We start from the raw sequence: 71,782 nt of genomic DNA, 5'->3' as shown, positions 1-71,782 counted from the left end.
GGGACCGCATTATTCCTTATGATTCTCCTACATCTTGCCCACACCTTTATAAAAAATATCACTAAACTCTTCTTGAGTTATCCTGTCGTGGAAGTGTCATCTGCTTCTTGGTTAAACCCTGGCCAGTGCAGGATTTTAGACTGAGTGAGAAGATGAACTAGATTGATTCTAAGAACACACATACTTCTATGGCTCTGAATTTCTTATCACCGACCTTATATTTTTGTATACCCAAGAGTGATGAGGATTGACTTTCTGTATCTAGGAACACACAGCAAATATTTCTGTAACGTGTATGAAGTTCAGTTAGAGACTCGTGATTCAGTTTAGCCACATAATATACATGATTTATTGTTTTTATAAGAATTTATGTTTTCAGTATGAATTGCAGTAGTTTTCAGTTCCTTTTACTAGGACTGTAGGGTCAGCTAACATCTTTACTGCTGCTACATAAAAGAGCCAAAGAAAGCTTATACTAGCCAAGCAACTACTGCCCAGACTTTGGCAAGTTCATAAAAAAGCTATAATAAATCTTAAATATCTTTCATAAATAAGCTGCTGAGCCACACTGTGACCCTTTCTGGGAAGTCTGAAGTCTGAGACTCTTATAATGGTCCTATTGCAAGGATGTCCCAGAACCTCCAGAAAAGAATGAAGAGGCTGCGTTGTCTGCATGAGTGTGAACCACATGACTTCTGAGTCTGATAATCCATAGAAGGCTCCTTGTCTGCTGATGTGAAGATCACCTCCCTCTGACTCAGAACAAGAGGGGTTTCTTTTTTTTTTATTGCTGCTCGTTTTGACTTTGAGACTATCTTACTTTTAAAGAGTCATCTTTTAGAGACACACAGTTAGATGTTTATGGATGAAATGATATGACTGAGGTTTGCTTCACAATAATACAGGAAGGGGGACTGGGTGGGAGTAGAGACGAAACAGGATTGGCAAAGAGTTGATAACGATCGAAGCTGGTGATGAAAACATGAATGTCCATTAGGCTATGCTCTCTACTTTTGTGTGATTTAGGCATTATCGAATATTAAAATTTAAATGAATAACAGTGAAATAAAAACCTACTTCTCTCCTGCAGGAAAACTCATTCATGGTTGCTCGGTGCCCACGAGGTCACGCAGGAGCTCTGTGTGTAGGTTTCAGAAACGTAACAGGAAAAATGTATTGAAACAAAATGTAAATGAGGAATGCTATTTTTGTGAAAGTTTCATCAAACCACGTTCAATGGAAAATATCAAGATGATATTACTGAGGATGTACACTTAGCGTATAATTTCATGAATTGAGAAGGAGGGCAAACAGAAATATGACACGCATATTTTAAAAGATATTCTATGTGGACTTTGCTTCTAAATAACCTGTGGCTGGGGAGAACTCAGTGAGGCTGCAAGTGAAATAAGACTGGTTGTGAGTTAGTATTTCTTGAATTGGGAGGATGGGTACATGAGAGTTCATTATACTATTTGTTCTGCTTTCATGTATGTTTTAAATTTTCCATAGAATGGTTGAAGAAATCAAACATACATACTGCACACCCAAAACATGACCATTTTACATTAACAAAGTATTATGTTTTGTGATACTATGGAATTAATATTATGTTTCTCTTTCACCTCCTTAGATTCTGCATTTTCTAATGTATTACTGTTTGTCCATTTCCTTCCTGTTCCCCCACCCCTTAGTTTTGCCTGTTGTATGGAACCGAGCTGGTGTTCCAGGAGCGGGCTTGGTATTTAGAACATAAATACTTGACTCCCGTGGCCAGCAGGAGGATCAGGAGTCAGGTAAGAGTTCCTGCGGCGCAGAAGAAATCCTTTGTGTATTAGCCTTTGGCTCTTCGCCTTCTTAGAAAACAGTCCTGCCAATCTTTTATCAGTTTCCACTCATGGATTCTTATGCCTCTGGGACTTCACATACACATTTTCATTGCCTACCATGATCACATTACACTTCAGAGTTTAAGTGACAAGGGAATGACTCACCATACTTGAACTTTCTGACAGAGAAAGCATAGGAGGGAATCAAAAGTGTTTTCCTTGTTTTGGCAAAATAATCATCATAGTAATAATAATGTATTAACGATTTCCAGTTTTCTACTTCTTACCAAAACCTCTGACCTCATTCTTCATATTCAGAAAAAGGGCCTATGGTATTTTTATGGCAGTGGTAGAAATGTGAATTCAATATGATAACTCCAGAGCATCTGAAAACAAAGGATAAGTCAGTGAATCACCAGCACAGTGCTCCCCTAAAGAAGCATCCTATAAAACAGCACACTCATCAGTAAGACACGTTTGTGAGGGCCTCCTGCCTGCAGGCCCTCTGTCAGATGCTGAAACACAAACAGGTATGAGACTCAGTCTCTGCATTCAAGGGAGCTCGTTGTATTTGAGGACACAAAGCTGACTTAAAAACACAAATAGCCTCACAGGGGAGTGGACTGAACTTACTCTTATTCCACAAGAATAAGTTCAGAGTTCGGAGGACAGATGTCTTAGGAGTGAATGTCCTTCTTGTGCTACAACTTGAAGAGTAGAAAATTAATATATAGTAGAGGTGGCTGCTCAGGTGAGAAGTGGGAAATGCCGCTGAAGCTTCAGACAGGGCTGAAGAAGTGAGCAGAGTCATCAAAACATGACAGACATGTTGAGAAACAGTGAAAAGACCAGTTTGGCTAAGTTTCGGATGATAGAAAAACCTGGAAAAGTCTGCAGGAGCCAGACTACAGTGGACCCTGAAGAACCTCAAAGAGTCTTTTTCCTTTTCAGGAAAACAGAGATTATGGAGAAAAGTATATGTAATAATATTTCACTTATTGCTATCTAATAAATGACCCCAAAACTCATGGCTCAAAACAACCACCATTCATTATTCTTCACGATTTTGTAGTCTGGACAGGACCCAGCTAGATGGTTCTTCTGCTCCACGTGGTGTCTGCTTTTAGTTTTTTTCTTCAGCAGGAATGTTGGTTTTAAAAAAAATCTAGTTCTCTACTATCAGACACAGAAAGTTTCATCAGTGTTATTCCACGTGACCCCACGACCACCCAGGAACGATTTTCATTATCCGTGCACGCCGATGAGGATACCGATGTCCAACGTGGCAATCAACTTGCCCAAAGTAACACAGGTAGTAAAAACCCATATCTCCCTGACTCCAAACATTTTTATTTATTTTATTTGGATACAAATTTGCATCAGCCAGTAACAACAAGCATAGCCAGTGCCCAGTTCTTGACTTCTAACACCATTCTCCATTGACAGGCATGAGGGTTCTTTGGAAGAATGGCTGACGCCGGGGCTGGGGTAGTAAATAGACAACATGAGCCTGGGGCATCGTGTAGTTCCAGAAAGTAATAAAGTGCTAAACAAAACAAACAAACAGAAAACACAATGATGGGGGTACGTATGTCCAAGGGACACAGGAAGGAGCCAACTGAAAGAGCTCCCAGTGGCCAAAGCCGGAAAATTTGAGGGGAAAAAAAATGTAGTATTGGATTATAACTCAAAGAGTAAAGTATTAAATACAAGTTCATAATGACACAAATAAATGATTAAACAAATAAGTAAATGGGGGGGAAATGTCTTCCTTACAGAAGAATTCCACATAATATAAGTGGATATTCCTCCCCCCAGGAGGTAAAACAATTCTCTTTTCCTGGAATGTAGGTTGGACTTGGTGACGTGCTTTTATTAAAAGCATAGAGCATGGAAAGGGGAAGTAGCTACTTTATAGTGGAGAAACCTGGTAGATCCCACCCTAACCAAGTAACTAAGGTCCATATCACCGGTGCTAGGTCATGTTGATAGCATGCTCCCTCTGATGTGAACCCAAGTCTAATCATGAGACGAAAACATCAAAGCCAAGTTGAGGGACGGTCTACATGACAACTGATGGGTCCTCCTGAGAACTGGCAATGCATGAGGGACAAGGACAGGCTGTGAAACCCGCCCAGGTCGGAAGAGACTTAAGGATACATGACAACTAAATGCAAGGCAGCATCCTGGACTGGATCCTGGAATGCAAAAAGGACATTAACGAAAAACTGGTGAAATCTGAATACAGTCTGTGGTTTAGTTAATACTAATGTGCCAGTCTTGGTTTGCTAGTTTTTACAGTGGACCACAGTTATGTAAGATGTTAACTTTAGGGGAAACCGGGTGAAGGGCGTATGAGAACTCTCTGTAGTGTCTTTGGAACTTTTCTGTAAATCTGAAAATATTCCAGAACAAAAAGTTTATTAAAAAAAAAAAAAAAAAGTCAGCATAGGGGGACAGCAATCAGCCTGGGTTGATTTTAAACAGTAAAACTTTTCAGAACACCCAGGAGTTATGCTGATGCTCTGGTCTCATGATAATTAGAAATGCATATATTTATGTTTAAATTTTTTTCTCATTTTAGTTTTACAGAGATCTGCAAAGTAAGTAAGGCTAATATAATCCCCATTCAATAAATGAGTAAAACTAAGAAACAGAAAAGTTAAGTGGCTGAGTTTCTAGCTCAGCATAGAAACCTGAACTTCTGACCCCAATAGAAGTGGATTAAGCCCATGCATATGTAATCCTACTTCTTCTCTTGGAGCACGAAAAGACCAGAGGAGTTCAGACATTTCTCCAAAGGCCTACCTGATGTCCCAGCACAGGCAAAATGCATCCACATATTCAGAAAGTGCGAATGTCCAGTTGTCCAACTGAAGCCCGCGAGAGACAGGACTGGGTTATGGTTCTTTTTATTTTTCAGATTCAAGCCGATCTCCCACAGCCCTTCAGACTGATAACTAACTTTTGCTCTTGTCTGGAACTTCAGTGTTGCTGGGGCAGGTCCATATTCATGATCTTGTGTAATCCTCACTAGCACCCTTTAGTGTGAACAGCTGTGACTCCATTTTAGGCACTGGGAGTCTGAGGTTGACTTGCAGGCTTAATCAGTGAGTGGTAAAAGCTGAGCTTCCATGGTGGGTTTCGAAGTCCAGTCCCCTCCTGTTCTAGTGTCCCCAGGACTGAGCTGCTCCCCCTTGATGCCCTCACTGTAGGACCCTGGCTTGAAGGCGGTCAGTGATGATGCCCCCGGGGATCCATCATAACAAGGTCCCTAAGTACAAGATTCCTGTGTCCTGCCCATTAAGTATTTTTGCAGGGCTATGTATAGAACAATCGTGTTCTTTGTTCTCGGGAAATTTAGTGTCCAGGCATTATCCTGTCTCAGTCTTCATTAACCCAGACATTTGTATTTATTTTGCTCCAGATAATTATCAGCATTAGAGAGTAACAATCAGCTCAGGCTCATTTTAAGGAAGAAAGCTTTTCCAAATAACCCAACAGTTAACAATGACGTGTCTCCATTAAAACCAACTTCATCTTGCTTTTAAAAAAATAAAATCTCAGCTTCTTAAAGTGAGTGGTGTATTCTAATGCACATGAGTATTTGGCTCTTTCTCTCTTAGTTATTTTGCACTTTCTTGTAAAGTAGACTCAGGTTATAGATCGAGTAGCTTCATTGTGCTCCCCGAACTCCAGTGCACAGCTGCCCTGCTGTGTCAGTGGCTGCCAGCATTGGAAGAGGCTCTCAGCGACAAGAGAGAAGCAGCAAGTACATGTGGACATGTGGTCAGCTCACACGAAGAGATCCGCACAGGAGGAAGCTTTTCAGTCTATGTGTGTTGAAAGAACCACAGCCCAGCTGTGGGTTGCAAATCAAAAAAAGCACCCTATTCAGTGTGGTGAAAATAATACTTAGCAAAATGTTGAACCAGGTTCTGTTTCCTACCCTGAACTCAAATAATGGGACCATGTGAGAATGCAGGTGATAAAGGACCGGAGGGGAAGTGGGGGAGGGCTTCACAACCCCACACAGCAGGGAGGAAGGCCACTCCCCCACCTCCCGGAGGCCATGGGGAATTGCCTGTAAGAGAAGCAGTGTTAAAATTCAAAACCTCATTCATGAGGAAAGAACATAAATACTGATCATAACTATGAAATCTCAAGATCCCCCATATATTTAATCACATTTACATCCATAGCTGTGACCTCTTCACCCAAATGTTGCCCTAATGACCTATTTGAGTCATGACCTGACAATTCCTAGATTCACTGTTTCTGTTGGAACCTTAGCCCACCAGAATCTTTCTCCCATGCCTCTAAGATCGTTTTCATTTTGGTGCGCCCACTGATGTGCTGAGGGAAGCCCAGTTTCACCAGCAAAGGCCCAAGCTCTGTTTTGCACCCTGGCCAGTAAGTGGACATAGGAGCAGAGCCAGCATCCAGCAGCCTCTGTCTGCCCCACTGAAAGGAATATTTGTGTTCTAGAGTGGGTGAGAGCTGCTTAGGAGCCTCGCTGCAGCAAGGAGGCCAAGGAGAGTCTGTGGTTGGCCTATGATCTGGGCTCTTTGGCTATATCTGCTCAGGTCTAAAATGACCATCAGGGCTTGGATTTTAGTCTCAGTTCAGTCAATCAAATGATTGAATCATTGAGGGAGAAAAGCATTCAAGACCGTTGATTGATGTGTCATTCAAGCAGTTCTAAGTAGACACAGCCACGAGCACATTGACTTAATCTTAGGAAATGTGGCTTGGAGTTAGAATATGCAGAAGTGTGGCAGACGCCAGCCCCCAGAACACAGGATGCTGCTTGGCTCCTTTGAAATTTGAAGATAGATCACACTCATTTACTATTTTGAACTAAGCATAGAATATAAATGCAGTCATTGTTTTGTGGCAAAAAGGCTTGGGGTGGAAGAAACAGCACAGGGAATAAATTTAGGGGAGTCTTCTAAGCTGGAGAGATGGGCTTGGGGTATTAGCCCTTCTCCTCAACTCTTAACTTCAAGGAGAACAAGTATCCCACACCCTTAACCGGTGAGGTTAGAAACAATGCATGTGCCTTTCACTTCCCACAAATGCAGTGTTGGCTGTTTTCAATGCTGCATTGAATGTTTCTTTTTAATGAACACTCAGATTTCCCATCTTGCTTTTTCCCTTTCCCCAAACCAAGTGGATGAAGACAGCTTAACAGATGTTCGAGACACTGGAATCCAATGCAAGATGAACTGAGGTTTTAGACACAACGGATAACAATCACTGGAGTGGGAAAGGGAAGTGGAGCTTCTCAGTCCCTCAGCCTCACCTATAGACTTGTGTTTCTTTGTAAGAAATTTGAGAATATATTCCTGTTTCCCCCACCCACTGAGGAAGGCCCATCTAACTTGGCTACAGGAAAGTGATGAGATTGTGAGATCCCCTGGCTGTGTCATTGAGGCTGAGTGGAGAAACTGGTGTGGGGTGTAGGCACAGGGACCTGTTCTGCTAGGGTGGAGAGGATCAGCTCTTGTTTGATGGCCCCAGTCAAGGAGTTGAGGGTGTTATTGAAATGACATTGCAATGGAGCAGGAGTGCAACTGAGTCAAATTTTAAAAGCTTCTGATTTGCAAGCATCCCCAGAACTGGTTTGAACCTACTCTCACTTCTGTAGGACTCCTGGTTCACCTCCAGGGGACAGCAGTGACCAACTAGAATGTGAGTATATCCTAATCCACCTTCTCTTCCCAGCACCAATGACAAAGAGATGGGAAAAACACGCGTATTAGTACCAGCAGAATGCCGCTAAAAAGGGGGAAATCTCTTTTCCCTTCCCCCTGCTCTCTGCTCCTGACCCAATGCATGCTCCTCGGTTGCATAAAATACATTGTTGATCCTATAAATGCAAGCCATTCAACTGAGGTTAAGAAAATACAGGTAGGATTTGGTTTCTTCAGTTTGGCCAGTAAAAGGGACCCTGAGGTCACCCCTCTGGAATCCTGGTTTCTGCATGGCAGCCACCTGGTCAACCCTTATGCTTTGCCCCACAGTACAGCTTTGTGTACCTAGGGAATGAGCTGGGATCATTCTATTTCCTTTATTTAAGGGTAGCTTGTTATAACCACAGGAGAGGACAAATTGTTTTGCTGAGCTCCAGCCTCTAAATTCTTCTGGCAGCTGCATTATCCTGGGCTCCTTGGGGAGATGTTTAAACTGCTGAGCAATTGGGGCGCCCTTCTCCATGAAAGTCTTTGGGTTCATACCCTTGATCCAGGATATACAGTGAGAATTTCCGACTGGTGAACTTTGTACCCAAGAGTAGCTGTGTTACACAAAAAAGACCTTTCAGGGGGTAGAATTCAGTTGAGTCCCATCAGACCCCAGTTATAGTAAAAGACAGGGTGGGTTTTATTTTGATTTCAGGGAATTCACATAAATTACTGAACTTGAAACACATGATCCATAATATATCCGTTTTGGTATAAATGAATGTTCTATGCAGAAATCAATACTTTTTATAACATAAAATGTGTTTGTAGTTGCTGTTCATTTTTCTTTTGGTGAGTTACCTTTTGCCTTTGATTTTAGAGGAAAGATATTTCTGTGACCTGCTCCACTTCTTCCCTCCTCTGGGGGACTCAGAACACTCGGTACTTAGTGACCATACAAAGACAGTATGTAGGGGCCCCATTTTAAAGCACATAAAAGGGATGGGACTGACTTGGGAGAACCCATACATCGTGAAAAACTGAGACTCCTCTGCACCCTCCTTCCCGGAGAGCTAGTCATTCACATCACAGATTGTGGCCTCAAACCACCAGCATTGATTCTGTTAACCTAACTGGCTACTGTCAAGACAGTGTAAGTAAAAACATCCAGCTCTATTGTATGACTTTTTGCAAGGTCTTTTAGAATGAGGGTGTTCTATTTCTTAATCTGTGTGATGGCTGCATGAGTGTGTTCATTACGTGATAACTTAGCAAGCTGCTATATACTTATTATTTATATCTCTGCAGGTACATTATGCTTCACCTAAAAAGCATGAAAAGAAAAAGGAAAAACAATCTTCTGGTGCTTATATAAAATCCTTTTATTAAAATTTAACTTGAAACTTATTGTGATTTTTTTGTTTTTTTAATTAAACTTTTTATTTTGAGAGAATCATAAATTCACATGCAATTATAAAAAATAATACAGAGATTTCATGTCCCTTCACCTAGTCTCCCCATTGGTAACATCCTACTAAACTACAATACAATATCACACCCAGGATTTTGATATAGCAACATTGATACAGAGAAGATACAGAGCATTTTCTTCACCACAAGGGTCCCTCATGTGACTCTTTTAATGGCCATGCCCTCTTTCCTTCTTCCACCCCCTCTTGAATTCCAGGCAACCACTAACCTGTTCTTTATATAATTTTGTCATTTCAAGTATGTTGCATGAAAGGAATCACCTGATATGTAACCTGTGGAACTGGCTTTTTCCACTCAGCATAATTTTCTGAGATTCACCCAGGTGGTTGCATGTATCAGTGGTATTATTGCTGAGTAGTATTCCATGCTATGGATGTGCTGCACTTTGTTTAGCCAGTCGCCCACCAAAAGACACGTGGATTGTTTTTAGTTTTTGACAGTTAGGAAGGAAGTTACTATAAATGTTCGTGTACAGGATTTTGTGTGAATATAGGTTTTAATTTCTCTGCAGTAAATGTCAGGGGTGCCATTGCTGGGTCATATGGTAGGTGCATGTTGACATTTTAAAAAAATTGACAAACTATTTTTTAGAGTGACTGTGACATTTTACATTCTCATTGTCAATACAGAAGTGATCCAGTTTCTTCATATCCTCACTAGCATTTGGGGTTGTCACTATTTTCTATTTTAGCCACTCTGATAGGTATGTAGCAATATTTCTTTGTAGCCTTAATTTGCATTTGCCTAATGACTAATAATGTTGAACATCTGTTCATGTGCTTATTTGCCTTCTGTATATCCTCTTCATTAAAAAATCTGTTCACATTGATTGTACATGTTTTAATGGGATTGTTAGTTTTTTTTAACTGTTGAGTTTTTAAGAGTTCTTCTTATATTCTAGATACTAGTCCTTTGTCAGATATGTAGCTTGCAAATATTTTCTTCCAGTCTGTAGTTTGTCTTTTCATTCTCTTAACATGGTCTTTTATAGAGCAAAAGTTTTTAATCTGAAGTTTAGCTTATCAATTGTTCCTCTTATGGACTGTATTTTTGCTGTCAAATCTGAGAACTGTTCACATATTTCTAGATCCTAAAGATTTTATCCTATGGATTTTTTTCTAAAAGTTTTATACTTTTACATTTAATTCCATGATTAATTTTTACTTAAGTTTTAAATTTATTTTTGATTACACATATTTATGGAATACAGAATTTGTGTACAGTGTGTATGATCAAATCATGGTAATTAGCATATTCATTGTTGCTAAAATTTAAGACTTGGGTTGAGGTTCATTTTGTTTGCTTTTTGGCCTACTGATGTCCAGTTGCTCTAACACCATTTGTTGAAAAGGCTATCTTTCCTCCACTGAATTGTTTTAACACCTTTAACAATTAGTTGGGCATATTTCTGTTTTAGCTGGTTTCCTGTAACAATGTTCCAGTAGAGAAAAAGGGATACATCAGCTCATTACTGCCTTATAGGGATAAAAGTCCAGGTTCTCTGCTCAGCCTCTGTAGACATCCAAAGGAGTGGAGACTCCTTGTTATTTCTGGGTGGAAGTGGGAGTTTCAGTAACCAACTAGGCCTCCACTGAAGCCTCCCTGGTGGGGAGGGGTAGGAGAGCCTCATTACTGCTCCCCACATGGCCTCCACTGACACAGGCAGTGGCTTTGTGACTGCCATGTAATGGTTAAGTCCTGACTCTCACAGGCCTCCTCTGACAGCACCTCGTCTGGTAGAGGGAAGGGTGCCTCTCGATTGCCAGGTGGAGGCTTTCCGTGTGGTCTCTGCTGACACTCACCACAGCCTATCCATGGTGGAGGACTATACTCCCCATCGAGCCTGTAGAGCCATGTATGGGAGGAGGGGGCACAGTTTTTCTGTGTTGTTTGGCTGGAGCAGAGCAGTTATTTTCTGAAAGCTTCTGTCTTGCCATGCTACCCCTTTCCTGGCCCTGTGGCTAGAGAGAGGAGGTGTTTGTTGGGATTTTTGTCTGCATTTGTTGGCCTTTCCAGGTTGCCAGCTTCTTCAGCTCCGGTGCGGGATATATGAGGCAAAAAAAATACCCAAGGAGTTCACCACGGTGTCATTCCTTGCGTTTCATGGTCCCTGTACAGTGTTTCTTCTCTTTACCTTTCAGAGTCAAGATTAAGGAAAGGTATGTCCATCTTCTCAGAAGTGGGCTTTGAGTATGATTTTTGAGGAAAAAAAAAAAAAGGTATCTGATAGGATGCTTTCTGGAGAGCTTTCTGACTTCATGTGACCCTAGATTGGTGGTCTCCATGGACCTTCCATTTTTTGAATCCTCGTTGACTTGAGCCATCCCCGATCCCATTGTTCTCATGCTAAGGGATCTGCCTGGGACTGTTTAATTCAGTGACAATACTTGACTTCATCTGGAGGGTCCTTTCCAGTCTTTGCAGGCTTGAGAACCATATCATCCTGATTCCCATAAGTTCAAGCAAGAAATTTTCCTAGGGATACAGTTGACCTTTCTATGTCAAAATGAAGCAAATAAAATGTATTGGGTTTTTCATAATGCAAAATAGTTTTTAATTAAAAAAATTATATGATTATGCTCTTCCTACTTTTTACGTGCCCAAAGTTGCCCTTTAAATAAAATAGTGATCGCAGACAGTACTTTTGTTGTTGTTACTTGACAAAAAAAAAAAAAAACTTGGTAATCACATTGTTGGTTCCCCCAAAATTGCTTTTTTCCCTTTCTTTTAATTAAAAATTGAGGTCTATTTTACATACATTGAACAGCACAAATCTTAACGGCGGGAGTTAGTGAGTTCTGACCAATTGATAGACTGTGCAGTGCAGACCTCGAAAACGTTAAAGAAAGTGCCCGTTACCCAAGAAATTCCCCCGGCCACTTTTCCATAAATCCCTCCGCCTGGCCTCTTAGGTTCTGACCTTGTCACTACAGCTCCGTTTGCCTGCTCCAGAGCTTCATAGGAGTAGAAGCAGGTAGACTGGCTCCTTTTGCTCAGCATAGTGTTTGTGAGATGTTCAGTAGTTCATGCCTTTTCTTTTTTGCTGAGCAGTATTTCATGGTATAGACCTCCCTGACCTCTCCCAACCCCTTACCCCTCCCAAATGCTCACCTCTCTAGGTCTCTGCTGTGTCAGAATCCCCAGGAACTGGCCTTGTTACCTCCAGCTGACCTCACTGCATCATTCCATAGGTATTAAGGTACAGTATCTTCTTTACACTCACCTGTGGGAAGAAAAAACACTTAAGACTTGAGGCTTAAGGCTTGCTTTTTTTTTCTTGTATTAAACCAATTTGTGCTAAAAAATTTGTTCATTCTCCTGTTGATGGACATGTAGGGTGTTCATGGACTGGTGTGATTATGGATAAGATGGTCAGGAACATTTCTGTACAAGTTTTTTGGACATATGTTTCGTTTCATATGGTAGACTTTTGTTTAACTAAGAAACTGCCATAAACAGTTCTGCAGAAGCGGTCGTACGTCTTACACCTCCACTTGCAGTGCACAGGAGTCCCCCTGTCCACATCCTCCCCATTTGGTTTTGTTGGCCTTTTCAATTTTAGCTGTTCTAATGGGTGTGCAGTAGTATCTTACTGTATTTTAATTTTCATTTTCTTGATTATAATGGTGTTGGGCATCCTTTCAAGTGCTTATTGGTCATTGATACGTCTTCTTTTGTAAAATATCTGTTTAAGTCTTTTTACCCATTTTAAAACTCGTGTGTGTGTGTGTGTGTGTGTGTGTGTGTGTGTGTTTAATATTGAGTTGTAGGAGTTTGCTATACATTCTCGATATAGGTACATGCATTTTCCCCAGTTTGTGGCCTTCCTATTCATTTTCTTAACAGTATCTTTATGATAAGCAGAATTTTTAAAGTTTGATGACATAAAAGTTGTCAATTCTTAATTTTTTTGCCTTTTCTAAGAAATCTTTGCCTAACCCAAGGTCACAAAGATGTTCTCCTATGCTTTCCTCTAGAAGATATATAATTTCTACATTTACACTTAGGTCAGTGTTTTATCTCAAATTAACTTTTGAGTATAGTATGAGGTAGGGGTTGAGCTTAATTGTTTTCATACAGTTATCCAGGTTTTTAAGCACCATTTGTTAAAGACTCTTTTCTCTTTTGAAATGCTTTGGCTTCCTTATGGAGAATCAGTTGACCATATAAGTGTAAGTCTGTTTCTAGGCTTTCTATGCTATTCCACTGATCTATTTGTCTATTATTTTGCTAATTCTGTCCTGATTGTTGTAGTAAATCTTATACCAGATTATGTAAATTCTCCAGATATTTTATTCCTTTTCAAAATTGTTTACTATCCTGACTTTTTATATCTATACAGATGCTCCTCAACTTAGGATGGGGTTACATGCTAAGTTCATTATAAGTCAAAAATATTGTAAGTCCAAAATGCATCTAATGCTGGCAACACAGTAGACAGTCCCTGACTTATAATGGTTTGTCTTAACTGTTTTTCAACTTTACAATGGTGCAAAAGTGATATGCATTCACTAAAAACTATAAACCCATTGTAAGTTGCAAGAAGTTCCTAGACTTGTGATGGGGTTACATCCTGATAAACCCATCATAAAGTCAAAAAATTATAAGTTGAACCATCAAGTCAGGGACAGTCTGTATATATTTTAGAATTAGCTTGTGAATTTCATGGGTAAAAAGGGCAGCCAGGATTTTTATTGTGATTTCATTGAATCTATGTATCAGTTAGAAGAGAATTGACATTGTAACAATCCATAAACATCATATATTTCTCCATTTACTTAAATCCCTCCAGCAGTGTTTTTAAATTTTCAGTGATGGGGTTTTTGAACATACTTCATTCGATTTATTCTCAAGTGTTTCTTTTTTAATGTTTTAAAAGCTATTGAAAATGGTATATTTTAAATTTTAATTTTCTAAATGCATTCCATATTTAGTACACACACTATTGATTTCTGTACACTGACTTGTATACCTAAGCTCATTAAATCCACTTATTAGTTCAAGTACTTTATTTGTAGATTCCCTGATATTCTCTAAGTACTGAATTATATCATCTGAAAATAAAAGTTTTACTTCCTTCTTTCTAATCTGTATGTTTTTAATATGTTTTTCTTGTATTATTGCATTGGCCAAGATCGGCAACACAATGTTGATAAGACATATTGAAACAAGACATCCTTGCTTTTTTCTTGATCTTAGAGGGAAAGTGTTCAATATTTTGGTGTTAACTGTAGGTTTTCCATAGATATTCTTTATCAGAGTGAGGAAGTTACCTTCTGTTTCTAGTTTACTTTGAGTTTTTATCTTGAATGGTTTTGCATTTTGTCAAATGCTTTTTCTAAATCTATTGCTTTTTCTGCATATTAAGCATATAATTTTTTTCCTTTATTTTACATTACATTAATTAATGTGAATGTTAAACCAATCTTACATTTTGGGGATAAACCCTACTTGGTCATGATACTTAATACTTTTTATATATTGATGATACTATCTGTGAAATTTTTTGTTAAGGAATTTTGCATTTATGTCCACATGGTATATTTGTCTTTTTTTCTTCTTGCTATCACCTTGTCAGGTTTTAGCATCAGGGTATGCTCGCTTCATAATATTAGAAGAAAAGTGTTCCCCCATCCTCTTTATTTTCTAATAGAAATTTTGTAAAAAATTGCAGATCAGAGTTTCTATCTGGTATTACAGCCTCTGAGACTAAAGAACTTTTTTTTCATATTTTGTATAGTGAAAGTCTATAGCAACAAATTTCCCAGTGTTTATTGATTTTCAATTTTATCTTCATTTTAAAAGTAGAGTTTTACTGGGTATAGAATTTTAGACTGATCTTTCATTCTGTTGTCTTCTGTGTTGCCTTGTGTCTGATGAGAATTAGGCTGTCATTCTTATTGCTTTTCCCATGTATGAGATTGACTTTTCTCTGACTAACCTTACAATTTTTTTCATACCTCTAGTTTTAAGTAATTTTACTATGATGTGCCTAGTTATGGGGGTTTATAAATATTTATCTGCTGTTACTCATTGAACTTTATTGTGCAAGATGTCATATCAAATTTAGAAACATTTCAACCATAACATATTCAAGTATTTTATATCTAATTCTCTCTAACCTCTGAGATTTCAATTGCAGGTACTTGTACTGATATATTAGATTTCCAATATAATCCCACAGTGCACTGATGTTCCATTCATTTGTTTTTCTTTGTCTCACTTAGAATAATTTTCTACTGATCTTTTTTCTAATCTTCATTTTTGTTCTTCAGTGCTCATTCTGCTATTAAGCCAGTGAATGTTATCTTAAATATTCCATTTTTAAGTTCTAGAATTTTCCTTCCATTTTTTTTAGATATTTCACAAAATATCTCATTTTAATTATGCCCATTTTTTCCTTGTAAATTCTTGAACACATTTATAGTAGTCATTTAAAAATCCTTGTCTGACAATTCCAATAATTGGTCATCTATGGGGGTACTTCAAAAAATTCATGGAAATATCTGTATTACCTTTTAATTCTATTTTTTCCTGGGAATTTTTGAACTACCTTTGTATAAGTCTGCTTTTACTGACTGTGCTTTCTCTAGATTCAGGGTCACATTTTTCTACTTCTTGGTAGGTCTTGTAACTTTTTACTGTACTCCAGATGTTGTACGTAACAGATTTTTATTTTTTATTTCCCTTTTTTTGTCTGGAGGTGAGGGTGAGGGACTGCTCATTAAGGTTCTTCCTAGAGTCAAGTTGGGCAGGGGCTGCTTTAATTAGACTGAGTTCACTGCACCTAGCCCCACCTCTATCCCCACTCCCATACTGCCTTTTAGACTCTGTCAGCAGGTGAGCTGGGAAGATGCTGGACTACAGTATCACATATCCTTGATTCACCTTTGAGTTCAACTCCAACACAGCCCCAAATCTAGGCAAAACAGATGCACAGGACTATGCAAGTTTCCTCCATGAACTGCTGCTTTTATAGCAAAATTCTGGATTAGGAGTTAAGAATCATTAGGCCAAGTGTTTATTTCTGTTCTCAAGATTCCTCTCAATTCCAATCCATCTGGCCATTTGTCTCGTCCTTTCAGTCTCTCCATCTCTGGTAGGCCCACTCTTCCATGCACGTGCACCCAAAACAGGCATCTGCCGCACGTGTGAAAGCTTCTGTGGCTTTTGGCTTACGTAGAAAGAACTCACTTCTTTCTGAAATCATTTCATTAATGCTTCCTTATGTGCTTTTCATTAGCCCCATAAAATGTATAATTTTTGTTTTGTTTAGATTCTTCTGCTTGTTACCATGGGAACAAATTTCCCTTGAATCTTTCTACATCCTAACTAGTAGTAGAAGTTTTTGAAATCATTTGGGTCCATGAAGTTAAAAATTCCAGGCCTCACTGACAGTATATTTAGTTCTGGCAGTTTGTGGGGGATTCTGCCTCTTGAAGAAAATTTTTGACAAAAAATTATTGCTTCTCAGGTATGTTCACACTTCTCTGTGTCTGTACTTATAAGGCTAAACCATTGGCTAATTAAAATCCCGTATTCTTTTGTATGAAAAAGTGTAAAGCTAATAGTGAAGCTTTATTATAACCACCTAATTGAATATTCTTTCTCGTTTCACATAATTGTCTTTGTCGGTAGAAAATGCTACCAACAGCGGCATTGTGGTTACTTTAATTCCATTGCCAAAACTTTCATATGGTTTCCTGTATTCTAAAGGGAAAGCTATATGCACTTGTCTTCTTTTTAAACCTTTCCTCTTATGAATCAGTAGCAGCATGAATAAATGTCAGAAGTTCTTATTAAGCGGTTAAAGTTGGTGCCTCCCTCCGTCTCAGCATTCTTGTTTCTGGTAATGATGCTTAAGCAGACTTTGTAATGAAAATGCCAAAGTTGTGAAGAAATTGTATTTGTTACTAACTAGAGAATACAAGATAATAATAATTATATTTATAAATACTCAACCTGTGCCAAATTTATTTAATCCTTACATCTTAAAAATAAGGATGGTATCATGGCTTAGAAGTGGCAACTTCAGGGTTTACAACCCCACTCCTTTACTGAAATGAACATTTTCAGTAATAGTTAGCAAATAGTTGAATTGTGCACACTTTAGTTGCAAAAAAATTACAATAGTAAGAACATTTTGAAAATAAATTTGTCTTTCCTCAAATTAAACTCTCTTGTTAGGCTAAATGAAGGTGACTTTTTTGTGGTGGTGGTGGTTTGGTAAGAAAGACAATTTCTTACCAAATTATGCTGAATATTTTTTATCAGCTGAATCAACATAAAATGTAATTTAAATTGAATCAGAGAAAATATTAAGCTAGAGTCCCGATTATTTAATAGAACCACAGAATATCATTTCATGCTAATGATATTTGGCTGTAGAGGTAACCATGAGAACGTACGAGGGCACTTTAAAATGTTCATGGAAAAATAGAATTGAAAAGTAATACAAATCTTTCCATGAACTTTTTGAAGTGCCCTCGTATGTGTTCTTGGGACCAGAAGGCCCAGAATCTAAGGGCTGACTCTATCTGGAAGTGCTGGCCAGTTGTCAGTGAAGACAGGAGTGAGCTTTCTTTCCCGTGGTTGTCGGGTAAATCGAGAGAGAGAGAATCACAGCACATGGTGTGAGATTATGCCTCATGTGACTGTCTAGGTATGTTTTTCTTTATGTTGACCACTAGTCAGGCATTAGGGGCTAAGGTGGCAAATTAGCCATCACAGACCTACCACTATGACCTTTAGGGAATGTCTAAGGGTAAGCAATTCTTCAGGAGAGGTGAATGGGGTATGGGGAGAGAGATAAGTCAGAACAAGGCCTCTGTGTGTTCTGAGAGTTTGGAAGACTTTGCAAGAAATGAGAATAGCTAGCTGCAGGTGAATTACCTGATTGTGGCCATTTTCACCAGTCATGATTTGGCAGCCTGCATGTTGCTCTTTTGAAGGGATCTGAATTGTGTTTAATGACTTAAGACTTTGATTGGATCAGAGGAGCAGAGAGGGCCTGTGGGCCAGTGCAGAAGAGTTCTCCCAACTTCTTGAAGGAGAATCTGCACAGTAAGTGGCCCTCCCTCCACAGGAAGAGAATCCATTGTGTTTTGAACACCCTTGAATCTGAGCCTCGTGGGGATGGGCACATATTTGGAGAGTTGAAGCCTTGTCCATCTGCAGGAAGAGCTTCTAGATCATCAAGCTCGCCCTTCTGCATCATGGCATCTAGCTCTGAAGCCAGTGTCCTTGGTACCTTCCTCCAGGGGCAACATCATAGTGAGCCCCTGGGCTCCATTACTACCCGGGTCCTTTTGGGTAATCTGAGCCAGCGTGGCCGGGCAGCCACTTTCTTCTCACTGGGGACACAAAGAACATGGATTCTGACTCAGGGGGAGCATTAAGGGTCATACATTTGCTACAATGGTGGAGGCATTTATCAGTGCTGCACTGACATCCTACAGTGATAGTCCCATATCCTTCAGTGACTGGAAATGGGGGCACTGGGGAAAAGATGGAGGTTGAATGGGTAGGCAGGGCTGCAGAAGCAGAAAGGCTTGAATTAAAATCCTAGTTGTGCCATTTACAAGGTATGTGACTTGGAGTAAGGTGTCAAATTCTTTAAGCCTTGATTTGCGCATCTGTAAAGTGGGGTGATACCTGACAGAGTATGAATGAAACAGTGAACATAAAGCCTCTTCTGTAATCTGACACACAGCAGATGTACAGAAAATGCCAGTCAGAGGCAGTATGGAGCAGAGCACGGAAATCCCGGGGTCCCTATGTAAAGTGCTGTATGTTGCTTCATGGTGTTGTTATAAAGATGCAGGAGGTGTGGGCAGGCTGCCAAGGCAAGGGCGGCCAAGTGGCTCCCCTCTGTACCTTTTGTCTTTACACACCCGGCCATCTGGGATGGAATGTGGGAAGCACAGATACCGCACGGCAGAGATGGACTGTTGGTAAAGGCTGGAGTAACAGTCTATGAAATGTTGATTGGGGACTGGGGTTGAGCATCGGAAGCATGGAATAACATGGGGGAGACTAAAAGTGGGCAAAGGTGGCCAGAGGCCCTTCCCAAATGCCAGTTATGTGTCACAGCAGCAAAGGTGATTAATCACAGCCACATGTAATATAGACACCTCATTTAACAATAGCTTTCATCTTATTCCCCGTCACATCTTTTAAATTAAAAAATACTTGTTGATTGTCTTAAAATTCCCCTTTTTCTAAAGTTTCTCACTCAATATCTGGTTAACCTAAAATCAAGGCAACTGAAAAAGAATGGACAGGAAATTTACATTAAAAGACCACTAATATTTAACAATCCCATAGAACGTAATAGTTGGCTGCATAGATATTCCTTTTGGAAATGAAGTATAATTGTTGTTTTGCTTGGTAAGGTTAAAAGTTTCCATTTCTGTGCATTAACCAGTGATCGTGATTGATACCAGTTCTGTGGGTAAACAACCTAGGCAGTTCTTTGGCTTGTCCTACCTCAAATCACTCCAGTGGCTACAGTCATCTGAGTTCAACAGGACTGGGGTGTCTGAGATAGCCTCTCTCTCATACCTGGCAGCTGGCTGTTGGCCAAGGCACCTTGGTCCTTCTCCACATGGCCTTCTGTCCTCCAGCAGGCTGGATGGGGCTTCTGTACAGCAAGTGGGCTTGAGGTACAGGAGAGGGAAAATAGGTATTGCGCAACTTCTCAAGGCCTACACTCTTCAATTCATGCAGTGACACTTACTCCACATTCTATTGGCAGAGTGAGTCACAGGTCAGCCCAGAGTCAATGGATGGAGGATCTACTGTAGTGCCCAAGCAAGAAAGGGGTTAATTGAGAGACATTTCAAATTGGAGTAAGGGACTTTACACAAACATTGCACAGCATGAAGTCATGGGCTGCTGAGAAGGGGCACATGTGAGGTGAGGAAGCAGGAAAACCTCAGAGGCAGGTCCCTCCCTGGACACTTATGAGTGAAGAAACCCTTCTTCACCAGCCACTGGGGTTCTTTTTTATTTACATTTTTAAGTTTTCCTCATATTGGATAGAAATCTGCCTCCTGTAATTTCTACCTCTAGTTCTTACTTCCATATTTGGCACTGGACAGACCAAACCAATACTTTCTTCCAACAACTCTCATTCAAATCATTGAATTTCCCCCATCGTTGAATATATGACAACAGTTGGTTGAGTTTCACAGCGCCAACCCAAAGGAAAATTACTTGAATTAGTTATATGACAGTACATGGAAAGTTTAGGCGGCTGTGTATATACCATCTCATGGTTTTGAACTGTGTGGTTAAAAGCATTGAGAGTTGACAGATTAGTCAGGGATTTGTCAAGAGTATTAATTATAAACTTTGAAATCTTGGTCAGTGAAAGTTCATCTTAGTGCATCTTGCAAATATGATCAAAGTCTTTTCAGTACTGATTTGATGAATGTTAACCACACTGTGTGAAGAATGAAGTTTTTCATTAGAAATTACTGATGTAACAGACCAAATGTTCAAGGAAGATGTATTGTACTATCACACTTCATGTTCTTTACATGTTCTTCCCTCACTCTACCCCTACACTCTACAAACCCCCCCCCCACCTCCCAGTTTTGGGACCCCTCATTGTCTCTGACACCTGAAATGGCACTTGGAGCTGTTGCAAAGGAAACTGTGGTCTTCACAACATCAGTGCAGCTCAAAGATGACCAACACATGGGGGCAAAGGTGGGGCTGGTGTGATGATTTTAAAACTATAAAAATAAAGCATGAAAACCTGGGGATTTGGAGGGTGAAAGAAATTTACAATTGGCAGAAAGTTGAAAAATGGAGTACAGTGTGCAGCTGGCTAGGGAAAAGGAAAGCAGTCCCTCTGCCCTTGTTTTTTTTTAGAGAAACAATCTATTATTTCGGTAGTTTTCTTTTTTTCTGGGAATAGAAAAAGAAAAATACACTAGCACCTAAACCATGGAAAATGAAATAAAAATACACCCAGTGCAGTTTCTCCAAAACACTAGCCTACATCTTCCCTTCCCTTTTGCCTGGGATGTCCTATCCATGCCGTCTAGTGGCTGTCAGAACAACTAAGGGCATCCTCAGGGTTCCTTGGTGTTCCTGTTAACTGTAGGTGGATTTTCCGTAGCAGCCAAGTGGAAGGTTCGCAAAGGTGCCAGTGCCTAGCCTCGGTCCGCCGCCCCGCTGTGCCCAGTTTCAGGAACCATGGCCTGACGCCCACCAGGGGTCTGAAGGCACTAGTCTGGGGAAAGTGGTTCACCTGTTCCGAGGCTCTTCCTGTTCAGTTGCCTCTGCGCGCCAGAGGGTGGCACCCCAGGCACTGCGGAGGTGGAAAGGAGGGCGAGGGAGGGGAGGAAAAGAGGGGAAAGGGGAAAGAAGGAAAGGGGAGGGGGGCGTTAATAAATTCGCAGGCTTTGGTCTCAAGTTCCCCCAGCTAATTCAGGGGCAGAGCCGACCCCCTCCACCCACCACCCTCACTCCCTTAAGGAAAAGGCCCGGGCTTCTGCCGGACTACGTGTCAGAGAGTTAGAAATTTCTAAGATGAAGAAAGGCTTCCGAAGGTTATTCATGACCCATGGCTTCTACTCCTGGGTCTCGGGGAATCGGAAGGGAAACTTTTTCCGAGGCCTCTGGGTGTGCAGAGCTTGGGGGTGGGCGGAGAGGCCGCTGGCACTAGATCGCCGTGAGAGCGCCAACCTCTAACCGGCCCTTTTGTGTCGTGTCTTTGCAGTTGCTGGGTTTGTGCGACTCGGTGAAGGATGATGCCTTGAGGCTGATCTCCGCCGTTAACATTCCACACACCAACCTCCACGCACCGATCGCCGGCATCCCCAACCCGCAGGCCGCCCGGGCCTTCTACCCTGCGCCGCTGCAGCCGCCCGAGCCGGGAGCCAAGCTGTAGCGGGCGTGGCGGGAAGTACAGCAGCCGCCCGCAGTGCCACGACGCTCGCTTCGCTGACGCCCGCGGCTGGGGCCGAGGCGGGGTTGGCACGCGCAGGGCCACCGCCCTCGGGATTTTGGTCGTGGAGTGGCGGTCCCACCGAGGCTGGCGAGGCCCGCGGAGGGCTGTTGGGGGAGGGAGTCGGGCGGCCGCCGGCCGAGTGCGGCACTTTATCCTCTCCCTGTAACCCGCTTGGCCTGGCCGCGACCTCTCCTAGCATGGGCGCCCCATCCCTCCCCGCGAGACAATCAGAATGGGCTCCCCCGGCGAGCGCGCCCCACAGCCGGGTGCCGCCAAGTGTCTCCTGCTGTTAGTGGTGACTCAGCTTCCCAGTGTTTCTGGAATATTGTGGTGCTGGGTGGGTGGAAAAAAAAAATCAAAACATAAAAATCAGACACCCTCGGGCGAAAGGAAGAAAGCTCCCTCCATACCGCGCGCGGGCAGTTTCAGGTCAGCCAGCGATGCTTTTCCAGTGAATCAGACCCTCCCGGGCTCTGCGAGGAAACGCACAGGCGGGGAGAGGGGGGTGGGAGCCTGGCGTTGTGCTCTCGGCAAAGCGAGAACGTGTGCTCGTCCCCCCAGGCCAGCGGTTTCCGGACGGCAGGACCAGGCGCGGACATTTTTACCATAGGATTGGTGCCATCCGTCCTTTAGACGAGCGTAGGTATAAAGTTTAATAAAGAGATTAAGCCACGAGAAGACGCTCCCGCTGCCTGCAGAGGACGGGGAGGTGGGCCTGGGCGACACCTCGCAATATTTTAGTTTCGGAACTTGGAGAGACCACACAGGCGACGCCTGAAGACCCGGGCGACGGCCGTGGATTTCCCATTTCTCAGATCTCCGTTGCCCGACTTCATTTTTCTCTCAGCCCAAGCCATCCTACCTCCTCCCTCTCTCCACATCTCCTGGCAGAGGCAGGAAGGGACACGGCTCTGGCTGCGTCCGCGAGGGCGACGTCCAGGACCGGAGACCTAACGTCCACGGGCCCTTCCCACGCTGCCCCTTCTCTGCGTTCGCGCCCAGTTCCGAGAGGACCGCTCAACGCCGCGGGAGACGGCCACAAGGGGGGTCGCCCGACGCAGGGCGCCTGGTCGAAGCGCCTTAGCACAGCCTGGGATCTCAGGGGACGCCTGAACAGCCGCCTCCCGGCGGCTTCCTAATTATGCCCCAAATAGGAGCGCTTAGCCCGTTGCTTTCCCCGATGTCTGTTTTTTAAAGCGTTCACAGGGTCGCCAGTGTGGGTGACGCAGGGGCGGTGGAGCTGCACTGGAACAGACGACACGCAGCAAAGGTTTCTTCTGCGTACTTTTCCGGTCCCCCGTCTGGGTCGCCAGACACCGCAGAGAGCGCGGCACACCCGGGGCGTGCGGCCGGTCTGGGGCTTTCAGCCCGCACAGCACATGGCGTTTACTTTACCCCGGTGCGACGCGGAGCGGCCCAGGCTCAGACTTCGCCCGTGGCAGCCACCGGCAACTCCGAGCCGCGGTCAGGACAGGCGTCAGGCCTCCGAGCCGACTTCGCCCGCGTCCACGCCCATGCCCTTTCCCTCTTGCAGCGAAGTCCCCGGGCGGGGCGGGCGGCGCGCGTCCTCCGGCCCCTCGGAACCCGTGGCCTTTCACCTCTGGCAGGGCTCACCGGAGAATGCGCCGAGAAGACTTTAACCTGGGTCTGAGCTGTGTCACGGGACGTTATAGATTTGTTTAGGGACATAAACACTGAATGAGGTGGCCCGACGGCGGGACAACGCCTCCTCACTCGCTCCTCTACGCCGAGGCCCCTTCCTTCTCCCAGCCGGCCGGAGTGCGCATTAGGGTGGCCCCGAAATTGAGTTTCCTTAATCCATCTAGCCTGAACCCCCACTGCGGGATGTTCCTTTTCCCGACCAACGTCTCACTCCTCCGCCGCGGTTGTCTCGAAACCCTGGGCCGGCGAAACCTGGCCGAAGGTTCAAACCGAGGCGCGCCGGGAGCCGGAGGGAGGGAAGGGGGTGGGGGCGCCGGCCGTGCGTTGGAGGGTGGACAGGGGTGTAGGCCCGAGAAGTGGAGGGGGGCGCGGAGCTGGTTCTCCCGGGCCGCAGACTCCCAGGAGGGGCGTAGGGGTACTGCGCCCGTGTCACTCCGCACTCCACCCGCGGCCCGGACTCTGCTGCTCCGCCTTCACCTGCTCTGCGCCCCGGGGGACGGTTCTCGGGCGGTCTCTGCGAGCCCAGCAAATCTCGAGGGTTCAAACCGAGCGTGGACACGACCTTCTCTCATCCGAAGGCCGCGACTCTCCTAAGTGTCTTTTTTCTTTAAAAGATTTTTTCGAGTTCAATTTTTTTCATTTCCCTATTTTACCTGTTCTGCGCACACTCTACCCGGGATGCAGACAAGACGTCCCCTGGGATCGCTCTTTGTCTTTTTCGACGCGCCGTCCCACCACGGGCTCTCTCCGGAGATAGAGCGCAGGAAAAAGCTGGAGAGCCCCTGCGGGCGGGGTGACAGGCGGAGGGCGCCTGAGAGTCCCCGCGAGGCGCGGGCGAGGAAAACGAGCAGCCTGCTGATCCGTGCCCCACTCGCCCCGGCACCCCGTACTCTCAGAGGGAGAACTCGAGAGACCCCCCCCCCGCCCAAACTCGCACCCCCACGTTCTCGAGAACCAACCCGCGCCGGCCCCAGCAGCTGAGAAACTTTCAGCACAGCAGGGGCGCTTCCTGAGGCTTTCCACCGGCGGCCGGGGATTAGGGTGTGCCCGGAGCGCCCCCTCTGTTCCGCTTGCATGCTGCGGCCGCCACCGGGTGGGGGAGGCGAGCATACACTTCGGGATGGGGGATGGGCGCGCACATAGCCTCCAGCAGGCAAGTCACTCCAGTAAACACGCCAGGGTCGGCGGCGCGCGCTGCGGGAAACCCGGCTGCGCCACCCCCGCCTTTACCTGTCCGAGCCTGCACGCGCCGGCGGCCTCGGCGCCGCGGGGGCGGGGCTCGCCAGGCCGCGCGCCGGGGCGGGACCTAGCGGGGGCGGGGCACGCGGTGATTGGGCGCGGGCGCGCGGCCGCCAGACTGAGCCGGGCTGCAGGGCCGCGCAGGTTTCACTTCGCTCCGCGCAGCCGCCGGGTCACTGGCTTCTCTGAGCTCAGCGTCCAGCGTCGCCGTCGCCGTCGCCGTCCCCACTGCCACAGGATTCTTGAAGCTACCCTGCGAGCCCGCCCCACTGCAGTCAGCACCGCCTAGGGCTGCTCGATTCGCCTCGCTCCCGCCGCCACCGCCTCGGCGCCCTTCCCCTGGCCCTTGTCCGCCAAATGTCTGACTCTGACTCTCGGACTGAGAAACGCAAGGTAAATACCTCCGAATCCCGGGGAGCAGGCCGGGGACTGATGGAAGACCGGCGCCGGCGCCCGAACAGCTCTACCTACTGCCCCGCTCCCCGCCCACGTGCGGACGGAGACGCATGTATCCGTCCCTCTTGTCCCCGGGCAGGAAGCGGCGATCGGTGCGGGTCAGGCACCCTCCCAAGCAAGGGCACTTTGGGGAAGGGTCGACGGCTCAGAAGCTGCGGGCAGTTGGCTGAGGTGCAGCTCGGGCCGGGATGCAGCGCGCTGGGGGAGAGGCAGCGCGTGCTCTCGGCGGCGGCCCGGGAGCTAGGAACCCGGGAATTCTCGCCTTCAATACCGGCCGCCCGGTAGTAGCGGCCGCGCGGGCGAGCGAGTCTCGCTTCTTGGCTTTTCTCGGGCGCGCGGACCCTTTGCGGAGGGATTGCGGAACTGTGCTGGTGACTTAAGTGACGAGACTGGGCTTTTCCTTTTACTCATTCAGGCCGAGGTTTCGGGGTAGATGCCGCGTTCGCTCTCTCAGATGTGCCCGGGACTCTTGCACGGTCTGCGGAGGTCCTGCGCACCGTGCCAGTCGCTTGATCCACAGACAGCGAGAGATTGAGGGCCTCCCCGACCCCCGGGGCCACGCGGGGGACGAGCCGCGGCCAGCAGAACCTGCTTGGTCCGTGGGGCCGGGCTGTCTTAGCGGCTCGAGCGTGCTCGAGCGCACCCGGACCCATTCGTGGTGCAGGCTGCCGGCGCCATGCCCTCGGGGGCCAGTTACCTCGGTGCTGGCGCTGAGATTGGAGGGCCCTCCGGCCGCCGGGAGTGGGGGTGTGGTTATGCCTGGTGCCTGCCTTGGTCGCGGATATGTGCGCCACGGCCACGGGTGGTCACTCAGATTTGGTGCGTGTCCGGGGCGCACAGAGAGAAAGAAAGAGGGAGGAAGTTGTTGGGGTAGGATGGGTGCCGCAGCCGAGACGGGAGCGGCCGTTGGGGTCTTCACCCTGACGGGCCTGACCGAGGGAAGGTGGCCCTGCCTGTCCAGGGAGACACAGGTCCTGCTTTGTCTCAGGTGACCGGCTGCCTGGGGCGGCGGGAGCTGCTGAGACGCGCGCGGTGTCCGGATGGGCACAGGGGTGGGGCGGGGTGGCCGGGCAGCCTGGTCCCCGAAGCCTCTGTCGAGGCTCCCGCCACTGCCGCCGCTGCGGCCCGAGCGGCGCTCGGAGGCGAGTTTGTCAACAATCGCCTCGCCTTTGGCGGCCTGACCCGTAGGCGCCGCCCCCGCCGTCGCTGCCGATTGGCTGCGGCACCGAGCGACCGCGCGCGGGCCAATTGCGAGCGCGGGCACCCGGCGCCAGTGGCGCGGGGAGGTCGGCGGTGCCGGCGGCGGCGGCGGGCGCAGTGCGCGAGGGGAGGAGCGGGAGGAGGCGGAGGATGTTCCCGGCGGCGGCGGCCGGGGCAGCGCGGGCCAGAGGCGCGGCGCGCGGAGCCCTTGGCTGCCCGGCGGAGCGCGGCGGCGGGCGGGCGGGAAGGCGCGGACTCTGGGCTGCCCCGAGGGCTGTGAACCCGAGTCCTGGGCTTTGTCCTCCGCGCTGCCTTCGTGGTGACGGTCTGGGGGCGCCGGCCCGGCGAAGGGCGCGGGCCGGACGCCGCGGGGCACGGGCCCGAACGCTACGCTCGGAAGGGAAGGGGCGGACGTGAGTTTCAGCGTGATTACCTTCAGAGGGGAGGGTCTTTGGGGTGGAGGCGCGGCGCGCTCAGTGTCGCCTAGCGTGCGGAGCTAGTTGTGGACTTTGCAGGGGGTGCCAGGGGACGGCTTCGGGGATCCTCCAGTTTGAGGCGTGCAGCCAACAATAAAGATGAACGTCGAAGAAGTTCTGTCCGGTTCCGTGCGGTGCGCAGGCCGGGAGCGGGAGGGACCGCGGGCTGAGAGCGCTGGAGCCGGGCCGTGCTCTGAGTTACAAACTCTATTGTGACGCACTTACTACGACTGACGGCCGCTGCCAAACCTTCCCCAGACTTGCTGCCCTCAGCATTTTCGGCAAACAATGGGGCCGGAGCAGGGAACGCGGCCAGCCGCCTGCAATCGCTGCATCTGCGCCCGCTGCTGTGCTCCAGCACGGTATCTGATCCCGGGAAATCAGAGCCCGCTGGGAGTTTCTGACTTAGTCGTCTGTCCTGAGGGAAGAGCACATATGAATAGAATTCAGACAAGCTGCTTCTCTTAGAACTTGTGTGTGTGTGTGTGAGCACCAGTTCCACAAGTAATTGAAGTTGTTACTGTGTTTTGTTTAGTGTAATGAAGTTTAGTACCACCTCCCACCCCGCACGCCCCGAAAAAATAGACTCATACGTTTGTTTTAGGTGCATTTTTATCCTTATTTGGGAGATTGTCAGATAAGTCTACAATATAATGACTTCATTTTTAAGTGTTTGGTATTAACTCTAAGAATTTTTAATGAATAGGTGGAAGTTAGCAAATTTATTTGTTGTAATTATTACTTTGTTTAAGATAACTTAGATTTTCTTTTTATTTTACTTACAGAAAAAAAGACCAAATGGCAAAGCAACCTTCCGATGTAAGTTCTGAGTGTGACAGAGAAGGTGGACAGTTGCAGCCTGCTGAGAGGCCTCCCCAGCTCAGGCCTGGGGCCCCTACCTCCCTACAGACAGAGCCGCAAGGTAATCCTGAAGGCGAAGGGGACCGCTGCCCCCACGGCAGCCCTCAAGGCCCGCTGGCCCCACCGGCCAGCCCCGGCCCTTTCGCTACCAGATCCCCGCTATTCATCTTTGTGAGAAGATCCTCTCTGCTGTCTCGATCCTCCAGTGGGTATTTCTCTTTTGACACAGACAGGAGCCCGGCACCCATGAGTTGTGACAAATCAACACAAACCCCAAGTCCTCCTTGCCAGGCCTTCAACCATTATCTCAGTGCAATGGGTAAGCTATGCCCGGGTAAGAGGCAGTGTGGTTGTTTGAATATGTGTCTAAAGGCTGTGTATAGTATTTAAAGTCCCCTTTTAGAATCTCTTAACTGATTTATTCCATATCTTGATGGCAACAGAGGATCTGTTAAGTAAAATATCAAACATTTTTTAAAAAACACTATTCAGTTTTGTGGCAGTGATGAGTTAAGGTCCAAACTTCAGCCTTTGGGGCAGGAAAGCTTGAATTTCTGCAGCCCTCATTAAGGTAGAGCATATAACCATGGAATGTTTTAACCACTAAGCTTTACATATTAATGACATTCTGCTTGAAAGGGACCTGGTCAGTTGCAGAAAGTAACTTAATAACATAACCAAAAGTGTGAAGAAAGATGAGGCAAGTTAATCATTTTCAAAATGATATTTAAAAAAAAAAAATGAACTAGTTCATATATGCAGTGTCAACACAGAACCAAGAAAATGATTTGTTCAAATTCCTTTTTGGGCTTATTGGCCAGAGGGTTTGAACATAGTATTAATGGGATTAGGTTGTAGGTTTTTATTTCAGGGGTTAAAGGCAGTTTTAGGTTCTAAGCCAGGAGTGGCAAACGTAAATACCCAGAGAGAGAACTTACCTGGTGGAGATGGGCATTTACCCCTTTTATGTTTAAGCTGCCTCAAATTGTGGTGGTGAGGGCATGTGGTCTCAAGTGCCAAGTTTTCCTATATTGCAAGATAATCCAGGAATGCAGGTTTTGATGCCAGTTATCTTGATGTTTAAACATTGGCAACTAAATTAGATCATACGGGCCAGATAGAAACATCTGCAGGCTTCATTTGACCCTTGAGTCTCCAGAGTGTGATTTTGAGTATATACAGTTCTAGTATTCCTGGTGAGGGAATGAGTCTGTTGTTTCACCTTGTTCCCCACTAATGGAAGAGTTTCATGTCTTGATCATTATTCACCAAAATCACTTTTACCGTTTGTCCAGATTAGCCTGCTCTGTATAAACAAGATATAAGGAAGTTGGTAATGTTATCAAAGGAATTGCAGTATAGAGTCTATCAAAATATAGGTCATATTTATTATGCCACAGTCTAGTTAGAATAAAGTCATTTGACTAGTCCCTTCAATTCTAGAACACAGTGACAGATTTTACATTTGTAAGTATCGTATAGCTCTGTCTTCATAACCTTCAGTGAGGTAAATCAGGCAGACCTATCCCCATGTTAGAGTTGGGGAGAACTTCAGAGGGCTGGTCACTTGTTAGAGGTTGGGCACATCTGGGAAATGGCAGGCAAAAATGGCAAAAACACCAGTAGATACACATGTTGGCAGCTTGTTTTCTGCTAAATGCTTAGAGCTATTTTTTCAGGGCCCCTTCTTAGGGAAAGGAGCTAGAAATTTCATTGCTGTTAATTTGGTTATTGCCATTACTACTTCTCCTGAACTCATTTAAGTCTTAGAAGTTCTTCGGCTTATAACTTATTCTCCTCATGAAAATGCTCCCGCATACATATGAATCTGTGGTATTCTCGCTTATCAAATGACTTCCCAGGGTTTTATGGTGTGCGTGTTTAAAAATCTGTATATTTTAAGGACCTTCTGGAAACTATTACAGTTACTCACTGTAGACCTAAGCATCAGTTTCTGCAGGTGGTAGTTTACTGTATGGAAATAGTTTCTTCTTCCCTGTTAACTAGGATTGGTGAGTGAGTGTACTTTTTAATGTAAAGACAGGCATGAATGCTTTTTTTGGTGAGAGATACTATCTAGCAAGCTAATTATAAGGTAAGCATTGTTACTTGAGATGACAAGTACAGAGCTTTAAAGATCAAAATCTAAATTATTAAGCAATGTTAATGGTTATGCCTGTGAAGTAAAGCAGTGGATCTTGAGATGTAATTTTATAGTATTAACTACATTCTGGTAGATTGGTGTGATAACTTAGAGTTTAATGCATAGGATTACATGATAAGTTATGAGGAGTTTGTCTGAAATTAATGTACCAGGGTAAGTTTTCAGTATTAAGTGCTTGGGAGATTTGTTTTGGGAAAGAATAAGTTGGGGTGGGAGGAGAGGACTTAGCTGGATGTGTGTTTATTAAATTGAAGAATAAAATTGACAATTTGTGTCGTTGTAACGTTTTTCCCCTGGCCCTTCTCACAATCTAAGCCCTGTGCCTGAAGACCACTGAAACAGGCTGAGTCGATACGTGGTTCTCTTATCTTTTTGGACTTGTTTAGTACTCTTTACTCAACCGTATCTGTTAAGATCTTTATTGAAGTTTTTTATAACTTATTGCAAAATATATTTTCACAAAGAAGTGTTTATGATTGGTTTGAACCAGTGGAACACAAATGTGAGGTTATAAAGAGATTCTCCTTAGCCAGGGGCTCCTTCAGCCACAAAATAGTTTTCTGTTCAGCCACTTGGGGTAGAGAGCAGCATGTCTTGAAGTTTTGTCTTGTGTCTCTTTGTTCTAATGAGAAAGTAAATTCTTATCTGGGATGCAGAGCAGTTAGGTATTTGTACTAGAAATTCTTTTTTTCCTCCATGTTTGATTTTTCTGAAGACATGTTGGAAAAATATTATTTATCTGTGGAGAGAGAGATACAGTGTTTACACTTTTTCTCAATTTTAGTCTCCTTACATTCTTGGAGGATTAACCTGACAAATGATGTCTTAATCAGTGAATAACTGATGATTTTAACTAAAACCACCCACATGTGTTGGTTTACTGCATGTGCTTTCTGGGTGAGTGTTTTTATGCCATATGTGTTTTTAGTGCAAATTGTGTATTAAATCCTGTGCAAATTCTTGCTGTGAAGTCTAGTCAGTGTAACTGGAAATATCTCAACTTTCTGCTTGTTCCCTTGCACGTCAGAATTCATGGGTGGAAGTTAATTGCATTTTTCTTTGCACCTCTCTTGGGGTACTCCTCTTGTAGCTGATGTCTGACTTTACCTTTGTATTGTAAGCTCCCTTTGGGAGGCACAATATTCTACAGATCCTAGTGAGTGTCCCACAAGAAGCTCAGGAGACATTGGAAGTCCCAAGCTCCACCTGTTAGCCTTTCTGTGGAACAGCTTTTACCCAAGAACAAATAAGATTTCAGAAAAGACAGGTAGCAAGAAAAGACCCTGTCCCCTGTCCTCCCCCCTCAAATATTTTTAATTGCCTGGATCCAGCTATAAGGTTTGTCATGTAAAGGTGACAAGTAAGATCTCTAGCTCAGCACTGACTGTCCAGTATAGTAGTCACATGCGTATTGAGCACTTGACTGGGACTGGTCCGAATTGAGATGTCCTGTCAGTGTCAACACACACTGGATTTTGAAGACTTAGCACATAAAAAAGAATAGAAAACATCTCAATCATTTTCATATAGGTTACATATTGAAATGGTAATATTTTGAATATATGGATTAAATATACATTTTTTTATTTTTGTAAAAAGCCACATGACACAAAATCCTAACCATTTATTTCTAATTGTACAGTTCAGTAGCCTTAAGTACATTCACATTGTTGTGCAGCCAATCCAGAGCTTTTTCGTCTTCTAAAACTGAAACTCTGTACCCATTGAACAACTCCTAATTTTCCCCTCCCCCATCCCCTGGCAGCCACCATTCGACTTTTTGTCTGTAATTTTGACTACTTTAGGTACCTTGTATGAGTGGAATCATATAGTAGTTGTCCTTCTGCGGCTGGTTTATTTCACTTGGCATAATATCCTCAAGGTTCATCGATGCTGTAGCATATGTCAGAATTTCCTTCCTTTTTAAGGCTGAATCATATTCCAGTATATACACGTACCATATTCTATTCATCCATCAGTGGACACTTGGTTTGCTTCCGCCTTTTGACTATTGTGAGTGGTGCTGCTGTGAACATGGGTGTGCAAATATTTTTTCAGGATCCTGCCTTGAATTCTTTTAGATTCTTTTAGATAAACCCAAGTGAGATTGCTACATCACATGGTAATTCTGTTTTTACCTTTTTTGATGAACCACCATACTGTCTTCTGTAGAGGCTGCATCATATTCCTACCAGCAGTGCACAAAGGTTCCCGTTTCTCCACATCCTTACCAACACTTGTTATTTTCTGGGGTTATTTGTTGGGGGGGGGGGGTGGGTGTGTGTGTGTGTGTGTGTGTGTGTGTGTGTGTTTTGTTGGTTTTTTTTGATAGGCATTTTAATGGATGTGAACTGATACCTCGTTGGGTTTGTTTTTAAGTGTGGCTTCTTGAAAAATGTAAACTTAGATCTGTGTCTGGTGTTCTGTTTCAGCTGGATGGGATTGCCTTGCAGATGGAGGAACTGACGTGCAGTGGTACTTTAGCAAGCAAATCTTATTCTTCCCACTGGGCACATCATTTCCGTGCAACTTACTCTTTGGGTTGTTGTTGTTGACTTAGGAGAGTAAAAGTAAAAGTCTAATCTTGTGAGAATCTTAAAGATTAAATGAACTTTATAAATAGCTGTGCTCTCCATGCAAACATGCTATTTTGTTTTACCTCCTTAAATTCCGTAGTGTATCTGGGCTTCAAAAAGTGGCAGGTGGAGTGGCTTGGTTCCTCAGTACCTTATGGCTACCTGGAGCCTCGCAATAGTGTCTTCTTTGCCCAGGGACTCTGCTCTGGCCCTCAGGCCTCAGGGTGATTTGTTTGGACACCAACAGAGACAAGGATCTTTTGCAGATCCTGAGTAGGGATAGAAAGCGACAAAAGAGAAAGATACTGTTCTTTACAAGTGCCAAACAAAATTAGTTGATAGTTGCCCAGTTTTAAATTTTACAGCTTCTTTTTTAAACTTTTTTATTTTCAGATAAGTATACATTCACATGCATTTGTGAGAAATAATACAAAGAGATCCTATATAGCCTTTATCCAATTTCCAGCAATGGTAACATCTTGCATAACCGTAGTACACTGTCTCAACCAGCAAATGACATTGATAGAATCCTTATTCAGATTTCATCAGGTTCACATGTGCTCCGTTTTGTGTGTCAGTGAGTATGTACTTATTTCTGTTCAATTTTATCAAATGTGTAGATTGGTGTGACCAGCACCACAGTCAATATACAGAATAGCTCCATCACAGGAATTTCACACTATATCCTTTTATAGCCACAGCCATCTCCCTCTCCCTCCCTAGCCCCTGACAACCACTAATCTGATCTGCATACCTGTACTTTCATCATTTGAAGAATCATACTACATTTAACCTTTTGACACTGACTTTTTTCAGTCAGCCTATTACCCTTGAGATACATTCAAAATGTTGTGTGTATCGATTGGTACTTTCTTGTTTATTGCTGAGTAATAGTTCGTAGTATGGATGCACCACATTTTGTTAAACCATTTACCTGCTGAAGGACATTGGGTTGTTTGCAGGTTCTGGAGGGGCCCTGGCACAGCTGGCACTCAAGAGTATTAATGGTATTGTGTTTTTACTTTCAGTTTCCATGTGTTCACTTTCAGTGTGTAGAAATGCAATTGACTTTTGTGTGATCTCTATCCTGTAGCCTTACTGAACTCCTTGATTCTGGGAGTTTTTTTGCAGATTTCTTGAGAGACCTATATAGACAGTCATGTAATCTGCAAATAGTGACAGTTTTATTTCTTCCTTTCTGATCTGTGTGCATTTTATTTCTTTTTCTTACTGTATTGCACTGGCTAGAACTTCTAGTACTGATGTTGAATAGGAGTGGTGAGGGCAAACCTTGCCTTGTTTCCAGTCTTAGGGGGGAAGTGTTTTTCCTTAATCATTAAATATGATGTTAACTGTAGGTATTTTATAGATGTTATTTAAAAAGATGAGGAAGTTTTACCTTTATTCCTAGAATGCTGAGAGCTTTTTATCATGAATAGAAAAGGTTGTGAGATTTTGTAAGATGTTTAGTCCGTATGAGTTGATAAGATCGTATGATTTTACTTATGTTAGCCTTTTGATTATGGTGCATGGCATTGTTTTGTAATGTTAAATCTACCTCGTATGCTTGGAATAACTCTTATTTGGGCTGGGTGTGTAATTATTTTTATACAGTGCTGGATTAAATTTGCTGAGTGGTGTTGAAATCCCCAGCGAATGGTGTATTTGTCTGTTTTTCCTTTCAGCTCTATCAGATATTGCTTTATGTATTTTAAGGTGCTGTTGTTTGGAATTTATAGATTTAGAATTGTTGTCTTTCTGTTGGGATCATTCTTTTATTGTTGCTGTAAAGTCTACTTTGTGTTAATATAGCCATTTCTGCTTTTTTAAAAAAAAAATTCATGTATTAATGTTTATATGGTATATCTTTCAGGGCATCCTACATGTTGTATTTGAAGTAAATTTTTTGTGTATAGCATATATGTAGATAAAATTGTTGTCTATACTCTGCCAAATCTGTCTTTTAAAAAAGTGGTGTATTTAGACTATTTCTATTTAAGATAATTACTTAATCTGCCATTGTATTATTTGTTTTCTGTTTCCTGTTTCTCATTTCTCTGTTTTTTTTAAACTTACTGTGAGTTATTTGAACACTTCTTACAATTTTGTCTTGATTTCTTTATAGTGTTTTTTTAATATATTGTGTTGTATAGTTTTCTTAGTTGTTCTAGGTATTACAGTATGCATATGAAACATTTTATAAATCTATCAGTGTCAATGGTATTATCACTTTTTGTCTTCAGCTGCAGTGTAGAAACCTCCATCCATTTTAGGTCCCTTAAGCTGCCCCATTTTTAACATATAATTGTCTTAAGTATTTTCTTTGTGTATATTGAACACTGTATGAGTTGGTGTTTCGATCATCAGATGTGATTTAAGAAACTTGTGAGAAGTAGGCTAGTTTATTATATTTATTCCTATTTTTCCTCATTCCAGTGTTTTTCCTTTCTGAAGTTCTTAGCCTTCTTCTGTTATCATTTCCTTTCTGTGTAGAGAACTTCTTTAGGTCATTCCTTAATGATAGGTCTGCTAGCAACAAATCCTCTTAGTTCTTTTCAAAAAGATATTTTCACTAGCGGTACAATTCACAGCTGACAGTTTTCTTTCAGTATGTGAAAAACATGCCACTTCCTTCTGGCCTCCGTGGTCTTAGATGAGAAATCTGCTGTCATTCAAGTTGGTATTCTCCTATCAGTTATGTGTCATTTCTGCCTGGCTGCTTTCAAGATTTTTTGTCTTTTAGGTTTCAGAAGTTTAATTATGATGTATCTTGTCATGGATCTCTTTGAGTTTATCCTTTTGGGGGTTCACTCATCTTCTTGAATCTGTAGTTTTATGCTTTGTGCCAAGTTTGGGAAGTTGTCATCCATTATGTGTTTGATACTTTTCCACTCCCTTTCTCTCTCTCTCTCAGAAAAAAATGTTAGTACTGTCGTTAGTACTACAGGTCCCTGAGACTGTTTGTTTCCAGTCTATTTTCTCTCTGTTAGGATTGAATAAATTCCATTGATCTGGCCTCATGTTCACTGAGTCTTCTTATTTTCACTCTGTTATTGAGCCCATCCGGTGAGTTTTTAATTATGTTTAATTGTATTTTTCAGTCCTGAGATTTCTGGCTGCTTCTGCTAGGTGAGGGGGGTGCTCAGATCCCTCCTCAGCCTTGCTACTTTTTCAGCAGAAGTGGGGCACTGCTTCATTGAGTCTGATTGGGGGTGTGAGCTCAGCTGCCCATGGCCACTGCCAACACCTGGGAGAAGGGAAACAGTGAAGGGCTGCCTCACACCTCCTTGTTTCTGCAGGGTGGAGGCAGAAACTCAGTTTCTCTCAGCACCCCATTTACACCAGGGGAGGGGATCATGACATGCCATGTAGCCCCACCTACCGCCACCTGGTTCTTCCTCATTGATGCTGGATGGGGGGGAATGTTCTACTTTGATCTCCTTATCACCTGATGGGGGTGGAGGCTCATTTCCCACTGGGTGCCCTCTGACACCCAAGGCTGGGACAGGAGGCATCTGTGGGCCCAGGAGCCTTGTTTTGCATTGCCTTATTCAGTAGGTGTGTATAGTATCAGCAGGACCCACTTCGCACACCCTCCTTGCTGCTTAGTGGGGGTGGGGGCTTGGCTTGCTGCCACCCTGAAAACAGGCATCAGAGCTTCGATTGCTTCCACTGGCCAGGGGATGGAATATAGCTGCCTGTGCAGTCCCACCAACACTCCTTTGGCAGAGCAATAGGATCACCTCTGTGTGTCTGTGTCAGAGTGCCAGGCAGGGGCTGGGAGGTCAGCCCGCTGATACCATCTGGTGGTGGAGTCAGAGTTCCTCCTGCTTCTGCTGGGCTGGGGATGGGCTGGAAGATCGGCTCCCACTCGGTCACTCTGAACCTGCCGGGTGGAGTGTTGTGGTGTTTTAGCGTTGCTGTTTGGCTAGAGTAGGGCAGGTATTGCCAAAAAGGTTTTCTACTTTTAGGTCACCCTTTACCCAGTGCCTTGGTGAGGGAGAACAGGCTTTCCTTGGAGCTTTTTCTCTCTATGACTGCTGGAGATTCCCATGAGGAGGCTTCTGCAGCTCCCTGTCTGGACTGTAGGGAAGGGCATGAGGACACCAGAGAACACTTACTGCCACGTCATTCCTCGAGTCCTGAGGGCCTCAGCAGCCCCTCTATCCCCCTTCAGTTCTCCTGTGCTTGCTTGTTGTGTTATGTCCAGACGCTTTAATTGCAAGAGGGAGGAGCTGGGGGGGTGGGTCTCCTCCACTTTAGGGGAACTAGAATAGAACTCTTTCTCTTTATCTTCCTTTAACTAAATATTTGTGATTGGTATTTGTCTTAGTCTCTGGGCTGGGTGGCTTGTGAACAACAGAAACTTGCTTCTTACAGTTCTGGTGACTGAGAAGTCTAAGATGAAGGTAGATTTGGTGTCTGGTGAAGGTCCGCTTCCTGGTTCATAGACAGTGCCTTACCGTTGTGTCCTCAGGTGGTGGAACGGGGACAATGTCTCCGGAATCTCTTCTATTAAGGGCACTAATCCCATTCCAAAGGCCTCCACCTCCTACCTGGGGGGTAGGATTCAGCATATGAAATCGGGGGGGGGGGGGGGGGGGGGACACAGACATTCAGACCATAGCAGTGTTGACAGGTTCTGGCTGCAAAACACTACTCAGAATTTTAGAAGTCACATTTATCCTTTATTTTTACTCGCTCTACAGGATAATAGACTTTTATGTCAGAAGAAAAGTTAACCTTAATCCAGGCCACTTTTTTCAGATAATAACTGTAATCTCTCTTGTTGTAACTCTGCTGTGTGTGACCCTGGTGGCATGCCCATAGGGTGTACTCTGTGTCACTTTCAAACACCCTTCCTAAAAACAGAAGGGTAACTCAAGTCTCATTTTACATGCCTTAAGGGAACTTCTTATTAAAGAAAATCATAAGTTCTACACTTCTATATGATTGGAATATAAGGCAGGAAAACGATTAATCATCCGTTGATTTGTTTTATGTGTAGGGTGTTGGTGGTGGTGGTATTTGCCAGGTGAGTGTGACACCTTGCTGCTTGGCACACTTTAAACCATTAACTTGGAGCACTTGCCCAGTGCCCAAGTCCCCTCACACCCCAGGTCTGTGGTCATCCAGCCTGTGCTGGGACAGGACTCCCCACAGACCACCACCTCTCTCTGCCTCTGTCTCCACCTCCCACACCAGAATTAAGTTATCTTCCTTCTTTCTTTGTTGGGTCAGCCTCAGTCACTTGACATATTCCTCATGTGATGAGATTTCTAGCCTTGTCCACCTTCTGGTCACTGTCCTCTGGTTCTTCTGCTTGGTCAGTGGCTGGGACCTGTGCTGAGGCCTTTGACCTAACACTGCTTCCCTTCTATGTGCAAGTCCCATCACACTGAACATTAGCCAAATGTCTATGCTTTGAGACCTCACGTACTCGGCCCTGTGCTGTGCTATGCACTGGGCTGTAAGCTCCATGCCACCCACATGCTCTCCAACCCTGATGCAGGCTCAGAGAAGGGGACCTGACATTCCCTTCTTTTGCAGAAAATGCTAGCAGAAATGTATACACAAGGGGGTTCATCACAGCATTATTTATGCTGGCCCCAGACTATCAACAGTCCTAGTGGTATGGGACAATCTCTAAATTATTATGTATCTTTTGACAGACTGTGATGCTGTCTTCTTCATGGTGTTGAAAAGAATAATGGCTGGAGGAAATGCTCCTGGCATAATGTTAAGTTAAAAAGGTTACACAGTTGTTGATGATATCCTAGTTTGCTGTTAAAGAAGTTCATAGACATAACAAAATGAAGAGGAGAATACATCCAACTGTTAATAGTGGAGATTGTTATGTTCAGGATATAGGTGGTCTTTTCTATGTACCTTTATGTTTTTTGCAAAGTTGTCTTGACTAGCATTTATAATTAGAGCAAATCTAATACATAATATTATAAATTTTTCTCTTAATTTTTGTCTTTGTTTTTGGTGCACCCAGCAGCCTGTCACTGGTATGCATGTCTGGTTTGTATGATTCAGCATGAACCATGGCACCCTTTGTGTTGCTAAGATTTTGTCCAGGTGAGGTCAAGCTGCTGGCACATTTGGCCCATCACCGGATGTACTTCAGATGGACATTAATTAGTCCCCTAACATGCTCTTCTGGGGTATTTTTCCTTCAACAAAGTGAGTGTTTTGTCAGCGACCTCCTCCACTGGGTGGGATCCCGAAAGGATTCAGCACTGTGGGCCTTGTCAGCCCCTCCCCTGCAGGCCCAGACCAGGGTCTGGGGGGGGGGGGTCCTGGCTGTTCCTCTGCCCACTGAGGGATTTGGGGGGTCTAGTAGTCTGAGCTTCAGTTTCTTCATCAATGAAGACCATAGTGCTCCCCTCTAAGGGCCATGGGAGTTTTTAAATAAGCAAATAGACAGAAAGCATCTGGTAGAAATTGGGTTGGTAATTTCTCCTTGCTCCTTAGTGAGCTGTCACAGCTGCACAGTCGGTTAAGTGTGACCGTGATGAAGTGATCTCTCTTGCTGTCCATGGAAGGGAGCTGTCATTTCAGGTGTCTAGGTAACTCATAGGGAAATGCTGCTATAATTCTTATGCCGAGTCCCAGAACAAACAAACAAGCAAAAAGAAGAAAATCTTTTCTAGAAACTGGCTTGGTGGGGGTGGGGAAGGGAGGTCTGAATCACCTCTAACCTCCCAGTGAACCCGGACATCACCATGAGAAGAATCTTCATTGGCAAATCTTTGGACCATGGAGAGACATCTGGAAACCGCCGCCCCACCCCAGCTCTGTCTGAATGAGGGCTGACTTGGGGATACCTGTGGGAGACGGCCCATTTGATTTGGGAGAAATGTGACTACAGTTCAAGATGTGCGTTTGGAGAAAAGATGGTCTTGAGGCATGAAACATAGACTGAACTACTTTTTCTTGCAGTCCAAAGTTATGTAACTTTTTCTCAAAATAAGGCTCCTTTATTTGACATTAGGAATGTGCATTGCCTGAATGGAATCAAGAATTTTAGAACACCATGCTCCCTCTTTTTCCTGAAGTAATTAAAATCCATTGGTGAGAAAATAACGTGGAATATCAGCCATTGTTAATTTAAACGTTGGTACTTACTTCTGAGTGAGTGATGTGGATCATTGTCCTTGGGAACTTTTTTCCCACGTGCTGTGAAGTGACCAGCATCAATAGTCAGCACAAACAGCATTTGCCTGGTGCGTGGCTTTAACTCTAGTTTATAAGAGGCAAGGCCTTCGTGGTATGAAGTGTTTGAGTAAGATGAATTGGTATCCCCAGGATCCCGTGGGAAACCCTAATTCCCTTTGTTTTCTCTGTTCTCTACCCCGGACCAGATGCATGTGATTTGAGTAGAGTGTGCTCTGCCCAGACAGGGATGGTGAGAAGGAGCCTGAGAACGAGCTGCTACAAGAGACAGGAGTGGGGCGCGGCTGTCACTGGCTTTCCACAGGGGAGCCTGTCTCCCTTTCGCTCACATCCTTGCCATCGTAGTTGGTGCTCGTCAGTGGACTGCACGGGTTGTGTCTGCACAGCTGGGAGTAGAGATGTTATGTCATTTTCAGAGTGAGGAAACCAAACTCAGGGTTTGGAAATGGGTCTAGGTCATGTGTAGTGTTGGAGCCAGGGCTTGAACTTGGGTCCTTGGAGCCAGGGCTTGAACTTGGGTCCTTGTTGCCGGGGCCTTGCCTCTGCATGGTAGGTAACATGTGGTTTAGTGTGGGCTTTGCTACCCTTCCTTAGGAGGGAAAATGGTTTTGAAGCTAAAATTTAAATAGAAATAAAATCGACCATTTCAATAAGATAGGGTATGTGCGTCAAATTGAAACAGGTTCAATGTGATGACTCTCAACTATCTGAATTGCCTTGGTACTCCCCCCCGCCCCCAAAAAATACACTACATTTCTGGGCCAGAGCATGCTTCCCATTCCAGTTCCTAAAACATCTTAATACAAGCAATTTATAGAAGACTTAATGAGTAATCTGAGACTTTTTTAAGAAGCCAGCTTAAGCAGAAGGGATCTTCTTTTCTCTTAGGAAGGCGTGGGTGTGAGGTGTGTGAGGTGAGCCAAGCCTGACAGTCTTACTTGTTGAGTGAGTTACTTTTCTGTAGAGTAAGTGTTCTAGAGAAAGGACTAAAAGAAGATTTCTTTTCTTGTTGATTTGTCAGTGTTTTGGTCCCTTGAGAAATTTCTTAACATAAAGTAGTCTAGATATGAATTCTAGATAAATACGATGTTAATGTATATGTGAATTTAAACCTTAGTGTACTTATACTTGAGCCTCAATTCTGCTAAATAAGTCAGAACAACTCACTAACTTAAGAAAAAGGTTTGATACATAGTATGCATGCAAAAATACTGAAAGAAATTCCAAATGATATTTAATGCAGTGTATGAGGCCCAGCAGTTCCTTCTCTTTTTTTTACCTGGATCTTACCAGTGTGCTCATTTGAAACTGAGAACTCGTTTCTCTGTAAAAGCCTAGCATAGACAATCTGCTGTGCTAACGAATTTTGTGTTCTCTCCATTCCTCCTTTCTGATAGTATGGTATGAAGTATTGGAATGGAAAATTCCAACAGATGACCCTGGCCAGTCTTGGTCCTTCTGCTGACATGTTACAGCCCTGGAGCAAGTTCCTCACTCTGGCTGGAGACTAGCATCCTCATCCTCGCCTGAAATATGAGGGTGTTGTGACTATTCAGAAGTGGTCAGAGCACTGTAGGGGCTTGGGGACAGGGAAGTGAGCTTGCATCGAGTTAAAACAACTCCAGTTTAATCTGTATTACATGGTGGGTTCTTAATCACAGGGACAACCAAGCCATTTCGCCTAGTGTGCAAACTTATTAGGCAGCAGAGCTGGGCCAGCAGCCATATCCACCTTGCTGGAGTAAGGGGCGTGGAGAGGAGGAGGAGGAGGAGGAAGAATGTGTGACCCTGAACAGATAAAAGACCTTCAAAACCACCAGATCAGTCTTTCAGTACAGAATTCCATACATCTTAAACTTGGACTTGTACTTGATGGTGACTCTAACTTCCGTTCTTTTCTTTCTATTACAAAAGAAGTCATCTGTATGGAGGCACATGGCAGAGTTGATTATGTACCATTTCTATGGTTTACAGACTAGGCTTTTGGATCCTCTCCCGGGATTGCCCACTGCACACAGGGTCAGTGTGTGCTTTAGCACGGGCTGGGTGGTGAGTGAAAAGATTTGGGCTCGAACTGCCTTTTCGATTGGCCATTCCATTATACCATGCAGATTCTCTGCCAGCTGTAACCTCTCAGTTTTCCTATTTTTAAAGAGGATATAGTTCTTATAACTTTTTTTTTTTTTTTTTTTTAATCACCAGGCTTGTGTTTGCCTGTGTCCCTTAGTGCTGGGACATCTGCTTACAGCATAAATGTGCGTAATGTGCTTACTCAAGACACACAACCTTTTTTGGTTTTCTGGGGAGGAGTCACACGGCCCAGCTGGGATAGACATGTTTTAAGGACAAATATTTAAACCACTAAATATCTAAACGCGATGATCACATATTTGTGATTATGCAAAATAGTGTCTGGAATTGAGGACAGAAGTTTGTTTTTCTTTTTACACAAAATGGGATAAAAAGAGGCAGCTGCCTCTTGTGAATTTGTTTTAAGCGGGAATCTTTCCTGATGTCTCATCCTTGCCATGTGTTACTGGTAACCACATATCCGTGTTAAATTATTCCTTCACTATGTATCTAGCCATTATAAACTTTAACTGTGCAAATAAAATTGATAGGCTTTTTTCTGTATTTTGTTTTAAAAACTGTTTAAGGTGTAGCTTTTTAGGCTTCTGTTTCTGCTCTTGTTTTTGATGCATGTCTTGGTCTTTACTAGCATTGGGATGAAAACACAATAATGTTTGAAACCTTAATGTGAATTTAGGAGAAAAGATGTTTGTCACCTGTTTCCTGCTGCCGGTGTTAAATTTCATAGAGGAAGCCACACTTACTCTGTAGTCAGAAATTTTTATATTTCAGTTTAAAGTCTCATTCCCCCACACCCACCCCACTGATCTGATTTTGGCTAGAAACACCTTGCAGTTACTGAAAGCTTGTAACTTCAGATTTTTAATCACTGTTTCTAAGGAATTGTCTTAAGTGAATTAATGTGTATAGAGTTATGTATATTTACTTTTAAAAGGTTTCTAAAAGGCACTTCTATTTTTATAGTTTGGATGGAGTAAATGGTGAAATAAATGGTCTGGATAAGAAATTGCTTACACTGTCAGTAGAAGGGAAATGGGGTTTATATCATTGTCCTAAAAAGCAAGTTCAGGGTTAGTCTTCATTTAGCTTTACTTAGTTACTTAGTTTTGGGGTTATTTTTGTTTTTCAAAATAAGATGCCACAGTCAGATCTCCTCAGTCCTCTATAAGTAATCTAACCCTAGAGAAGTAGAGATGGATTAGTCCTAGAAACTTAGTGGGATGAGCATCAGTGCAGAGAAATCGAGGCACGGAAGTGTAGTGTCCTATCTCCCGCCCCGGCCAGACTGGGTGCAGAATGCCACCACCTACTGTTCAGAGCAGCAATGTCATGAGCACATGTGGGGTGACCAGGATGGCAGCTGTTGGAGGGGCTTCCCAGGACACATCATGGAGGCACGTGGAAGGAACTGGTTCAGGACCAGGTTTGGGGCACATGGTGGCAACTTCACTGATTAAAAAGAGGGGTGATGATGGAGAGAGATTATCAGTTGTCTTTGTATAGCTTCGGGGGGCAGAAGTAAGACTGGACTCTGGGTTAGAAGGGAACATTTCAGTTTCCTATGAGGAAGAACTTTGGTAGCACTCAGTGCCTGGGGAAGTGTGCACCTGCCTGGGAAGAGGGCACACAGGCCAGGAGGGTGGAATCCTGTCTCAGAGGGCTCTTGCCCAGGTCTCCCACTGGGCATGAGGTGCTGGGCTTCTGCTGTGACTGAGGTAGTTAGGAATGTTCTTGGACTTGGCATCACAACTCGGGGTCGGGTTTGCTCTTAGCATGTCCCCAGCTTCTAGTAAATATGTTAATATGTACATGGGGACAGCTTAGGAGAGATAAGAAATGAGTAAAACAACATAGCATATTTATCTTAATTCCTTTAGGTTTGTACTTTGTTATAAGAAACAGATAATGGTGAAAGGGGAAAAACCTCATGAATGCTGCTTTCCAGACATCTGTCCAACTTCACAGCCTTGGTTTACTGGCAGTTTCCAAATTGTCAGAATGGAAATTGATGAAAGCAGCTTGCTTTGACCTTCTGACTTGCAGCCACATAAAGGCAGTGGGCAGTACACATTGAAAGACTTAAGTATAAAAACACCAGCTTCATCTCATAAACTTTATTATTGGTGGTATTTTATCCTAGCAGCAGCTGGTTTTTAAAGCACTGTCTTGAAATCATGTGACTGCCCAGATTTGACACAAATGTGTACCAGCGAAAAACAGATTGAGGAAACTTTGAGGACCAGTGCTAAATCTTATCATTTTGTATTTTATTTCTGATAGCTTTCATTTTCATCCAATGAATGGCTCACTGGAATTGGCAGAGGATCCATCAAAAAGTAAAGTGATGCAAGTGAAAAGCAGACCCAGGGAGGTGGGTGTGTGGGTGTGTGTGTGCGTGTGTGCGTGTGTGCGTGTGTGTGTGTGTGTGTGTGTGTGTGTGTTTACTGAGACTCATCAGAGTGGAAGATTTCAAACAGGTGGTTATGATGGCATTTACTACAGCAAAACTTCCTGAACTGGCAGCTGCTGTCCTTTGCCTGATGGCCAACTGGGGATGGAGACGGCCCGATCACTCAGGTGGGTTTCATAAGGAAACCTTAGCAGGCTGGCTGGTTGCATCCTTCCTCTTGTAAGCTGTGGTAACTCTGAATTGAGAAAGGTATTTGTGAAGATATTGAAGTAAAGAGACTATTGAGTTGAATAAACATCTTGGAATTTCTATTTCTTCAAATGAATGTTGAACTTCAAAGTGGCCACCTGCAGAGATACTGTCTCCTCTAAATGTTTTTGGAGTATCTTTTGGAATTGGTTTAAAGCTGGTTTTTGAGTCCATAAGGAAGTGGTCCTTTACAGGGTCCTTCCTGGCCTCTGGTGGTTAAATCAGAGTCTCCTCAGGGAATAAAGATGGACATCTCTGAGATATCTGAAGGACAGACCTCGCAGTCCCTGGCACATCGTAAGTGCTGGACGACGTGTGCACTTATTGACCAAGTGTGTCTAAATGTGTTTAAAATAAACACATTTCTTCAGAGTCATACATTCCATGTCTCTTTGGGGACCAAGAAATCCTTTCTCAGTTTGCAGTTGAATATTGATTCAGAGCTTAATCCCTGTTGATTACTTTAAAATCTGATCTTCATTCTACCCAAGTCTTTGTGGGTTGCTGAACAACATCTGAAGACAGCTCATAGGGAGGTTTTTTAACTTGGAGGAATTTTAACTTGGTTTCTGGTGCTGCACTTGAAACTCCAGTAATGAGAAGGTGGGAACTAAAACAGTAGCTGCCCCACGGAAGTGAGGGTTGCGCCAACCCTGTTCCCAGGTTGCGGTTGTAGTCTGGATGCCTCTGTGTGACATTGCCTCCCCGCAGCATGCGAGCTCATGTCATTAGATGTCACTTCACAGCACCGTCATAGAGCAAGGACTGCTGGGTTTAGAAAGAGGCCATGAATGTCACAATGTGACTTCAGTTCCTTTGAACACCTGCCATTTGAAACTGGAGTAGAAGATTTTGGATGTTCAAGAGAAATCAGAAGGTTTAGCGTGACTGATGTTGAGCTCATTATGAATTGACAATCTCGTTTTTTTATTTTCCTGCCTCGGCTGGTGACGCTTCAGAAAGTCCTTTCCGAAAACCCCAGCCTGATTTCACTACCAACCACTTAACCACGGTATTAATTTTTTCAACTGCTGAGCTTTTGAGATTTTTAAATTACCTTATAAGTTGGAAAAGAGTTCTGTTGCTGAACCAGAACAGTTTGTTAATTAAGTAACATGCATCTTTGAGTACCTGAAGATTTTTGGCCTTTAAAAATTCCCTTCCCTCCTCAGCCCCACCTGTGAAGAAAAATGGATTAATTATATGTCATGGTATTTTTCCATAGGCAATAATATTACCAGTAAATTCTGGACTTCAAAAGTTATTTCTATGAGTTTTGATGAAAATTCAGCTGACATATTACACTTCTGACAAAACTGCCTGTGTCTGACACATTCTGTTGTAAAAGTTTTCATTAGTGGCTTTTGTTATGAGTAAGAAAGAAAACATGGAGCTAGGAAGTCCCCTCTGGCGCAGTCTGGTATTTTCAGGATTGAAGCTTTGGAGCAGGAACAGTTTATATTTCACTGGTTTTCGTTTTTTTGTTTTTTTTTTTAAGTTTTGGTGCCAGGTTTATGGAGTGAAGTGCTTTCTTAAATGCTAAAACTACATTTTCTATGGGTAAAAGTTTCCATCAGAAGTTTGCATCAGAAGCATCAGAATTTCCCCTTTGGATAATGTTTTACGTTCACATAAAATTGCCTTCTAGGTTAAAAATGTGTTCTTCCTACTTAGTAATAAGAGCTTTTGTTTGAAATAAAGAGCCGTTTTATTGACCAGGTATCAACATTTATGGTTGTCAGGCACATTGCAGATAGCAAAATAAAATACTTATGCTTGATACTTATCTTTCTTAGAGACTAGAAACGTCAGCGTGCCTTATCTTATTGATAGGTTGACTATGTTAGAATGGGGTTGAGTACCCAAGTAGGATTACAGGGGTGAGGGTGGAGCACCGTGCTTTTTGAGCATTCCGGGTCCCGAACCCCGTGGGTTGCAGGCACATCTTTGGAAGACCATACCCGTGGGTCCCTTTGTCATTGTGGTGGTTCGTGCTCTGGGACAGAATTAAGCAAACTCATTCAAAAGGGAATAAAACTCTTAATGCTGGGGCTGACAGGCTGATGCTCTAAGTTGGTCAGCCAGACGCTGATCATTTGTTCTGGTAGGTTCTCATGTGGTGTGAGACCAAATACAACAATCACTAGCGTTAAACTGGTGGTGAAGTTGAGGAAGAGCTCCCCGTCATTTGAGAATAATCTTTGAAATTTATGTTGAATAATGCGCAGGATTCACAAGTTAAAACTACGCTTTTAAGATTTAGGAATAAGAAGCCTTTTAAAGTATTCAAAACAGAGTTTTTGTCATATAATCTTACTTTATAACCATATACTACTTTGTACATAATGGCTAGGTCTTCTCACAGGATGCACATTGGCCATTAATTTTAGGTTTATAGATTCAAGGAATAAGAACAGTATTTGCTTCTCAAAAAACAAATAGCCATAGGTGCTGTGTTAGAGTAGCTCAGACAGATCAGATTCCTTTGCACAATGTAATTTATAGTGTATACTTCTGTAATAACTTTTTAAAACTACACCTAAGTACAGGTGATAGCTTGCTTACTAATCCATAGTTATTGCCAGTTACAGTGTATGCTGAGCCTGGTCCAGACCATTATCTTTGGTTAATACAAATGTCCTAACTCTTAAATGTTCTCTGAAGACACACATCAGGGCTCCAGGGCATCTCCAAGGTTTCATACCTTTGGGGTAGTATTTCTCAGGGTCTGGTCTATGAATTGTTTGCAGCAGAATCACTTAGGGACTGGTAAGAGTGCAGCCTCATCGTGTCTCACAGCCAGACCTTGTGGGTATGTTTATACTTATGTATTTATTTAAGCTCACTAACAGCTACTGAACTTTTTTTTCCATAGGAGAAACAAGCTATCTCCTTATCTCCTTCTGCAAAAAACAGCAGTGCATTTATCTGTTAAGATGAACAAGTTGAATTTGGCCAAGGAGGGTTCCATATTTCCCTCTTTGCTGCTGGCTAGGTGGATGTGTTCACTAGGTGTAGGTTTTGATAAGCTGACCTCTGACAAGAACTGGCTCCTTTGATGCCAGCCCAAGCATGAGCCCAGTAGAACCTTCTAAACCACAGACAGAAGTAAAGGGTGTCACATAAAATTGAGTAGGCCTCATGTACAGATTGAGGGAAATTAATGGAAGGAGTTATTTGTGTTTTGTGATATAGGAAGTATAAAGTATATTTATAGGTATCCTTGTCCAGAAGAAACTTAGCAGTTAGTTGGAATTAAGCATTTAATCCACAAGAATGTAAGCTCTGTGGGAGCAGGGCTTGGCCTCCTTTGTGACTGTACGCAGAGCACCTCCTAGGACAACATCTGGCACATGGGCATTCATGTTTGTTGAGTAAATTAGTGAGTATCTGGATTTATGAAACAGTGTTTAACTTGGCCAGAAATTTTTACCAGTCTACCAACTTTATAAAACATGCGATCTATATTTCACAGATTTTCTTTTGCTAATTGGCATTGTCTTCATTTCAGACTCCAGCGTTGAAGGCAATTTTCTATTTCAGCCATATATAGGGAGGAACGAGTGGGGCTGTGAAGCCCAGGAGAGGTGGGTGATGGAGGCCTGTAAATGGCCAAGTGGTGTCCTGCTCACTGGACACTCACCTGTATGGTCCTGCGCCACGTAACTGTGTTTTGGTCAGTGATGGACCATGTATACTACGGTGGTCCCGTGAGATTATAATACTGTACCTTTTCTCTGTTTACATATATAGATACTTACCGTTGTGTTATGGTTTCTTACAGTATTCAGTACAGTAACATGCTGTACAGGTTTGTAGCCTAGGAGCAACGGGCTATATCATATAGCCTAGGTGTGTAGTAGGCTATGCCATCTAGGTTTGTGTAAGCACACTCATATGTTTGCACAATGATGAATCACCTAATGACGCATTTCTCAGAACATGTGCCCTGTTGGTAAGCGACATGTGACTGCAGTATATGGGTAGGTGCGTCTCCTGCAGGGCCTTTAGGAAGACTGTATGAAGTCCTTATTTAGTAGGGTCTAGAATGAAAAATGACTTCCTTCCCTTGAAGGGTGAGCTTCAAAGCTTCTATGTCAGGGAAAGAACTTGGAGAGAGGTGTGACAATGGCGCACCTGTGATAGAGTAGGTCCTTAAACAGCTGTGAGCCCAGAAAGAGGAAACAAGGTGTTCTGCCATCATCACCTGGCATCATGTCTACCCTGAAATTTTGTTTTCTGCCAGTTTAGTCATTTAAAATGTAAGTTTAGTAGACTTTTACAGATTACCATTAGAAATATTCTTGTGACAAAGGTGCAGCCAACATAACTTTTTATATGATTGGATGTTTATTCAGGGGCCATGCCTAACTTATCCTAGAAGTTTCCCTCTCAGCAGCCCTCTTGCTCTCCACCAGAGCCTCCTTTAGCAGGTGTTCCCTCAGGCTTACACACAGAGCACAGTTAACTCTGGAGGGGATCTGCGTGTACACCCCCTGCACCCATACGCGGGGCTTGTGTGACACCCTGCCTCTCTCAGGCCCTCAGTCTTTGTGCCATCATTGTTAAATTCACTTGGTGGGGACATAGAAATGGGGCGGGAGTTTTAAACAGAATAGACAAAAACTCTTCTTTTAAGTGCTTTTATAGAGCTATGTATCAATATCAGTTTTACTCACCTTTCACAAAAACACAAAACAGGAAGCTATGTTCATGTTATTGTGAAATCTGATTATCGTAGGTTTTTGCATATTTTGCTGTGGTTAAAGCATAACACGTGTTTAATTGCCAGTAGAGGTGCCCCTTTTCACAGCGAGTTAACCTGAGTTGCATGTGAGCAGCAGTTGAATTCTTGGTCTTATCCCTTTTCCTGTCTACATGTTGCTGAAGTGTTTGCCTCTGAGGGTAATTCTTTTCCTTGTGTGTGAAGAATATTATCTTCCTGATGGATGAGGGGATCTTTTGATGGCTCACATTTTTGTTCTCCTTCATTTTTGGCTATCACATGGCTTTAATGGTTTCATTAGCAAAGGGATGAATGTACGGGGTGTGAGTGTTAGTGACAGCTTAATGAAAGGGCGAGCCTCCCTCTCTTTTCTCCTTTCAAAAAAGCCTTTGCTCTTAGACCCAAAACATTTCCTCTCCCCGTGTGGTGTTTGCAGACTTGAACCCGTCTTTATTGGCTGCATTAATATTGAGACAAAACATGCAATTATGCTTTCATCTGGCACTGCAGTAGCACTTCTGAACACTGGCTGTTTGTAAACCAGCTCATTCAGGTTTCTCAGGTTTTAACTTATTTTACTTTGAATGAGACAACCATTTCATCTCCCATTCCTAGGTGATGTTTGAAATTTTCCTAGGAATTTTTACCTTGTAATAAGATCAACAGGGTTATTTTACTGATTAACTGATTATGTTCTAATATGTTTCAAGTGTATTTCTGTGGCAGTATTTATGTACCATTTTTTGTGAGTGGCTTCCGGAAATGGAAGTGTACATGCATGGGCCGGGATGTTTTTAATTCTGGCAATTCTGAATCTCCAGTTTTGAAAAAGGAAATTAGTCTGTGTATTAGTCCATTTGTGTTGCTTATAACAGAATACATGGAACTGGGTGATTTATAAAGAAAATGGAATTAATTGCTTACAGTTTCTGAGGCTGAGAAGTCCAAAGTCCATCTGGTGGTGGTGACAGTGACCCAAGGGTCTCACGTTGCAAGATGTTGGAAGCAGAGAGAGCAGAAAGAGAGAGAGAGAGAGAGAGACAGATTCTGCTCTTCTCTTAAAGCCCTCAGAACCACACCACTGACCACCATTTTTAATCCATTCACTACTGCACTGTCCTATAATCTAATCACCTCTTCAAGGCTCCACCTTTCAGTTACCATAATGGGATTTCCCACCCTCTTAACAGTCACAGTGGGGGCTAAGTTTCTAATACATAAAACTCAGGGGATGTGATTCAAGCTTCAGGAAGTTTTGGGGGGACATAATTCAATACACTACACTCTATATCCTTTATTCTTTAATCAGGTCATGTAGTAGACCCTGCCAGTGTAATCATTAGTACATGATTGTAATTCCCGAAGTCAAGGAACTTCCAGAAACATGAGTGGGTGAGATGGGCTAGCTTTTAGAAACTTAACTTTGGAACTTTCTCAGTGATCCGTGGACCACAATGTGATTTTTCTTTTTTCTGTTCCTGTGCAGCTTCCATGCGGCAATCTCAGGCTGAACCTGCAGATGTGCGCCCGGAGATATGGATTGCGCAGGAGTTGCGGCGTATTGGAGACGAGTTTAATGCATATTATCCAAGGAGGGTAATGATGTCTTCTTTACCCCTTTCTCCTCACACCCTACCCCTTTCCAACACATTAAAAGAAAAAGGAAAAGTGACTCCACAACACTACTTGCTACTTCTGGGAATGAAAGGTATTGCCCACGTGGGACCCGCCGTTACTTCTCCTTTCCTGTTTTCCATTTGCTTCATGGCTGACTTTAAGTGGTGGCGGTTAAATAAAACACAGTACGAGGAGGCAAATTTTATGAGCACAGACTTTCAAACATCAATCAGTGTTCAAAAAGGGAATATTTATAGGGTTTGGAATGTTCGCGCCTAAATATTAACATAGTTTTCAATCCATATAGGGTGTGGCTGTATTCCCTTTAGGCAGTTTGGGTCAAAGTTAAAGAAATTTTGAAATTATCATCACTCAGAGGGCACAGTACCAATACTAATCTGCAAGCTCTCCTGCAATCTGTGGGTGACCGAAATCAGAACAAGGGCCATTACCCTCTCAGCCACTGTTGCGTCCTTAGACATTTATTTATTGAAATGTATTAGGAGGCCATTAATTGATAGCCTGTAATTTGGGGTGTAAAAACTTTAATTAAGAAGCTGGCTGCTAAATTTAAATTTTGAGGTATGTTCTTGATTTTTAAAAAAATTTGGGCCTATATCCTCTTCCTGTAGAAGTAGTGTATTTTTTTGTTTGTTTTGCCTGGTGGCAATATATGTGACTATGTGGACACCTTTCTCACCCAGGGGACATTTTAAAATGTGTGGGCTCTAACTCTGGGAATTAGGACCATTGTGAGCATGGTGGCAGCTCCCTCTAAGGGGATGCTAGCAAATGTGCATTAGAACATAATTTTGTCTTGTTCACATTTTTTTCAAACACCTCATACGAAGGTATTTCTGTGGATTTATCCAAAAGGAAGACACATTATTTTGTAGAAAGTGTTCAATTACTAATATCATTCATTCTTATTTTGTCACTTCTAGCTGTATTTTTTTCTGAATATTATTGTTTCATATAAGTACTTTTTAAAGATTTGTTTTAGTATCTCTTTTCTGGAGGGTGGTTGTGTTTAGGACACCCTGATGTTGCTGTCCCACTCTAAATGTTAGTCTTGTTTTTAGCTAGCTGTTGCTAAGTAAATGGACATTACCTCTTAATCGCCTTGAATCATTCTTATTTACCTGTCTTATACAATGCCTTTCAAACTTCTTTTAGACAAATAATAGAGACATTTTCCTATTATAAGGGAGTTTTTATTTCTTCAGTATAGAATCTATGAGGGAGTCAGGGACTTTCTGAAAACACACATCAGATCCTCTTCCTACCTTCCTTTGGGGTGTGTGTGTGCATGCGTGTGTGTGCGTGCGCACTTGAAGGGAAGTGTGCTTTGGTAATGATTGTCATTAAAGGAGAAGTGTCACATTGATGAATGGGCTTAGGAATTTCTTATGATACTGTCTTTAACTGGCAAGATACTTGACGCATCCTCCACCTGACATGGACCAGTTCAAAGAACATAAATTCTTTCTCAGCCTACCTCTGAAATGGGAATTTTTTGGAAGGTTGGTTGATTTTGTAATTTGCCAGTAGGTTACTGCTCCCCCCAGTTCCTCAGCTTTGGTTATCTAAAAGGATTTTGAGGTTCCTGTGTGTGGCTGGACTTAGCTCTTTCCTGGTCACTGAGAGGAACTCATGAGAAGCAGGACCATGGTGTATTCAGGACATCGGTCCTCCTGCCGAGGTGGGGTGGAAATGGGACTCTTCACAAGGGTAGGCAAATGCATTCGAGTCCTGATTTGGGGCTGTGTCAGAATCCTGCAGATCTCTCCTGATGGGCCTGGAAGTGATCATGCTGGGCCCATCTTCTTCCCCCATCTGGGATGGGCTCTGTAGGTGCCCTCAGGATGGATCTGACGTGGATGGGGCTGCCCACAAGAGATGAGGCAGTGGGCCCTGGTGCCCCCAAAGTCCATGTACTTCCAGGAGCTCTGGGGGCTGAGATGAGCCAGCACAGCCTTCTAGCCGCAGGAATTGTGTCAGAGCCTGTGGCTGCTGAGCTAGATATGGATCAGGATATTTTGTAGACGTTTCTCTCTAAACCATGAAGTATGAATGAATGGCTGCACCGGCATTCCCTTGGGCCTGTCCACGAGTGGTGAGTGAGGAGAAGTGGGCTAAGGGTGGTGTGGGGATGGGAGCACTTCCATGTCCATGGCCATCCCCTCGTGACAGGTGACGGCTGTCGGCGTGTGTGGGTCAGCACGTGCAGACGAGACACAGGCCATTGGGTTGCCTTCATTGCCTTCCCTCTCCACGGAGGATGAGTTGGCAGCATCTGACAGGCCACAGCCAGCCTCCCTCTCCTCCAGGCCTTTTTCCACAATTCAGTGTTCAAGTGTATCCCTAAGATGGCCATGTCTGCTTTTCAAATGACATGTGACCTGTTGTTCCCCATGCTTTCAGTAAAATAAATTTCAGTTAATCTCATTGCAGTATTTGCAGGATTTTGTAATTATTCACCTTATTTTGCATATCTTAAACTATAATCCAATGTGAAAATGTAGTCACTAATAATTAAAGGACTTTAGCTTAGTAGCCTGGGATATTGGGGGAAGGAGTAGAGATAGAGTCTAGATTATAACCTAATTTTTCTACAACGAGGGCAAATATATTCTTCAGATTTTATAAATTGCCAGTTCCAAACACCAGACTCTGAAACTCTGAATAGTGACACAATGACCCAAGTACCACAGATGCCTGTCTTGTTACTTGTTGGATTAAAAACTGTCCATTGTCTGTAATCACACTAATGGTCCATTGTTGAATACTGGGGGCAGAAATCTGGGGAGGAAATGGGAAGCTGTTTTGGAAAATAATGAATTCAAATTACCTGCTGTCAACAGAAGGGGAATTACTACGCCTTGGTGAGCTAGTGTACATGGCCACACTGCTTTAGGATGGATGTTAGCATTTTAAGTATTCAGTATCTTTATTTGCTTAATACAGTATATTACAGTACATTTTCTAAAGTGTTGGTCTTTCATTGCCATGAGCCTTGCGAAGCCTGACAGGATATTTTCCCATTTTTCCAGTTAGAGAAGTAGAGGAAGTTGTCGTGTAGTTGTCATGTGTTCAGTCCACTTAAGGGCGGTGGGGAAGCGTATGACGCGGAGCTGTGGAGGCTGATCCTCGAACGAGGAGGTGAGAGAGGCACAGGTGAGCGCAAAGTCCTGGTGCTGTCCCCTTTCTTCTCCTAGCTTGGTGCAGTTCCCCCAGGTGACCCCGAGGGGCAGAACGGCCAGTCCCCTCTATCCAGCAGGAGTTTCACTACTCCATATTGTGTGGATTTCTGCAAATTTTTTATTTTGAAATAATTTCAGATTTACTAAATGCTGCAAGAATGGGACAACGAACCTTGTATCTCCCACCTCAGGTTCCCCAGTGTTAACATTTTGCCACGTTGCTTTAACCCTCTCTCTCTTCATGCACATGTGCATGTTATTTTATGAACTATTTGAGAACAAATTCCAGTCTTGATACCCCTTTGCTTCCTCTCAGATACTTCAGTGTGTATTTCCTGAGAATAAGAATATTCTCTTACAGAACTACAGTGTAATTATCAAAATCAGGAAATTAGCGTTACGGTATTGTTAACTGATCTATGGACCTTAATTCAGACTTTAACAATTGTCTCAACAGTGTACTTTTTAGACAACCCCCACTCCCCACCCCCCACCCCCAAAAAAGGCTTTTTCTGGTCCAACATCTGGTCTAGGATTGCACGTTGAATTTAGGTGTTGTCTCTGACTCCATTAATTTGGAACCATTTCTCAGTCTTTGTCTTTTACAACAGTGACATTTTTGAAGGGTCAGAGCAGTTGTGATTTTGTAGACTGTCCCTGAATTTGATTGGTCCGATGTTTCCATGTGATGGGATTCAAGTGTGCATTTCTGGCAGGAATACTCCAGAGGTGGGGTTTGTATTCCTCCATCAGCACATTGGGAGGCACATGATGTCCACTTGCCCTGTGACTAGAGATGTTAACTTTGATCAAAGGTGTGTCTTCCACTGTAAAGTTAGTACTTTTCCATTTGTAATGGAAGGAAAGAGTTTATGAAAGAGGAAGAGCTTTCTGCTTTCCCTGTATGTTTGTTTAGTGTACTAACATGATTCGTGGGTCTTGTTGTATTCAGTGGGTTACTCTCAATATTTATTTTGATGCTCAAATGTTCAGATTTGGCCTATAGCAGCCTTCTGGTGCCCTGGTAGCCCAGGCACATGTACAACATGTTGTGGGACAAAGCCCAGGGGTCATGGAGGTCATAGAGCTCTTCAGAGACACTTGTTACTGAATGAATTATGCCCACACGGTGTACTGACCTTACAGCTCCTGGTATCCAGCTCTGCTGTATGTGACACATTTGTGAGACTCAAGAGGAAGGGCTGTCGGTGAAGCTCAGGTAAGACCAGGGATGTTAGTGCACCTGGAGCAAAGGGAAGTTCTCAGAGAAGTGACATCTTTGTTTTGGAATTTGTGAAGAAGGTAAGCAGCTCGCATTTGCTGGTGGTGCAGTGTTTGTATGTCTGCAGGCTGCTTCTTGAAGCCTCCTCTTCCATATGGGTGGGTGCATCAACACAAGACAGCCAGATTTCTTACTGTTCGTTACTAGCCTTCTCCAGTTTCTCCCATCACTCAGAAAGTACATGAGTACATATGTCTGTCCATCTGCTGGAGGTAGTGTCGGCAAGTGCAGGTTGCGGCCCTCTGCAGATGTGGAGCACTGGTTCTGCAGGGATTGTGGGATCTTGGGCTGGGGCTGCAGGCCAAGGCTGTGGAGAGGGTGCTAGGGCCTTCAAATCATAAAAACACTTTGTCTTGGAGTAACTGGACCTGTTCTGCAACCAGCATCATCCTTCTCCCACCCCAGTACCGAAGCTGTGATCATTTACCCTCTGTGGCTTCTTAAGTGCTTCGCAGTCACTCCGTGCACAGGTAGACTGCTCTCGGTCAACAGTGCCTTGGGCATGTCCTGGCAGTGGACTGCGCAGACAGCCGCACGTGAAGCTATGGCAGCCTCTCTAGATGGGGCAAGAAGTGAATGAAAACCCTTTCATTGTCTGATCACAAGAAACAGTGCATCTTTTATTTACACTGCCAGCTTCCTACTTCCGTCCAGGGCATGTGCAGGCATGAATTAAGTGATGAGCACAGACTTCGGCATAGCCCTGAATCAGACAAAGTAGGGTGGAAAAGGCGGCCTGCAGACAGGTTTTGGTGGAAACAAAAGTTGAAGTGTCAGTACATGAGCATTTTTCTGTACTGTATATGAACTTGAAGTCTTTATGTGCTATCCTTCCTAAGAAGTGAAAACCTCAGTGCTATCTCATTCTTGTTTTTGTAAATGATAATCATTCTTCTATAAATTATGTACAAGGGAGAGGCCTCAATCGTAGCTGCTTGATAATCACGCAGACTGAATGCAAACGCAGAGATGTGTGTTTTGAGAAGTCTGTGGAGGCCTTTCTTAATTCAGTGTTGGAGTTTAATAAAATAAGCTATTTTCTCTTGCTGTCTGAGAAAAGAATAATGAAAAGTAGGCATATCAGGTATTAAATTCAAACTAGACCTAACTCATGACGTGATGGGTTGCCCCACATTTAATTCACATGAGTTTACGGAACGGCAGTTTTCATGGCAAAAGCAGTCAGGAGGAGCTTAGATAAACTGGTGTCTGCCATATATCAGTGAGCCGGTTTACAGGTTTAGCAAGTGTTCTCCTTAGAGTTGGAGAAGGCAGTTTGGGATTTTAGTTTCAGGAGCCTTCCATACCTGCCTTATGCCATGCCGTTTCCATGCCACAAGCACAGTGACAAGAGAGCAATGAGCTCTCTGGTTTTCCCCGAGGCTTTCAGAAGAGCATGTGGTTTGTATTATCTCGACTGTGCCTGACTCATTTTTTTGAATGAGGTTTTTGAACAAGAGCTTTCTGTGACTTATGGAGGACAGAGTGTGATCTCATAGGAAAACACGTCTCACGAAGAAACACAGTGACTTTGGGGTCAGACCTGGAACCCTGGCTCTACCATTTCACCATTGGGAAGCCTATTTTTTGATTTATCCCTTAGGGCTGTGGGGAAGATTAAATGAGAACATTTAGAGATAGAGTTAGAAAAGTGTCTTCTGTTGTCATAGTTTTTCTGTTTTCTCTCAACTTGACCTGTAATTGAAACATCTCTGTTGGTTTTCAACGTTTAGAAAGGATGACACCAGGCACTCTGTTCAGCTGTCTATCTTCTAGGTACTTTGGAACTGCCTTTTAAACAAGCTGTGTGTTTGACCGCAATGACACATGCTGTGTTTCTCTGGGCCGTGCGCAGTGTGAGATGAGATCGAGGCACCTGGTGTGTGTTTAAATGGCTGAATGGGTGGCAGGCAAGGGCCACTGTGTTTATTGCACCACGTGTGATGCTCCCTCAGTGTGGCAGGTGCACACACCTGCAGGGCTTTCTTGCAATTGTGGGTCAGAGGCCATTAGCACAGAACCATTAGGAGATGCAGGTGTCTGGAGGGGGACTTCAGGGAGGTCCAACTGGGTTTTTTTAATCTCTTAAGGAGGAAATGAAGATGCACACACAGTAAGGCTTGTCCCTTGTGCAGACGTACAAAAACAAGAAGCCTCCCACATCATCCTTCCTTAGACTTCTACCAGCTGAACCAAAGCAGAGAGGTTTGGGTTGTGGTTAAACTATGTTACATCTCACTTAGCATTTTTCTGGGGCTGGGGCATTTCGGAACAGTTTGTTCCTGCTCTGAATTTAATATTTCATCTCATCGTGCCTCACACTGGAGATGTAAGAACAGCCTTTGACCTCTCTGTGGCTGGCCGTAGAACAGTGACAGACTTCAAAGGTGGTGGGTGGTCAGAGTGACAGGTGGTGGTCAGAGCTGTTCATTTCAGGGCCGAGCCCGTGGCGCACTCGGGAGAGTGCGGCGCTGGAAGCGCGGCAACGCTCCCGCCGCGGGTTCGGATCCTATATAGGAATGGCCGGTGCGCTCACTGGCTGAGTGCCGGTCACGAAATAGACCAAAAAAAAAAAAAAAAAAGAGTTGTTCATTTCAGACAGCATTGGGCCTGGGGTCCTGTAATCCAAAGTGGAGGTGTGTGTTGCACTGCCCAAAGAACAACAAGTGCATGGCAGCCCCCACTAGAACTTGGGAAGTGGTTGTCCTACAAAAAGCCTTAACTGCAATAGTTCCTTTGAAACAATGCATCAAAAATAGGATAAAAGCTTTGTTCATGCAAATGTAGTTTTTATGTGAATTTTGAATACAACATTGTCACCATAGCAGATCAGCTGCAGTTCTGTGAGCTTCATGGTGCTAGAGGAGTGTGCTCTTCTGGTTTTGGGTGGAGGCACCATACCACATCTGGGAGAGGAGCTCCCATGGAGCCTTTTCACATCTGTTGTGACATCAAAATGAGTTAGGCACAAGCTATGCAAATGCCCCGTTGCCGTGGTGATGAATAGAAAGTGGATTTGGTCACTGGGCAGTATTGCAGCAGCATTGGTCTGACAACAGCACTGAAATCCTAGCTGGGGTGCAATTTACTGTGGTTCTTGGTCTGAAAGTGGAGAGAGGCCAGATCCTCCTGAAGATCTTCTCATTGTGCCCATCACATGCAGGGCCTTTTTCTATCTGATCTCTGCCTTACTTGTTGCCATTTAAAATACTGTTTTGATTGCTGGTTGAATGGGTAGAAAGGTGGGGTGGTCTTCCATCAGAAACTTCATGTCCCCCACCCCGCTCTACCACCTTTGATTAATGGCAGTGCTCAGCACTGTCCCAGAAGATGGCCATGATGGTCCCTGGGTATTCTTGGGCTCCTGAATGTCCATCCCAGGTCCTCTGTCCCACAGCCCATGGGGGACAAATACCATCCAGACAGATATCGCATCCTCAGTTGCCCAAACCTGGAGCAGAGGTTCCCCCTCTGTCAGAGTCCTTCCTGGTCACATAGTCAAGACTTCAGTCTTCTGTAATATATTATCACTTAAAGATTTGTTTTTGAAAAAGTTAAATTCCTCTGAGTCTCAGAGTTGTATAGGTATACCTGCTTTCTGAGTTATCTCTTAGAATTTGGTATTGAGCTTGCTTCTATACGATGAGGACGATAGTGTCTGTTTCCCTTGTTACTTTGACTGCCAGGACACTCTCACCTAAATCATGGCTCTCTTGCAGCAAATTTTGCCCCTGATTCCCAGGATAAGTCTCTTTCTTGACATCATTTCTCATCTCTCTCAACTTTTATTTTTGTTGTGCTGTGCATATCTGTGTGTTTTTATTGTAAGTCCCTTCAGGCAGTGCTGAGTGTGCATGTGTGTTGTGTTTATTGCATCATTTGGCCCAGCGCGTTCTAGCCCTGCCTTTGGAGCATGGACTGGTGGGCTTGTGATCCACACTGTGCTGAAGCCCAAGTTGAGTTGTTGGAATCACTTGGTGTGGTCTCGATTCTCTTTCCACAAGCTTGGTCAGTAACCTCATTTCGACCTAAGGCAAGGCTTTCTTCTGGTTTGAGGAGTGACGGGCCAATCCTGGACACCTGGCCTGTGAGTTGTGAGGAGGGGGCGGTGCTGGCTCCAGAGCCCCCTCTTAACTTCTGTACTTCCCGGGGTACTCCAACTTCCGTGTCACCTCCTTCCTTTCTGGGAGCTTTGTGTTATCTCAGGTGATGTGTGCCTTTTTGGTAGGGAGTCCCCTTCTGGGCTCTGCCACCTCGAGCCAATTGCTGGCCCTCTTGGCCTAACTCCCTGTTGGCAGAATGGCACAGGGAGAGCTACAGTGGCTCACAGGGTTGTTATGAAGACTGAAAAGTATGTGCTAAGTTGTTTCATCTAGTGGTGGCAGTGGGTGATTCTCCTGTCCCTAACTTGGGCACACAGAGTCTGAAGGCCTGGTATACCTTGGGCAGCTTTTCGGAAGCCAGATCATCTCTGCAGGTGCTGAAGCTGATTCTGCAGGTGTCTGGTGGTCAACCTGACCAGGTCCCTGGGGCAGCCTGGCGTCAAGGCCTCTTTTGTTTCCCGAGAACCTGTTTCCCTGGACAGAGCAAGAGAGCATTGTTTTCCTGTGATTATTTTGGCATTAAAATGTAATTGTATTCCCTGATACTTGATTGGTTGTCCCACGTGTAAATTGCAGGTGGTCCTGGTGCTACGGCTGTAGTGGTGGCCTGTGGCTATGTCCAGTCATCCTCTAGACCAGGCCCCAGCCATGCGTGTTGTATCTCAGGGTGGCAGTGGTACAGTTGGAGTGTCCATGATCCTATCCTGTGCTGTGTCCCACGCTGTGCTGGCCGCTCCTAGCCACTGGAAAGTCGGCATGGACTTGCTGTGCTTTGGGCGTTCCCTTGGCATAGTCCCTCCCTGGACATCATGTGTGCATACAAGGAATTGTGTAGGAATTGTCTGCTGGGATGCTCTTGACAATGTCTCAAAGGGCATTTTTCTTCTCTTAGAGAAGACACCCTAGGTCTGTATCAGGGAAACTTGGAAACTCTGGATCCAGCATTGTTCCACTTTGAGGGGACTAGCCTATGGGGAACAGCCCAATAACTTGGCATAGTTTTTCACTCTGGTTTATTATGAGAAATCAAGTACTTATGCACCATTTAAAGTATTACCTGTTCTGAGCTGTCTTCCCTGCTCAAATGCACCTTCCTGCCATTGCTCAGCTCATTTCTTTCCCTGGAACTAAGACCCTTTCTCCTGTCATTTCTCCAGGTAGCTCTCTTCTTCCTTCCAGACTCATTGGAGGAATGAGCCCCCCCCATGCCTTCCTGTCCGGCTTCCCACCTGCCTGCCTAGCAAGCACTTCTCTTGCTTTGTTTATCTCTCACTTTATTCACCTCTGACTTGTCCTTGCTGTATTATCTTGTTTACTATCTTGTGCTAGTGACACAGGCCTCACCCATCAGACCTGGTGGGTACGTGGACCTGTGCTGCGAGGTCGGGTCCTGCTGTGACATAGGCAGGAGCCCCTCACCCGGAGAGGGGTGTAGGCTATCAGGAACAGGGGCACAGGAAGGAGACAAAGCTGTGAGCACTGAACGGTCATCCTGTGGACATGTGGGATGGCCATAAAAGTCAGTTGCCCCAAGTAACCCAGCCCTCATGTAGCTCCGCAGAACGGGGCCCTGCTCTCCAGGCACCTGTGCTTTTGTGTATGTGCACGTGAGGAAGAGAGCTGTAGTACCTGTCACTAAACTGCTTATACTTAGTAACAGGTTTTTCTTTTTAAAATAATGATCTTCACCTGAACGAGTCATCATCATATATATCTTTCTAAAATATTTTGTGATTTAGACTAAACAGAAGTTAGTCAACTCTGACCTAAGAAGTGTTGTTTTCACTTAAAGGGTGAAGGACCAGGAATGATAGTTAAGCATGAACGAAAGGGTGTACCTGTTTGCTAGGGCAGCGGTATAAAGTTCCACAAACAGGGTGGCTTAAACAACAGAAATTTATTATCTCACAGTTTCTGGAGGCCAGAAGTCTGCAATTGAGGTGTCAGCAGGGTTGGTTTCTTCCAAGGCCTCACTTGTTGACCTGTAGGTGGCCACCTTCTCCCTGTGTCTCTTCACATGGTCTTTCTTCCCTCTGTGTGTGTCTGTGTCCTAATCTCCTCTTCCTCTAAGGACACCTTGGATTGGTGCCCACCCCAGTGACCTCATTTTAACTTAGTCACCTTGTTAAAGACCCCATTTCCAAATATCGTCCTTTTCTGAAGTACTGGGGGTTAGGACTGCAACGTATGAATTTGGGGAACACGATTTGGCCATAACAAAAGAGAACATCCAGAAGTTTCGGCGGCGGGGAGGGTGAAGCTTCTTTCCTGATTGCACTTATTTTAATCTTTGGTTCAAATGCTTCTAATCAGGAAAGACAGTCTGTTTTTCTTACATTGTTCAGTTTTGGGGTGGCAGAACTTAAATAAACCTCTGATACACAACAGGTGCCCCTTCTGCCTGTTTCAGAACCACCTGAGCAGACACAGAATCCCTGAACGCTGGCTGGGAAGACCAGCTCCACAGAGACAGCAGGTCTCGAAGAAGGCTTTGGGTATTATTGCTGCTAATGGTGCTGCTTATGTGTGCTGTTATTGTCCTCCTGAGCCCGCATCAAATGTCAGGGACCACTGGCACAGCAAATGACAGTGCTTGGTCAGTCTTACTGTTACATTTGCATTTAACAAGTGCTCCCCTCACCCCCAACACACATACACCCACACAACACTGTGATTGTCATTTTTAGGCCTGACTTGCGATTTCCCGAACCCACTTGGTGTGTGTTTGCTTTGAACTCTCTCCTAATCCCTTCAGCTACCCCAAACCAAAGGCCCTGAGTTAAGAGCTAAATCGTAGCAGCAGTTCCTCGTGTAGACATGGCAGGGAGATCTCCCGTGTGTGGAGCCCTTGAGCTGGCTGCCGCTATAGGCGAGCTGCATGATGCTGAGCATGGGGCCATGGTTCCACATCCTCACCCAGCCGCAGCCTTGGGCCACCTGCCCCATGTTAGCGTGATGAGGCCCAGACCATGAGCTCCCACGACCACACTGATTTTTATGGCTGCAGGTATTAGAGGACAGTGAATTTGCTGGAAACAGGCGCTGCACATCCTCCAGCTGTTTTCTGCAGTATGGGCTGTGCGTGCTGAGCCAGCAGCAGCTTCAGCCACTGTGCCAGCTGTCAAGGGCTCTCTGGGCTGGCACAGCTCTTTGAGTCACTGGTCATGACTTCCTCCGTTGAATGTTGTCCAAGAGCAATTGTTCGCTGGCTTAAAAGCATGTACCATGTTGTCATGCCCGCCATCTGAGAGGACAGGCATCTGGCATCCTTGCAGACTGAAGTGCTATAGCATCTTCTCATTAGTCAGCGACTGGGCATTCCTTTTGCCAAAATTTCCTGCATCACACACCCTCCCCAGAGTGTGTTTGAGTACTCCTGTATTCTTTACATCTGAGATGAAAGCAGAACTCTAGGAGCTTGGAGAGACATTTCTTGGAAAGAGACTTCTTCCTACCCTTGGTGACAGCCACCATTGTCCACCTGCTGTCTCTTCAGAGGGTGGGTAGAAGGGTCTCCTCTCATACACTGCAGTACTGGCATATGAAATTCAGTGTCAGCCCCCATTCTCTATTCATACCAAGGACAGCACTACAGCACTGACCAGGCCGGCAGGAGACTCCCCACCTTGGATCGATTACTTAGCCCATCACACCATATGCTTTCTTCATTTCAGTAAGTCATGGTTTTATTTTGAATAAGCCTCTTTCAACCTATTAATACTACTCTACACTAAAATTACCTTCCCCTAAATTATTCTCACACAGAAGCAGCAAAGTAATTTTGAAAGTTAAATCAAAACAAAACAATCTTGTGTGTAAAACAGATAAAAATCGCAGCCTGTGGTTACAAGTGCCTCCTCAGGAGTCGCTTATATAAAGCGATTTCCTCCAGTCTTGTTCTGGAAGGAAGCGGGAAGTGCCCTAGCCTTGTCACAGCCCTGTTCTGTCAGACAAGCCTTGAGAGCTTGTGTCAGCAGTAAGGAGGGGAGAGCTCTGCACACAGCTGCTGTCTCGGGGGGAGGTTTGGGGTCTGAGAGGGGACAGTGGTCTCAGCCTGACTCACAGTCGGTTCCTGCGATGGACAGTACGTTGGGAGCATCCCCTCCAGAGCAAGAAGGGTGACCGTTCTGGGAGCTGTAATTTATTTGCAAAACCAGTGATTTGGGGTAATCTGCCCTAAGAAGCTAAATAAAGTGACGCAGTGATGTACCTCTGACTGCTCGCTGGACAAACACTGACCCAGCGGATGCCCATGGTCACGGACACAAGGTGGAGTCGACCCCCACCCTCCCACACCCGGTGTATGGTGGGGGAGGGGGAGACAGAGCAAGATGATTTAAAGGTTCCAGAGTTCTCATGTCTTCAGGTTCTAATCCGTTCTGTGGGTAAGCTCAAGACAGAATTCCGAGCAGCCAAAAACGGCAACAGAAGGCATCTGCCTCAGTGCCATGAGCTGCACCCTGTTTCACCGCCCCGTTTCCAACCTGCCCTGGTGGTTTCCTTAAATGACTAAGCCACACATGAGACTGTCTACATCATCTGGTGATTTCCTTTTGAACATAGAGTGGTCGCTGGCAAAAAGGCTTCTTGTTGTTCTTAATTGCTCTGTCTCCCCCTCCCCCACCACACTCTTGGGGGAGTATGAAACATATTTGAATATCAATTAACTTGAGTAGTAAGATTGTTCCTTCACATCCGCCAAGTTCATTCTTTCCCTTCTTCTGTCCCCCCCCCGGCCTCTTCCGTGGACACCAGCTCCAGTGACTGAGGATGACCTTTCTCTGGCACCTGTACTGAGTTTTGGAGGTTCAGGGATTCTTTTTGAGTTCCCTAACCATTCTTTTGGTTGCTTTAGTTTTCTATTTTAAGAAGGAGAAAATCATTTGGTGCGGCTGCCGTTTTAAGTAGTAACATCTCTCCTTTGCAGGAGAAATGCAGATGAGTCCCCTCAGCAATCTCAGGAATTGTACTTCGATGATACAGTGCTGTTTAAGGGGTGCCTTCCATAGCGATTAAGAGGGGATGGGTTCACTTAAATATGGCCATCCCCCCAAAAATAATGAGGAAGAAACTAAGAAGCTTTGCTTTTGTTGTTTCAGGTATTTTTTAACAATTACCAAGCAGCCGAAGACCACCCACAAATGGTTATCTTGCGACTGTTACGTTACATCATCCGCCTGGTGTGGAGAATGCACTGATGGTTTCTTCTCGGAGCCGAGATGTGTGCAGACATTCGCTTGCTCACACCGACAGGCCCCAGCACCACTGGCTCCTGGTGCCATTACTGTGCCGCTGGCGGTTCTTTCCCAGAGAGGATGTGCAGAGGGCCAGGGAAACGCGTTCAGAAGACACCGAGCTGGACACGCACCCAGCCTTCCTGTTCATCACCACACGGCAGAATTCCTAATGGAAGTTTGTTGTGAATGTAAATGAGGGAGGTTTTTCTTTTTCTTTTTAAATGTACAAATCATGGTTCTTTGGAGCAGGATTTTATGCAAGAATGGTGTTTACATGCCATGTTTTTTTTTTTGTTTTTGTTTTTTGTCTTTAATAAGAACAGGTTTTTCAAAAAGGAAATGGAAACTTTTTAACTAACTCATGAATGATTTTTGTACTAAAATTTTAAGAACCTTTTGATTACTCTCAGAGGATTATGTAAACCCTGCAGTGGAAACTGAGCCAGCTAATTTATGAAGCTGCCTTAGTTTATTTTTAGAAATTACTGTACAGAATTTTTAAACAGGGAGAAGTATGATGTGCTCCCCACCCCCACCATTGCCTCTTTGACCTTTTTTTTGTTTTTTAATTATTATTAATACCAAAAGAGTTCTTATGAAATAGAACTAACTAAAGAGGCAAAGTATTGATTTTCATTGTGCATTGATTGATATGCCATTTCTATTTTGTAAATATTTATGTACCTCCTTAAATTTAGTTGTATTTGTCGCAAAATTTCAGACTATTTTTTTGTGTTTTCCTGATCTCCTTTATATGAGGCTCCTCTGCTCTGTCTGGACTCTGATGCACAGATTCGATCTAGTGTGTTTTCATGACAAAATGTAATTGGGTCAGAATAAGAGTTAATATCTGCCTGTATCATACACAGCTCAATCAATCTCTTACTAGTTGACTAAGTGAGAAGTACTTGGTGTTGGTTTTCATTTAGTTTTGATGGGTTTGGCATTTAGAAGTATTCGGAAGAGGTAATAGCATTAATTACAGCGTACTAAGTATTATACCCCTTCATGCTGTGGGCTTTCTAGTTGCAGGCTTTCCCATGTTCGCAGGATACCCCATCAGCCTCAAGTCCCAGATGGTCCACACACCCACATACAACAGGGTCCAGCTGCGGGCATCCAGATTTGTGCCCTTGTGGGAATAGGCACAGGCCACAGGCGGGGTCTTCAGATGACCATTTTCTGGCTTTTAATCCAATTCAGAGTTTACTTGGCCTGTGGTGCCTGATACTTAGTCCCCACTTCTCTAAGTCCACTTTTAAATATAGGCTTAATTCTACCAGTGCTGTAGAATAACTTAATTGGGCAGAAGTCTGAAATGGTCTCGGTCTCCTGAAGGATGTCAGGTTTTCCATCTCTCTTGGGGCAGGTGGTTTTGTCAGGCCTTCTTGCGTGCAGCTCTGTGGGGATGCTGTTTCTCTGCACCTGCCCTCAGGATCGCAGTGAATGGAAGCCTACGCGTTGGTCAGTCATTTCAAAGGCAAGCAAACAACTGGGGAGAACTAGTTGAGAAAGAGATTAGGAAGCAGTGAAAGGAGTGGAGATGATCCAGTGAACCCCATAGCTCCTACAATTTTTGAAAACTCCCATCATTAAACAACTTTTTAAATGAAATACCTGGATTTTCAAACGAGTCAGCAGTGCCAACAACTGTCGTATTTGCTTTTGCCAGATAGAGGACCAGTGTTTTCGCATTATTAAGTAGGAAATCTATTCATTTGTATCTTTATAATTTTTGTATATATATAGCATATATACTTTTTTCTTTAGATAGAAATGAATTGAGTCCAAATATTCTTTTTTTAAATTTTTCCTTTACCCCCCAAATCTCTGGGGTTTTGAATATTTTCAAAGCTGTATTGGAGTGCAGCGTGTTTCTTATGTGTCTTGAACCCATTTGTGGGGTCACACAAAGCCCACGTTTGTTAGGAGGTGGTAGCATTGTAGCCATGGGCCTGCAGGACACACACACCAAAGACATATTTGGTTCTGGGCCACTCTCCTCCCAGGATCTCCAGATTCATGTGCCAGTCTCTCCTACTGGAGCACTTTACCCTGTTTCTTCAGCACTGCAGCGCTCTGGGAGCACGTGACACAGCTCTGGGAAGCGCGGGTAGGAGGCCCTGCTTGGCCGGTGCCCAGGCGCTGTGCAAGCATGTTGACCTCTGGCCTGGCAGCCTCCAGCCCTCCATGCTGCCGGGGAAACAGCTCCTGAGGAAATAAGAGATTCTATGAATTGTAGAAGTATTAAAGAACAGGATGTTGGCACCAGAACTTAGATGACTGGATGTCTCTGTACTGTATGTATCTGTTTATCAAGATGCCTCCCCTCCCTGCAGAACTTATACCTCCCCTGGGTATACCTTTTACTTTTGATTTTTTTTACTATTATCATTTTTTTTTTTGGAGAGAAAAGAACCAGATCTCTTTTTTGAAACTTAATGCGGGTTTTGTGCCTTGACAACCTCTCCCCATGTGAGGTTTCTAAAAAGTGTCCTGTGACCTAACGCGGAAATGCAATAAACACAAACAAAATAACTTCGTGAGTGACTCTTCAGATTTCCTTCCCAGAAACAAGTTGATGAAGAATTTTGGGGGGAGTGTGGAGAAAACAGTTTAAAATTCCTTCTGATTTAAAAAAAAAAAAAAGTACACAGTGGAATACAATTTCCTGCTGTTTCCCCTTCTTGATAATGTATATATTTTGACTATTTATTAGATTAGGAGATCATATCTTACTTATCAACTGAGCCAAATGTCTGTGTGCAATTGTGTTTCTTTTACCTTTCTTGTAAAATTTTGTACAGCGTAAATGAGTAAAAATCACTGTTTTTCTAAACATTTTTCAGAATCAAGGATTGTAAATATTGTAGATTCTTTTTTTGTGTAATGTGTCCTACTGTTTCATAATGCTGTAACTTGTAGAAATATTGTATATTTATTTTCTGCTTATTTAATGTCTTAAGGTCTGAAAAGTGTTGACATCCCTGTCCCCCACAACCCCACTGTCCCGTGAATTGCTTTAATTCCCAAGGTGTGAAGTGGGGACTGGTCAGCTCATTGCAGACCACATGGTCTTCCCAGGGTGGTCCTCCAGCTTTAGGTCCTGGTATTTCTCTGGTCAAATGGGTTTCAGTTCTTTGGCTTTGCTGCCGTTATGATGAAGTTTATGTTTAGATGCCAATGAGAAACTAAATCTGGCAGGCAACAAAATTCTACTCTAAGAAATACCTTGCAACCTTCTGTTTGTTCCAAAGTTCTCATGGAAGCAGATTTGCTAATATATCATCAGGCTGTATCTTCATTTTTTTAATTAGGAGATGGGAAAGATTTTTCCCATGAAAATTCATCCCTGGTAACTGTTGCAAGAAATAAAAATGTGTCACCTCGGGAGGTGCTGCCATGTGGTTGGCCAGGGCGTCAGGCAGGATGAAGGGACAGGTGGCTCCTGCTTCAGGACCACCTCGTGCCACTAGCCCCTTGTTGGCAACTGGTCCGTAGTTGAGTTTGTCCCTCACTTGCTGCGTGGTGTCCTGTGCTTTGAGGTGTGGACTAAATTGTCTTCAGGAACTGATTGTATAGCCCGCCCCCCCACCCCATCATTTGATCACTGTGTTTGGTCAGCCTGATTCTTCGGGTCAATACCCTTCTGATTCTCCATCCCCTTGGAGAGAGGTTGACACCCACTGGATTGGGTGTCAAGATGTGGAAGCTCATGGAAGCTTTAGGGAGACTAACGAGTGGCTCTGTGCAGATGGTCTGTCATCCCTGCTGATTTAGCCTGGTTCCTGTGTGTGTCCGCTCAGCATGTGTGTGTCCACACGTGACACTAAATCAGTAGGGGTCTACTCCAAACAGCATTGTGTCCAAGAAGCATCCTCAAGCTCCCAGCTAAGTAACTTGACTACTTTTATTTGGGGATTTCAGACTTTAGAAGCTCTCATAGGTGTTATGTCTAGGTTCTGTGACCATTGGTTACCGTGTCAGAACCCATCAGGTACCCACTTATAAATAGCACTGATCTGTCTGTATACTGATCCGTCACTAACTTGTTCCCTAAGGCCCAGCATATGTAGCATTTGTATTGCAGTTTCCCTGGCTCACTTGTGTTTTGCACTGACAAATTTTGACAGGGTAATTGCCACTTTACTTGTGCAATACTGCTGTAAATAACTGCAGATTTTTTAAGAAACTCAATCTTTTATGTTCTTAATGAATTTTATATAAATAAAACTTTCAACTAGATTTGCTGAACTGTTTGATTATTTTGAGAAAATGATTGAGAAACGGCTACATTATACATGAACCTACCTACGCCCACACACCTGCCCTTTATCAGTCAGAGAATGTATTAGCTTTGTGTAGATCTTAGACATGTGTAGTATACTTAAAAGTAAAGCGCTCTTTAAAGTTTTGAAGTGGCTGGCGCGACTGCGGGCAAAGTATTCTGCCCACATAGTCAGCTGTGACTCAGCACCAGGCAGAGGGGGTGTGCAGGGAGAGGGGAGTTAGGAGGCAGCTCTGCACTGTATTGATTAGTGATGATGGCATGTCCCCTGCCATGCTACCCCATCTCATAATTTGAGTAAACAGCCAAAGATAAGTCTGGTTTGACTCCAGTAGAAAGGGCTTGTCTGCAGCATCTGCTCAGAGCCAGAGGGGTCACCAACAAGAGCCTGCACCAGTGTGTGAACTGATCCTGCGGTGCACAGTGGGTGTGAATTGATTTAGGGATGATTGAGAGAAATTAGAGCCTGGTTTGGGGATACAGATTATAAAATCCTGATATGTACATAATTTGCCACTTTTACTCTGAAGTAAGTGCTGAGAAGGTGAAAGACTGGTGGCTGAGTTTTATTTTAAGCTAGTAACCTGTTAATGCTTTTAATTAGGTGAACGATAACATGAGTATGGCTTTAAATTTAAAATTAATGAATTTATTTCAAATTATATTTATTTCAAATCAAGTTGTTCTGGTTGCCAACCCCAGTCATGTTTCCTCATCAAGGTAGGAGTTTGCATTTATCCAGACCCTCTATTAGTCTGTTTTGTTTTGCTATAACAGAATTACCTGAGACTGGGTAATCTATAAATAAGAGGTTTATCTGGCTTACGATTTTGGGACAGCTGCATCTGGTATGGGCCTCAGGCTGTTTCTACCCATGGATAGTGGCAGGCAGCTGGTGGGTACAAGCAGATCACATGGTGAGAGTGAAGCAAGAGAGGTGGGGGGGATGTGCCAGACTCTTTTAAATGACCAGCTCTCATGGGAACTCATAGATCCAGAACACACTCACTACCCCACCCCCCAGGGAGAGCATTAATCCATTCATGAGGGATCTACCCCCATGACTCAAACACTTCCACATTGGGGATCAGATTTCCACATGAGTTTTGATGGGACGACATGTCCAAACTCCATCAGACCCTTTTATTTGCTGTGGCGTGTGCGTGTGTGTGGACTTACACAGCAGTTTTGCTTTTTCTGTAAGTGCTGTAACTCTGTACGTGGTTCTGACTTAGCAAAAGGTCATAGATCTTTCCATGGTGACTCTGCTTCATTTAACTACTGTGTCAAGTGCCAGAGCACAGGTGTAAGAGTGTGCTCACCACTACCCTCCTCTGGTGCAGCTGCAGGGAGCTGGGACTCCTGCAGATGTTGTCAGCATGGCTGACACTTCCCACAGCCACCAGCAGCACGTGAGAATACCACTTACCCTAAAACACTCTGTAAAATATTTACAAGCTGATACCAGCCAGGTGGGTGAAGAGTGAGTGGTATTGTTGGTTTAAATTGAATTTTTATATTTATGAGTGGGTTCATCTTTTCAAGTATTGTTGGCATTTGCTTTTTTTTTCTGAAGGCCTATGCTGACTTTCAATTGAGTTTTTCATTTTCCTGTTGCTGATTACCTCTTTAAATGTTCTGGACCAAAATATCTTATATGTTGGAAATATTTTTCCTTGTCTGTTTGCTTACCTTTTTTCCGCAACATTTTATTATGAGTGTTTTCAAACATACAGAAAAGTCAAAGTGGTACAGAGCACCCATACACACACTACCTACCAAGCATTTACCTTTAAAGTTTTACTATATTTGCATTATCCTATGTCCATCCTTTCAATTCATTTTTTGGTGCATTTCAGCATAAGTTGTAGTCATTAGTACTGTTATCCCTAAATGCTTTAGTATACATATTTACAGTTTATTAACTTTTATATACTTTTTTCTTTCAGAGGTAAAACATACAAATCATAAGTGTGCATTTGCTAAGTTTTGGTCGAGGATACAGCTGTCACCCCAACCCCTATCAAAATAAAGAACATTACCATCACTCCAGTAAGTCCCTTTCTGCCCCCCGGGGTGACCTCTGTTCTGAGTTTTTTTCCACCATAAATTAGTTTTGCCTGTTTCTGAACTTCATAGGAATGGAATCATACAGTATGTCGTCTTTTGTGTCTGGTTTCTTTTGCTCAGCATGTTTTTGAGATTCATGTTACAATTATCAGTAATTCCTTCATTTTTATTACTGAGTAGTATTCTATTGTATGAACAAACCACTTTGTCCATCGTCTTATCAATGGACACCTGAGTTCTCACCAGTTTGGGGCTTTGATGAATAAAGCTGCTATGAATATTCTCATACAAGTCTTTTCGTGAACATAGGTTTTTATTCTGCTGCATGTCTTAACTGCTTGTGGTGTACTTTATGTAGAGGTTGTCATTTTAGAAGTCAGGTTTATCGATCTTACTTCGGTTACTGTATTTTGACACCTTCCCTACACCGAAGTTTTTAATATATTTTCTTATATTTTATTCATATAACCCCACGGTTTGGTTTTTATTTTTTCATCCTGATCTACCTGGAATTTGTTTTTTTATTGACACACAATATGAATCTGTTTTCCCCAATAGTCACCTTTTTTCCATGAGCCTGGAAGAGTTCTTTAATAATATTCTCATAGACATGGTTCTACTTCTCAACTTGTCCTTTTTCCATTGATCTTTTTAAACAAATAGATTATTATTTTAATTACTATAGTTTTAGAATACCCATTAAATTTCTTGTTCTTTTCAGA

At 43.9% G+C, this 71,782-nt stretch overlaps 1 protein-coding gene across 2 annotated transcripts; it reads left to right on the top strand.

Moving 5' to 3' along the window:
* The first annotated feature begins 25,152 nt into the window (after nucleotides 1-25,152).
* BCL2L11 (BCL2 like 11) lies at nucleotides 25,153-64,958 on the top strand. 2 transcript variants are annotated; one of them, XM_063078468.1, is made up of 5 exons: nucleotides 26,676-26,938; nucleotides 27,787-27,923; nucleotides 28,092-28,181; nucleotides 50,747-50,856; nucleotides 53,931-53,974. In XM_063078468.1, the coding sequence occupies exons 1-5, from the start codon at nucleotides 26,676-26,678 to the stop codon at nucleotides 53,940-53,942; spliced, it is 612 nt and encodes a 203-aa protein (XP_062934538.1). In that variant the 3' UTR covers nucleotides 53,943-53,974. The 2 variants fall into 2 exon arrangements, with proteins under 2 accessions (XP_062934539.1, XP_062934538.1); XM_063078469.1 differs by lacking the exons at nucleotides 26,676-26,938; nucleotides 53,931-53,974 and adding exons at nucleotides 25,153-25,262; nucleotides 64,565-64,958 and having other exon boundaries at nucleotides 27,787-28,181.
* The last annotated feature ends 6,824 nt before the right edge of the window (nucleotides 64,959-71,782 follow it).

This window comes from Cynocephalus volans, chromosome 14 (assembly GCF_027409185.1).
Source record: "Cynocephalus volans isolate mCynVol1 chromosome 14, mCynVol1.pri, whole genome shotgun sequence".
Classification (NCBI taxonomy): domain Eukaryota; kingdom Metazoa; phylum Chordata; class Mammalia; order Dermoptera; family Cynocephalidae; genus Cynocephalus; species Cynocephalus volans.
This window is presented reverse-complemented; position numbering and strand designations above follow the sequence as displayed.

Coding starts and splice junctions, on each gene's coding strand:
- BCL2L11 (XM_063078468.1), top strand. CDS start 26,676: ATGTTCCCGGCGGCGGCGGCCGGGGCAGCGCGGGCCAGAGGCGCGGCG. Junction 26,939..27,786: donor TCGGAAGGGAAGGGGCGGAC/GTGAGTTTCAGC, acceptor TTTTACTTACAG/AAAAAAAGACCAAATGGCAA. Junction 28,182..50,746: donor CCATTATCTCAGTGCAATGG/GTAAGCTATGCC, acceptor GTTCCTGTGCAG/CTTCCATGCGGCAATCTCAG.